This window comes from Lampetra planeri, chromosome 50 (assembly GCF_965212315.1).
Source record: "Lampetra planeri chromosome 50, kcLamPlan1.2.h2, whole genome shotgun sequence".
Taxonomy (NCBI): domain Eukaryota; kingdom Metazoa; phylum Chordata; class Hyperoartia; order Petromyzontiformes; family Petromyzontidae; genus Lampetra; species Lampetra planeri.
In genome coordinates, this window is record NC_136156.1 from 5,932,986 (window position 1) to 6,005,074 (window position 72,089).

The window sequence follows — 72,089 nt, forward strand, 5'->3', positions numbered from 1 at the left end:
ATTTTTTTGTGTGGAAAGACAGATATGTGAAAGTGACATATTGCCTGCTTTTCCATTTTGTCACTCAACTTTGATCAGATGATTCATTACATAGCCTAACCCAATATAGTATGAATCGGTGAGACTCGTGTTTTTTGACATCGCAGTAACAGGCACTGTTACTTACATCTGTCATCAATCACTGCTCCACATCCGCCCACACCACCGCCAACAATTAACTGCTGGACACCATTGACCCCACGGCTGCAATAGCAACATTGGCCGACGGAACGCGCCTGCAACCTACCGAGGTCCATCGCAGAGATAGACGTCTGTCTACAGAGTAAGAGGTTGCACTTATACAAGTGGCCTTTGGGCGCGCTCCCGCACGACTGCGACCCAAATACTGTGCGTTCAAGCGCGCATTGGTCAAGAGCTGCCAGTACAGCGTCACTGTACCGGTCGCGTGTGCCAAGCAAAACGAACGGAGCCTCGGGCGTGATCTCCGTTTGGCGCGTTCACGCCAAGTCGAAGCACATCGCTCGATTCTCGAATCCCACAAGCAACCATCGCAATAGCTCAGCGCCACCTCCCCCAGGCAACAGCAGGGGGAGTGCGCGCTCCCCCAAGAATTGTTTTCCATGGCTATCACACCGGCAGTCATCCCACGGAGATGCCGAATTGAGTGCAAACACCCAACATGTCAGTTGAGTCATTGAATCCCATATGCATCAGAAGCCGATTTAATTGCGAACGGCTGGCTCCCGGATTAGAAATCAGTATCCCCGCGTCACTGGACCAATGCCGACGTTCGGGACGCCCTCCGAGGCACCCGGCAGCAATGTTCAGATCCCACCGATCTCAACCATTAGGTCGTCTTCAGAGGTACACGTTCAACACGTTCTGCCGCTGGTGTCCGTCAAAAAACCATTCCGACAAATTAAAACGGTGGCAGATTCCATTCTGCGCCGATGTAACCAAGACCTGTTCTTTGGTTAACGTAATAAAAATAATAATTACCCGTCGCATATGCGGGCATACGCAATTGTGCGGTGCATTAGGCCAGACGCAAGCAGAACTGGAAAAAAAAAATCACCCAAGAAAAGCTGCCAGTGGTCAACCGAACTTGGATGGCATGGCCTGCTCGAGGAAGTTTCAGCCTTGCAAAAGCAGCATTGCCATACCATTGCCTTGTCACGCTCGGGAGTTTGTGTTGAAATGTACACTGGCGGTGTTAATCTTGGCACCTTGCCACAAGTGCACACTGGGATGCTGTGCTCGGCATATTTGATAAAGTGTCAAGTCTCCAAGTGCTGCAAGTTACTCTTCTACCATATTTTGCATTTTTCTGACCATCATTGGCTTTAATCATATTGGACCTATTCTAATATTGGCATAAGTTGCAATCGTAAATATGATGAATCTCAACAGGCTCTCGCATACTTAGAACACGGATTACATTTCAATGTTTTCGTACGACCGTGTTAGTACCATCACACCAATCAAAGGCAATTTGAAACTTAAATTTGACTAACACAATTTGGCTTTGCATTGGGCTAAAACAAACGGTGACAACAAATTTTTTGGAATCATTTCAAAATCTCAATTAGGTACCGTTTTAACAATCGACCCGTGTTCGTGCATTCGAACAGGGCTCACGTACAAATCATCTCGCACGGTGCGTGGCGGCATTCAGGTTTAGTCATTACGAACGCCTCATCGGCAAAGACGTGTGCCGTTGAACGCATCCCATCGGCGCGGGCGGCGCGCGTGCCGCGGTCCGTCCGCTCAGCGGCTAGAGCCGGCCGTGTGCGTGAAACGGGGATCCAACTTGAGGTCAAAGTCCTTGAAGTCCCGCGAGGCCTGGGTCCCTAATGCGTCCAGAGCCTTCCGGTTCATCAGCGCGAATCTGCGGTGACATCATCGATCATCATGATGATCATCATCATAACCAATCAATCACCGCACCATGGTTGGCTACGTACGGCGCGAAAGAAGTTCAACGTACATACATACATTAACAACCATCGTGTAGTTGTGGTGCAAGACAGACGGTGATGCACAGCGTTGAAGATTGTCCGTGACACAAGCTAAGGGCGACGCTGCGTTCTGACTTGTATGTATGACGAACTTCTTTCTCACCGTACAGAGCCAACCGTGGCTAATTGGAGGTGCGGGGGGAGGCATAACAAACTAAACACAAAAAGCAGTTCTAAAGAAATGAGCTTTCAATCTATATTTAAAAGTACATAGCTCCCAGTGGCATCCTAATGTTGGAAAGAAGAGCGTTCCAGACGGCTGCAAAAGTGCATCTGAAAGCGTGAAATGCAGTGACTGCCTTGGCGCAAATGCTAAATAAATATAATCAACAATCATAAACATCATCATTATTATCATCTTTGTCATCGTTTATAATCAGCTTTAATTATCATTCATCATGGTCATCATTATCATCACCAATTATCATTCACCATCATCAAACATCAATCATCATTGTCCACACTATCATCAATGTACATGTCCAGCAGCATTCTCAATCCAGTGCTGGATGAAGGCCTTCCCACGCTGTGCGTGTGCGAGTTTTTTTCTTCGACTATATTTAAACGCGCTGGGATAGTGTGCTCGCCACGTGGGTTAGCGGCCTGCTTGAGACATGAACCTCAGGTGGATCTCGTTCCAGGTTGCCCAAAAGTCACACCCCCACACCCTGCCACACGAAAGCGACTCGTCGAAGAAATCAAGCGTGTTTAAGCCCTCGTTTCCTAAGTGCCGTGGGTTTTCAGTGTTGTGCAGTTTAGTTGAACTGCGGAGATATTGAAGAACTTTGCCATTACTCTTCACGCAAGGCTCGATACAATAACCACTGAACTATTGACGGACACTTTTACAAACAGCGTCTCGTTAAATGTTTTGATATTCTCCAGATTATGTGTGTGTGGGTGATCAGACGTGGGGAGCGGTAGTGTAGCGCTTTAAGTGCCGCGCTACGAACCCGGCGACCCGAGTTTGATTCCCGCTCACGGCCAACACCAGTGACGATTATCTGAATCGGTTCTGGGCCTCCCCCTAGGTCGACTCAGCCTCAAAAGATGATTTACATTTATTTGTAAGGCGCCTTCCACGAATGCCTCAAGGCATCTCAAGCCTCAAATGAGTACCTAATGCGTTGTTTAAAAATCGCCACAAAGACGGCTGGGTGTGGTCCTGGTTACTCAACCCCTCGTGTGCCGTGCCGGCCTTCATAGGTGCTCGCTAACAACACTTGCCTCAACAGTCTGTTCAAGGCTATAAGAGGGATCGTCGTCTTTGACCAGACCTGTATACATTCATCGACACCGCGCACAGGTTTCGGAGGCATCTTATAACCCAGTGATTACGACAGTTAAACAGGGAACAAAAGCAACGCGAAAGGGGAGGGAAGACACGAACGACGGCCGATTGGGCCGAGCTTTACAAATCCGAGCTTCGTCTGCGAAATCGTTCACAGGTCACGACGGCAGGGCGCGACGGTCGACTCGTTTGTCCTGCAGTGCCGAGAACGCCACGCGGCGGCTCGTTACTTCAGAGCCGAGGGTTCGCGTGGGGGAATCCGCAGAAAGGAGTCGCAGCGGGCGGCGCGACACGGCATGCTTAGTGCATCGCTCCGATTGACACGCGTGCCGACGTGACGGCCTGGGACAGCAAAGTGGAAAACGCTTTTGCCGTGAACCCCCCCCCACCCCCACCACCACCACTGCAGGGCAGCCACATGGAAGAGTTTGGTGGGTGGACACGTTCTGAGATGATGATATTTATCAGAGAATCGCACTTATTGCGTTACTTTTCCCATTGGCTTTTCCGACCGTGAGAATTTGTTATCACACGGGGATGGTGTGGTCGCTACGAGTGGACCGAGTGGCTGCTTGAGTTGACGAGCCGGGCGGTGGTGGCTATGATGTGGCTATGATGTGGCTATGATGTGGCTATGATGTGGCTATGATGTGGCTATGATGTGGCTATGATGTGGCTATGATGTGGCTATGATGTGGCTATGATGTGGCTATGTGGCTATGATGTGGCTATGATGTGGCTATGATGTGGCCCGTAATCCAGAACTCTGGAGGTGAGGGTTGGTGATCGGCACAAATGTTGTCATGCTCCCTTCCCGTGGGCGTTGACGTATCATACCATGGCTTGCCAGAAGGCAGTGCAGAAAACATGTGGACTATCCGTTCCGTCTGTATGGGATAGAGTGTTTCCGCCTTGCGTGCGTGGATTTTCTCCGGGTGCCCTGGATTCTTCACACATGTAATCACTCATTAATTTGCTGATAACACCTTGATAGGGAACCATGAAGCTTGGGCAATTGTTGGCGCTGGCTCATTGCGTGGCTGCCTTCCCCGCTTGTCTGTGGTTCCTCCTCGCGCCTCTGAGCCGTTCTCTCTCTACGAGAGTGAGCGAACACTGAGCAGCACATTACAAGTTGAAATTATCTATGAAAAGGGAAATTTGTGAATATGTGTGTCTGTTCAAAATATTTAGTGTACTTCCCGACATGCAACAAACTTGAAATTTGCCATGTGGGTACTTTCCAGACTGTGCACTATGCAAAAATTATAAAAATAAACTTTTGTATTTTTTTTGTAGGGGGAGGGGGGCGCAATTATGCATATATTTAGCAGGGCAAGTGAGCTGTGATGTCACATCTGTCATGTGACCCGTGTGCAGAACAGTCGTTTACTGACGTACGCACCCTGAAAGTTGTGTGTGTCTGCAGCAAGCGCGTGTATGTGTACCTATGGACGCGCGTGCGTGTGTGTGGGGGGAGTGGTAGTGTAGTGAATCCAAGTCCCGGGCGAAGTCGGGTAGTAGAGCTAGTTATGAATAAGAGAATGCCTAAATGAAATCCACAGACTAAGGATTGAATAACGTTCCACAGATCATCATCGACTCCACTAACAATCCACCTAACATAAAAAAAATGGTAAATTAACACGGTTGCTATGTAGTGAGCAGCAGAGGGCAGTGTAGCAATTAATCCATTGTTGTACTGTACTTCAATGCTCTCACGTCTATGCTCCTATCGTTCGCCATCCCACGCTGAACCAGTGCGGTGGGTGAGGTGTGGTCAACTAGTCCCCACAATCCGCATGGCACGGGGAGGCCTTCATCCAGCAGTGGATTAACAAAATCAGCTGGACGCGTGTACATGTGTAAGTGTACCCACACACGCACTCCCATATGCCTGTTAAAACACCCCCACCCCGCCCAACCCCCAATAAAGTCCAGGCTGCATGGAATGACGAGACGACTACAGCAGCTGTGGTTGTAATGGAATACTTCACAATGCACTGAGCCCCCCTGGATTCACTGGAGGCTTGTTGCAAACATATGGACAAGTTGACTGAGTGAGCATACATACGTTACAATGTTCATACATACCGCGCAGGTGATTTGGAAAAAAATTATATAATAACGTAGGGAAGCTGCCACCTTCGCTAGACATGAAATCCAGACGTCGGCGGTTCAATTTGATCTCCCGGCGTGGCAGTTAAAACAATGGGGCAAGTTTTCATTAAACTCCCTCCGCCTCTGTCCACCCACAGCAGTATAAATGCGTACAGCAGAGTTAAGTCGATCGGCAATGTCACGCACGGTGGGGGTAGCGTGTGGGTACTCCCATCCCTTCCGAGGCGCTACTGGCCAGCGTGGAAGAGTAGGCCAAAACCTCTTCGAGGGGCTCTCTGGAACACCCAACGCGGAGATGACGCGTTGAAGTCAGCGAGTGTGCAGGTTGTCAGGCGGATCATTAAATCGCAGAATTGTGAGTGATGGTGACTGCTTTGGGAGGGGCCTTCATCTAGCAGCGGATTGAGACCTTGGTTGATGATGATCAGGCTTATTCGAATACCATTGAAAAGTCTAACGTGGTCCTGTCCTGAATGGAGTTCTTTGCGGATGAAAGACAGCACCTTACAGGTTTTCAGTTTCCACTGTGTTGAAGCGGGCGAATGCATTTGCCAACGATGGGCTCCCCCCCTAGGCCCACAGGTAAACCCTTGGGAGGGTTTAATATTTGGTGTGGTTCATTGAATTCACGTAAAGTCACGTAGAAGGGAAATAATAAAATAATAAAAATAAAACATAATTAAATACAATTCTCACGACGTTTTGGCCACAACGCAAGCAGCTGTCCTCAGGTGAAGAACAGGGCTGTCGGAAATATAGTGTCTGAAACACTGTCTCTCTGACAGACCTGTTCTTCACCTGAGGACGGCTGCTTGCGTTGTGGCCGAAACGTCGTGAGAATTGTATTTGATTATGTTTTATTTTTATTATTTTCCTTCTACGTGACTTTACCGAAAGAACCAAGAAGATGAATCCCTGCAGTCACGAAAGCTTTAAATCGAAAAATTTAATTCACGTATTCCAGGCAATGGAGAGCGCAGGGTGCCCTAGACTACCCGGACCCATGCAAGAAGCACATGCGGGCCCCCATCCAACGACGCCCCGAACAAAAATTGAGCAGAAATTGGCATTGAATTCCGCGGCGGATTTGTCACGGAAATATTTTAACCTGTCAAGCACGTCAACATGTGAGCAGCTGGATCGCACTCCCCGTGACAAATGCTGAAGATCGTAAAATCTGGAGAGCGTGTGTTTTGGCCACCAACCGTCAGCTATGAGGATGAAACGTGACAAAAAGGTTGACATCAAACCGGGTGCCTAATACGACCGCACAGGTTTTTGCGGTTACGCTTTAAAGTTCTCTGATGCGTTTATATGCTCTCGTTTTGTATCATACAGCTATAGTGTGCCTGATGATTGTAAAACAGCCTATGGGCAATCCTTGAAAACGAGGCGGGGTGGAAAACAATCAAGATGACTGTAAAGCAATATCCAGTCGCAAAAAAAAACTAAACTAACTTGCATCTTATAGTAGTAGGTTTTTACCCTTTAAACTGGTACAAAACTGACACCTTTATACAAGGCATCATGTTTGCAATAACCACAACACAAGTAGTCAAAATGCAAACAAAAAGAAACAACTCTGATGATGATAATGATATGCACTGTCCTTGAAGTTGATTGGTCCACACCCGAGACAGCTTTCTTTAGAGCCTAGTCTCTATTGGTGTTGGACCAGATGATAAAGGTGTCAGTTTTGTACCAGTTTAAAGGGTAAAAACTTACTACTATATTTTGCCACTGGTAAAGGAGGTCTCATAGTGTAAATAACTTGCGTCTTGTTCAGAAGCAGGATTCTTCCTCAGCACGAAAGCCATCGGGACTCAAAACCCAGGCCACAGTATCATCACATCACCCACGACGACAGTTTGTAATAGTGATTTTAAGCTTTTGTGACTGCAGGAATCCATACTCTTTGGTTCTTTCGGTAAAGTCACGTAGGTAGAAAATAAAAGAAATCACGACGTTTTGGGTGCAGCACAAGCATCCGTCATCACCCGATGACTTTATGACTTTACCGAAAGAACCAAAAAGTATAGTTTGTAATAGCTACAGCTTTTTTTTTAAAATGAGAAGAAAATATGTCTCGGCTGCCTCGACCCACCGTAAGCGTTTGACACGACAGATCATCTTTTGCTCGTCTCAAGATTTTAAGACTGCACCCCGTCAAGTGAAAAGGTCACCGGCTGGTTTTCAAGTTAACTCGAGGGAAAGCGATGAAAATATGGCAGCAACGTATCAAATGTCTCCCGCGATCTACAGGGGAATTCCTTGCGGTGCAGTGCTCGGTGTGTTCCTGGCTAACCATTGACTGTATTAGTTCGGAGTTGACCCACTTCACACTTCGTTGTTATTCTGAAGAATGTTATTTGACAAGCGTCATCGGGAAGCTCACCGAGATCCGGAGGAACGCTGCAGAGTGGAACAATGTGGATGTCCAAAATAAACGCCTCATCGTTCCTCAGTGCAGAGCACTGTATTGGATCTCATCCCGACTTCCTGGAGTTTCCCGATGATGCTTGATGCAGTTTCAAGCGAAACATCGCGTATCTGATTGCTGCCGAGTTTGTTGTCCCTTCTCCTGCACCTCCAATAAGTACGGTTGTCTATGTACGGTACGAAAGAAGTTCATCATACAGTAAAACCTTGGATTGCGAGTAACTTGGTCTGCGAGTGTTTTGCAACACAAGCAATTTTTTTAAATAAATATTAATTTGATAAACAAGCGAGGTCTTGCAATACGATTAGTACGTATGGCTCTCATGATATTGTCTTTTCCGAGACCAAGGTGCTCTGCAAACCTTCTGGCCACCACCAAAGGTTTGTGCATGAAGCCATCCAGATATACAAACATAGACATAACTTCAACCGTGATGATGGGTACAAATTGAGAAATCATTGGAAATGTGTTATTAACCATGTAAAAAAGATTTCATTATGCATATTTGTACCATCTTATTTGACAGGTACTAGTCTATTTTACCGAGTTGTTGACATCCCCAGCGTTTAACAGCGCTGCTACTTTTTTGGTTTTGGAAGCCAACACCGACCCTAATTCTTGCGGAGGTGCTGAACAGCTGTACCTTCCCTTCTAGCCCCACCCACATTCCCCCTTCTAGCCCCGCCCACCTTCTCCTTCTAGCCCCGCCCACCTCCCCCCCCCACCCTCCCAGTCCCTGACTGCCACATTTAGATAAGCTCCTCCCCCCTCCCCTTAACCAGTATATAGAATCTTGTCTCTTGGATTTCCCTTCACTTGATACAGTAAATTTGGCTGTGACGGTCCCACCTGAAGACGGAGACTTGTGTTGCCTCCGAAACGTCGTGATTTAATTGAGTTATTTTCATTTATTAGTATTTTATTTTATTATTATTATTTTTGACCTACATGACTTTACCAAAAAAACCTAAGAGTATAGTACGTATACGCTTTGTCTGCCGAGCGTCACGTGATCTATATATACGAGTGCTTTGGATTACAAACACGTTTCCGGAACGAATTATGCTCGCAATCCAAGGTTTTACTGTAACATACATTTGGTTGTGATAACTTTTCTTCAACTCATTGGTGAGTAGTGAATTTAAATAACTGATGCTCTAATACGTGTGTAGGTGTGACAAATTAATTTGTTTGGCTCTTTCAGATGGTGTAGGGTTCTTACAGAAATTTGTCCACATGTATTATGAACAATTATGATGATCTTGACTTAAAGCTTTCGTGACTGCAGGAATTCATACTCTTTGGGTCTTTCGGTAAAGTCACGTTATTAATATTATATTATTATGATATTTTGCTGATCATAAGTCCGTGACAGACATGATCGTCGTCAATTTGCCTTTGCGATTGATGTACAATCTGTGGTATATTAAGCTGTCGAAACTGCACGAGTGGTACGAGCGTAGTTTGCATAGAAATTGCTCGTTACAAACATATTTACATTGAGCGTGAGAACGAATTTCGATCGCCGAATGGATAAGCTGATGCTTCCCAACATTTTCACCGGGGGCAGACAAATTCACCCGTTGTTTTCTCTCCTTCTCGACGGCTTCTCGCTCACGACGTACCTTCCCTTGGTGAGACGCAGCAGAAACCTCCAGTAGGACGGCCTCAGGTTGTGCACCTCCATGACGGCCTTCAAAAAACCCACACAGAGAGAGCGAGAGACAACAACGAATGGCCCATGCGCCTGCGTCGTGGCAAGCGCTCCCACCGGGCACCTACAGAGCCTAGAGTCGTGTCACGTCCTGATGTGGTTGAGATGTGTAAGTAGGTATGTTGAGATGTGTAAGTAGGTACTTTGGTCACTTTGGTCTCCTTGGGCGCCGTGGTGGCGGGATGTTAACTCCATCGCATGTTTAACACGTAGGCTTTCGCGACCAATATCATCCATAATACAGGTTTCTTGGATTAGATCGCGTTGGCATGGAATGCAGGAGGACTCTTCTTGGTTCTTTCGGTAAAGTCACGTAGAAGGGAAATAATAAAATAAGAAGAACAGGTCTGTCGAGAAGACAGAGTCTGAATTTCAGAAGACAGAGTCTGAATTTTAGACTCTGTCTTCTCGACAGACCTGTTCTTCACCTGAGGACGGCTGCTTGCGTTGTGTCCGAAACGTCGTGAGAATTATTTAATAATGTTTTATTTTTATTATTTTATTATTTCCATTCTACGTGACTTTACCGAAAGAACCAAGAAGATGAATCCCTGCCGTCACGAAAGCTTTAAATCGAAATTTAATGCAGGAGGACCTTGGTTCGATCCAGACCCTGACGACACCTGTATATTTGGGGTTTGCATGTTTTCCCCGTGGTCTCGCAGATATTTCTCCAGGTCCTCTGGTTTTTCCCTCTACATTTAGAATCAACATCACACGTTTAGAGTATCTGTCTGCTGTAAAATTTCCACATGATGATAAGCCACTTCGTTGAGATATCAGTTGTGGCCAGGTCGCTTCTGAAAAATAGTTCAGTGGACCTTACCTGGATAAATAAAGATAGTTTATGTAATTTTTGTTAGTTTTTTTGCTGACCCGGTCACGTAAATACATGTCCAGCATTTTTATCAACCCACTGCTGGATGAGGGACTCCCCCGTGCCATGTGCGTCGCGATGGGTAATAATTCAGCCTGGCCACACCGATGACCGCACACACACAAAATACCACCACAATAAATTTGGTTTCGAGACTTAATTTGGCTACATTCCTTCGCTTGAACGAAAATATCTGTTTGACTGCCACACGAAAAACATTCCTATCACACGGGAGGGCAAGCGGGAATGTGCTGCCCATCTGTTGTGTGGATTAGGTCACTTTTATTTTGGTATTTTTCATTTATTTTTCTCTGATGTGTTATGTCTGTCACGGAAAGGGTGCGTTTTTTTTCTTGATGAAACCAGACTTAAGAGCTTATTTGCTCACGAGATACTTCAAAATAAACTTAACTCAACTTGAAGGGACCCCAGAGGTAGCTCTGTAATATCCGCTTCTGTGGGCCTTTCTCAAACGTGCAGGGTTTGCGCTGCTCCGTGACAAATCAGAATCGATACCTGACACCGATAGCGCAATCGGAATACAATTTCAGGGGGGGGGAGGGTAGGGAGGTAATTGACTTGTTGTGTAAATTACCGCTTGGAAACAGATGGCGGTGGAGATGGCGTAGATGATGGTGTCAGCGTGCGGGAAGTACGGGAAGCTGCCCGCCTCGATCCCCTTGAAGTACAGCGTCTAGACGGTAGGCGCAGGTGACGTTATGTGAGAAATTACTCATTGTGTCAATAAACTCTAAAGTGCCCCGTAGTTTTTTTTTTACGTGGATCGCTCTTGCAACGGTGGCTAGCAATATGATTTAACAGGGCTGATGAGACCCACAAGGTAGAAGCCGGCTCAGAGTTTGCTTGTTTAAAAAAGAAAACGCTGCTGGAAAACATTTTTCCCAAAGGCCAAAAGGCCGATGGACTGAAAAAAAAACCCCAGACATTTTCTGTCTTTTTAAATCCTTTATATTAAGTTCACTTGCTTGCTTGCGCGCTTACGACCGTGCAAATCTTTCGGTCGTTTTTTAACCCACTTCCCGTGATACAATCGAGCTGACATTTTGCACACAGACTCGTTGTGCGTGACAATTTATTTTCGTGAAATTTTTTTTCCAAAATGTTACACTTTTTAGGAAAAAATTAATTATATTTAATTACCAATTGCTTAATGGTGGCAGGCAATCATCTGACCCATAGGTGGCAGCCATCTCAAGCCAGAGGACGAGAGGACTCTAGCCGCCACGCATATAAAGGATTTATAGTGAAAAACTTAGTTTTTACGGGTTAATTTTTTCATTGTTATATTTGGGGAAATGCCTGCATTAACATGTGGAGCAAGTCAACATGAGGACAAAGTGAATATGTTCACGTGGCTGAGAAATCGGGGGAAAGCATCAGAATACATCGCAAGCACGATGTGCTTGCCTTCACAGAATTCTGGTAAAGCCCACCACCATGAAATAAAAGAGGCAACAAGAATTAGTCAAATGAACTCCCAATTTGCCCCCTTTGCTCAATCAAGCAACGTCGTGGTGCTCATCTCCACTGGATGGCTCCGAGCCTGAACGTTCCCATGATGGGGGCCAGTTTATCCGCACAATTTATTTCCCACGGCACCACGAGATGCTTAGACATCTCGCATGGTGAAACGGCCCCGTGTTCTACTTGATCTATTGCCCGCGTGAGGGATGCTAGGCTGGAAGCATTTCATCAACAAAGCGTTGTTTTCGTGCCTGAGCTGAGCAGCCTACCTCCACAAGTTTGGAGGACAGGTACATGGAGATGGAGGTGCTCTTGTAGAACATCATCGACAGGCCGGCAACAAAGCCTACACAACAGAACAAGGGTATCCTTCATTGATAACGTGAAACACATGGGATACGGAACCGTGCTCTCACACTGGCCCACTGCCTTGTCTGTGAGGCTTACATGTGTAGAGAAGTTCCTGACGTACGTACTCGTAGACGGAGGTAAGTTAAGGGCTTCCGCCAGGGTTAATTAAAGCTATCAATATTACACAGCAGGGTACACAACTCCCAGGGGCTAGGGGTCCTACTCTGAGTCCGGGTCCCTGCCGGCTAGCTCCGGTCTCTCTCTCTCATGTCGGATCGTGGACTCTGCCGACTCCACCGACCGGAGAGAGAAGCACCTCTACGGCTACCACTGGCTTCTCCCCAGACTCCCTATTCGATCCCTCTCTCTACCCCTGGTTCCCTCTTCACCCTGTTTACTTTACCTGTTCCCACAGTGACCCCGCTTACGTCACTGGGTATCCCTTAAATAACCTAGGAGACGTGACGTCATCGCACTGAACGGCACACCTGACGTGGCCTGGTGGCCGCGTGTAAGGATTGCAGCGATGAGGACAGGCAGGGTCAAGTGGGGTAACTGGGTGAGGAGTCAAGGCAGGGAGGGGGGGGTATGGAAGAACCCGCGAGGTGCTAGCGAGGCGAGGAAAAAACTCCGACAGAAGAGGGTTCTGGAAAAGGGGCGTGGCCCAGCCGAAGTGAGATATAAGGGAGCGCGTAGCGGGGCTCGGGGCTGCCGTGGGGATTCGGGGTCCGGGCCGTCATCGCACTCATCGCTGTGGATCGCCCTCATCGTCTTGGAAGGCTGGTGAAGGGAGTTATACATCTTTGCCGTGGCTACCACATCGACGGCTTCTATATAGTCAGTCAGCTGTATAGCGAGCATCGTGTAGCAGCTACATGGAGTGACCCAGTTGTATATAGTCAACCTGCGTCCACCTGATAATATGTCAAGTCGGGTGGACTATTTATATAATAAATATATATATATAACTTCAGCAAGACTGCGTCTCTGAGTGCTACATTACACGTTGTCAAAAGTCAATGTGCGCCTGTACTCAAACGCACACTGGGTGGTGCTCATCTTCAGAGGTTATCTCGTGTCAGCGATGGAAATTCCACATTACTATGGTAGGGCCTATACTCCCCTTTACAAAACCACCTCCCACTGATGACATTCTATGAAATGGTGACGTCCCACTAGGTGGTAGGTAATTTTATATACCCTGGAGGGATGATGGCATGAGTTGATACCGGCAAAACATTTGAGCCCATCATTTCATTACAGAGAGTTCTGCTGGCCTAAGCAATAGTTTATGATCATATCGATTCAACTTTTATGTTTGTTATTTCTTCTCTGAACTAGCCGATATGAAAAATATAATGTAAATAATACTTTAAATAATGTATTTACACGATGGTAATCAAGATATTTGTACACTTGGTTACATGATGATGATTCACGATGCATCGTGCCTGGGCCATTTGCAAACCCGGGTCAGTGATTCTATTGGCTTTAACCCAAAATTACAGCAACTTCCTTCTGCCCACGAGATCTTATCTTATTATATATATTCATATAGAGCAACTTTGATGAAAACGATGAACATACTTAAACAAACCGGTATAAACAAATAAGTTACAGTTAGTCCCCGACTTACGATGGAGATGGGTTACGACGACCCCATCGTAAATCGAAAATATCGTAAGTCGAAAATGACCTAGCCTACCCAGGAGTCTTAAAGAATGGTGATAATTTAGCAAAACAGAGCAATTTACAGTACCGTACTGTATAAACTATATGCGTAGAGTACATCCCGGCAGCGTCCTAACGTACGGTATCGTACCTCATACGCTGCTGCGTTTACCTGCCGCGCGAAATGTAAAATATTTTACAATTTTGTCATATCGCTATCGCCATCGTAAGATCGAAATATCGTAAGTCGGACCATCGTAAGTCGGGGACTACCTGTATTTAGATGGCAGGGGCGTGCAAAGGATGAGGAATGGGTGACCACAATAGTGGGTGAGCAGGGGTAAGGAAAGCGTAGGGAAGAAAATAAATTGAGGTGGTGGGATGTCAACTACCTCGCCTGGCATACAGGAATTAGTGGGTTCGATCCCAACCCTGGTACCTGTATATTTGGAGTTTGCATGTTCTCCCCGTGGTCATGTGGATTTTTCTCCGGGTCCTCCGCTTTTTCCCTCCACATTCCGAATGAACATGCGCTTAAGACTATTTGGCTGCTCCTAGAAATTCCCGTACCATAAGTCACTTGATTGAGCTGTCATTTGTGATGGCCAGGTCACTTCTGAAACAGAGCTACGTAGCTCAGTGGGGCCTTACCTGGTAAAATAAAAAATATAGTTACGTTTAGTTAGTTCAAGAGAAGAGGTGAGATTTAAATGAAGGATGGAAGGAGGTAAGGAGGGAGCTGTTTATGAGGTTTCCCTTGCCTTGTTTGACCCACAGAGACCAGAAAAAGGTGAACACACTCTTCATTAACAATGGCCTACGAACTTTTGTTTTATAATTCTTTATCAACATTTAGCTCTACAGGTCGCCAAACTACATTTTATATACTTTGTACGTATGTATGTAGAACTTCTGTCGCACCTTACGTAGCCAACCGTGGTAATCGGAGTTGCGAATTTTACGGCAGAGTTACTGAGGAATGTTTAGAGGTTTTTTTTTTGCGTTCGGCGCGTTACGATGAGGAAGACGCCCATGATGGGCGGTGTCAGCCGAGCGTGGGAACAAATACGAACCGAACTGAATCGCGACGCAGGTAACGTAACCGACGGCCATTCACAACAAACTGCTTCCTGACCCGCCCCGACTGGACATCTGTGAAAAAGAGCTTCATAGCTCATCGGATTTCTCGAGGATAAATACAAATTCCGATTCTAAATAAAGTGACACACGCGGGCGCCTCTCACCGGCGAGAAGTGCGTGCAGCTCGTCGTCCAAATTCCTCATCCATCTCAGGAGGCAGCTGGTCCCCTGCATTACAAAAAACAAGCACACGGGCACACACCGCCACACACCGGCAAGCTCTCAGTCGCTGGCGCCACGGTGCGCGCGTTGCGTGCCGTGCTAGAGGCCCGTCGAGGCCACCTGCGGTGGTCGTACTTCACCCGCTGGAGGTCACGGTACACGCCGCATCTGATGCACTGCAGAGGACTGCAGCGCATTGCAGCGGTGTGGGTGCTGCAAGCATGTGCTGTATCACTGTGCATCGCATCTCTTCTATCTATATATAATTCACGAGTTCAAACATAACCACAACTCTTTGAAGCTCTTAGTAGTTGGACCTCCCTTACAATAATTTCTCCAAGTAGAATCCAGTACGCTTTCATTTCAGCACTGTTGCAGACGCCATTCCGAGTGAGAGGGTAAACTTCACTTAATTTATATCCTGTGCACATATGTGGGCAGTGCTTGTCTCTCACATCATTTCCCATTGCATCTATTCTCCATTTCTTATGTCGTTATTCTGAAAATAGCACCGTCTTCTTATGTATCTTTAACTTGTTTCACACCGCACGTAGCCAACCGTGCTTATTGGAGTTGCGGGAGGCACGGTCCTCTGAATACACATCCTGTCCCTTGTATGTCCCTCTTCTGAATACGTCTTCCATCTTTCTCATTATTTATCCGATAAAAGTCTGCGGCCTGTGGCTCTTGGAGCACCAGTCAATTTGGCCCCAACAAACCCAAAGAGTTTGGACGCTCCCCAGTGGTCGCGTGAATTGTATTCTCCGGCTCCTCTGGTTTCTCCCTCTACATTCAGGAACATGCGTCATTTAGATTATTTTGCTGCTGTGGATTTCCAGATGATGAGCCACGTCGTTGAGCTATCATTTGTGGCAAGGTTACGTCTGAAAAAGATGCTAATGGCTCAGTGGGCCTTACCTCTTAAGATAAAAACTAGTTTAGTTTTATTCGTAGAATTTTTTCAGCGATTTGTTTACATTGCCTATAATTTCCACTCCTATCGTGTGTTTGTATTATTTGTTGATGTAACGTTCTGACCCGACCCCTGACTGGACAGCTGTGAACAAGATCTTCATAGCTCATCGGATTCCACCAGTATCAATATTCTGATTGTGATTCTATTTAAAGCGGTGACGTCACTGCATCGCCACGTGCACAGTTGTCAGGGTTGCAGGGCCGCACTCGGGCCTGCGTGGAGCACCTTGTAGAGGCTGACAAAGGACCCGAGGAAGGCCCCGAGGCGGAGGTTTTCACGGTGCACGAGCGTGGGGAGGACGCGCGAGGGCCGTGTGAACAGGTGGCGAATGGCGGCCGGCACGCGCAGGCAGCACTGGATCAAGTAGCCGACGCTGAACATCCGCACGAACGCCTGACGCGCACACCAACGGTGAAATCACACACACGCACACAATCACACACACGAGCAGCGCAATCACATAAAACGCAGCGCCATCACTCTCACCTACACAAAACCAGCAGAATCCTACTTGCACGAATAGCACAATCACACACACGGACAGCTCAATCGCACAAACGCAGAGTGCATAGTAGGTAGGCCTGCATGAATGTCTCAATTCGGTGCAGGTTGCTCCGGTAAAAAGAGGTCCACGTTTTTCTAGCGTGGAGCAGAGAGGTCAATGACCGTGGCCGAGAATACAGGTGTGGGTGGATGCTATCCCAGGGTCACGTCGGGTAACGCAAGAGATTATATATGTGCCTGACAGAATAGCCTCGACCATCAAAGGATCCAGAGCTCACCTTGAAGCTGTAATAGATGCAGTTTTCATTGTGATGCTTGCAGCATCGGTGCCTTGGGCCACTCTTGACGCTGCACGCAGTTGGCCGGAAACAACGACAAAAGACATTTATCACTGTTGGGGCCTCGCTTATTTCACTATAAGAGAGACTTGCTTATTATTCACACAAGCTTGGGAGGAAATGCAAGTTTTGCCCTTGAGTGTTATTTACGGACAGCAAGTTACGGACATACGTATGTTTGTTGAACGTTTTTCGTACCATACGTAGCCAACCGTGCTGATCGGAGGTGCGGGACAACCGAGAAGTTAAGACGCGTTTGTCGAAAGTGGCCGAAAGTGAGACACACGGGTGGTGGGGTACGGCAGTGGGTGTGAGGATATCGCAGAAGCGGTGACGAGCGAGGAAGTGGTGAGGATGGCAGCGCTGTCACCAGGAGCGGAGCGGAGAGAGTAAAGGGGATGACTGCGTGTGAGCGGGGAGTGGGAAGTGAGCGAGAAGAATGCGGTGACGGTGCGTGAGTGGGCAGCGTGCAGTAAGTGCGCAAGTTCAATCATGCAGTCTTCTCGGAATAGTGTCGCTAACATCATTACTGCTCTCGACTCTGTCGCTTCACTCATCGTGGCCTGCAGCAGTAGGGAAATAATTGACATCCGTCTTTGGATGCTTTGCTTGTTGCAGCTGTAAAAAACACGTTCCTTCGGAGTGGGCAGGTAGGAACTTGGTTGGACAGCGCATTCGTGCACGACAGACAAATATGCCCGACAGACAGACAAATAATCCCTGGTGGGCAGTATGGAACCTGTTGTTCCTACCTGTAAAAGGTCCCCTGATTGGACGGATCAGGTCACAAGGGTGGTCGTTGTTGTGGCAACAACAACAAATTGAAAATCAACATGGTGGAAATGTTTTCACGTTTGAAGCAATTGACGTGTTCAATTATGAGAATCCATATTACACACTCTCCCCTTTGCAATTTCCCATATACTTTCTGATTTAATATTATTTTGCTTCTGAGTTCCTCCTAGGTAACACTTTCCCACTATGGCTGAGAGTGTGTATGCATTACCTCTGTCCATAATGGAATGGACACTATAACGCTAGTATCAATGATCCAATATAGACAATGCTTTGGTATAAACGTGCGTCGCTACTGGGGACTTGGCGTACTGAAGACCATCACAATTTACAAGCTTTGCCGAAACTTTAGAGACATAAAACCAGAGACAAGAAAAAAGACAACATGAATACGCGCAAGCGCGTTTTATCCTGACAGCTACCCGCCAGCTTCGCTGGTGCCAACACTTCCAGGATCAAATCCACGTTGCAACTGTCAGAGAGAATCCTTGCGCATGGTATGGTTTGTCTTAACACGTCTTGGTTGCAGTACAGGTCGAGGAGTGGGACTTTTCCTTGCTTAGGGTCCCCCTTGCCCGGTTCAGGTGAGCTCCTTGGCCTGGGGCTGTCCAGGCCAATGGGAGGAGAGTCTTGGGAGGTCTGACCTTAGGCCTCCTTGAGACTTTATTAACATTTAGAGAAATTGGGCTGTTCACATTTGTGGACGGCAAAGAGAGAGTTGCACGGTTTTAACTACGGGGAGGCTACGAGGAAGGGCCATCGTCACAATGCCTGCTCATAAACATTTCTTCTTTTTTTAGGACACCTTAATTCAAAATCAGAATATTTATTCATGCTGGAGGAATCCGATGAGCTATAAAGCATTTTTTAATCACAGATGACCAGTAGGAGCACTGGGGTCAGACCGTTGCATTGACGAACTTATTTGTAGCTTTTCGCTCAAAGTTTTTCACCTGAACCACGGCAGGCCTCTAGGTCTGAGCGAGCAGGACGGTGTCCCCGGTCACCACGGCAACGTTTATCACGTGGCGTAAGCCCCCACCCCCCCACCACCGGCGCGCACATCATTCACAGACGGACCGCGCGCTCATTACAGGAGGCGGACGAGGTAGCGGATGAGTGCCAGGCGGGATGGCCTGTCGCCAGGAATCGCCGCTGCCGCTGCCACCACCGCCGCCGGTCGCTCCGAGTCGTCGGCACGTGCCGCGGCCGCCCGGTCCCCTGTCAACGCCTCGGGGGCGTGGTCCAGCCGCTCCTCCTTGCCCACCAGGAACCTGCGGTGCGCGGAAGCGCAAGCGACGACGCGACATCAAGTTCAATTATTTATTTTATTAGGTATAGCCCTGTGAGCCATTCGGCTCTTGAATCGGGTGCAACCGCAACAAACAGAAAACAAAAACATGAACAAGAAAACATCTTAAAGTGACTATGTGCAAACAGAAAATCCAAGAAAAGACAGCAAAATATTGCAGAAAAAGCACCGTACACCAACACTGTGTGCAAAAATCCCAGTGGGATGCAAGTCAAACAACAACAACCACAAGACAACTTAGATTAAGGCCATCAGTCTAACTCTGTATTACAACGAACAAACACGGCCAAACCAAAAAACATGACGTGGGGCAACCGTTGTCGCACACCGCTTAACGCCGGCGACGCATTTGATTCGACTGATGAGAGGGCGGTATGATTCAGGATTTTGCGGATTATTTAAAATCTGATGTTTTATTTGAATTCAATATACACTTGAAAACACCCACATACAAACTTTGGAAGCTGTTATAGGTTGCGGGAAGCAGAGGGCATTGCAGAGAAAACCATTGTCGGACTGTGGTTCTATGCTCCCGTGGTCCTACGCTCCCCGCCTTCACCAACCTGCACTGACCAGCGTGGTGAAGTACGGTCAAATAACCCCACAACCAGCACAGCGTGCGGAGGTCCTCATCCAGCAGTGGATTGCAATTACGCATCACGGGAGAGGCAGACAAAAACACGCTCGCGGGCATTGAATCTCGGCGGGAACTTGTTGATTCAAAGTGAGGGACCTGCAAGACGCCTGGGGTACCGTGTAGGTCAGCGTGGGGAGGTTTTATTTGCATTCGCAAACGTAAGGTGCACAGAGGAATAACTCGAATTCGGAAAGAATTTGGCCATGGGAAATTAACAAAAAAATCAAACGCACGGGAACACTGCAGGTGGTGACCAAACGGCAATGCCAGGAAGAGAATTCTTTAAAGGAAACATATTTGTGGTATTTAAGTGGAAAAAAAAGTTTACATTGGCCATTTTGGCTCTGCTGTTTCCATAACAAGCAATGGCATTGTTTCCGAAGTTATATTTAATCATTAAATATGTCTAATCTCCATGTCTGTCCAGCAACAGCAGCCGTCATTTACCATGAAGTGGCAGTGGTGTCATCACAGCCAACTCCTGTGCGAAGCTAGGTGTTGCCTTCCATGCGGTGGCAATGGACAGGGTGATCCATTTATAGATGCCCTACTGATTTTTTGTGTGACCCTATGGTAATTGAATATTGTGAAAGTGATGGGCCCCAATATCTCACAGAGGAGAGTGTCGATAGATGGTTTGCTGTACGCGTGGAGGATATGCTACAAAATATTTTCTTCTCCGTCTCCATATTTATTCTGGGTGGTGGTTTTTGTATTGTTGTAACTTTCTGATCTGCCCCTACTCTGGACAGTCTCAATAAAGATTCTGATTCTGGGAGGCAGCAGCGAGGTTCGGTGGATCACCGCACGCACGGGGTTGGATTAAGGCACGGGGGGGAGGGCTTTAGGGGCTGCAGCCCACGAGCCTCCGCCAGCTGAAGTAAAAAGTTAAATAATTTGTGAATGCTGAATTTTATTTGTTGTTAGCTTTGTAAAAATACATTTTATTTTTCTTTCACTTTGTTTTTCTTATTCTTGGTTCTTTCGGTAAAGTCACGTAGAAGGGAAACAAGAAATATTTTTATTATTTTATTATTTCCCTTCTACGTGACTTTACCGAAAGAACCAAGAATATGAATCCCTGCAGTCACGGAAGCTTTAAATAAAAATTCGTTTTCCTTTTGAAAATATTACTGGGAGACCTCGCATTACCTGTAGCCCTTGGGCCTACACAATCTGAATCTGGCCCTGCGCACAAATGTTGTGAAATTCCCTCCCCTCGGGCGTCGAGGAGATGCCCTTACCCTGGCTTGCCAAGAGAAGGCGGTACAGCAAACGTGGACTCATAATTTCTCCCGTCTGTATGGGATAGAGTGTTGCAACCTCGCAGGCGTAGGTTTTCTCATTAATTGACCGAAACAAATCCTACCATGGAGAGGACAGCACAGCTTTTGGGCAATTGTTTGGCAAATGTCTGAACACCTTTGGCTGCTGCCTTTCTGCTTGCCTGCGGTTCCTCGTGCCTCCGGGTGGCTCTCTCTCTCTCTCCGAGCGCGAGCGTTACGAGCTGAAATTATTACTCGTTCTAGTGGGGTATCTGTACACGGATCACGCTGTGTAACGTGCACCGTACAGAGCCATCGTGTCCGCAGGTGAGAACACCGCCAACAAGGCACTGCGCTTTTCAGTGGGGGGGGGGGGGGGGGAACCTGAGCGTGATCCAATGTATGTCAGTCAAAGCCATGGCAAGGCCCTCCCAATGCAGTGTGTGGGTAATTTGGCCAAACTTGACCAGGCTTGGCGAAAACAGTGCACATAGACGTCGGAGCATAGTTCAGCACAACAATGGATACTGCTGGACCATGCCCATTATGATCTCTCTGGCCAGCTTCCGAAAGGTCCCCTACTATGGCCTCCCCCGTGCGTCAAAGATTCTGCACCTCCGTGGACTATAGTCGCAAAGGGATCTATTCACTCATTTTTTTTTCAACGAAATGCCCAGAAATAACATTGTTCGCGCGCCGATGGCTTTACAAACAAGTTTGGCGATGTTATTAACACTTGAGCTCGGACACTTAATACCCACAGGGGAACTTCAACACGTGCGTGCATTCACGCAGGTCTGTGCACAGCAAGCAAAGGTTCAGAGTGCAAACGGCTTTTGAAATGTGATGCCTATATATATATTTTTTTAATACCTGACGCGCGAGCACATGGAGGCACTTTGCTCCTGCAAAAGTGAAAACTAACTTCAGGAAACAACCTCATTGTGCCGGATAAGCTGCTCGAATCGCGCGCGGCTGCATCGACTCAAGAGCCGCGCTTTGCTTTTGAATGGTTCGGTAATCTAACACGGGCATTACGAATCCTTCGAGAGCCCGGGTATGTCCAATATATAACTTGTAAGGGATGTCCCTTTGCAACAATGAGAAGTGTGCATGAAACCTACTTCAATGCCGAGAATGAGAAGCCCTTGAGACCATCTTTACACCTGCGGGGACAAGTACAAAAACGTTACAAATATTATCTTAGGCCACGTAAATACAAAGCGATGTTTATGAGTCACATGACTTGGCCATGTTACCATCATCATCATCATCGTCGTCATCAAGTCCACTGCCTATGAGTTGTTCATTCCACTGCAGAATGGTTGACTGGGACTTGACAAGTAGATGAGAAACCTGAGTGAGAGGCTGAACATTTTTATTGCGTCTCGGCGCGCACCGCACCAACACAAACTTGGCATTGTGTTCGGGTTTCTATTTTTTATTCGAACGACAGCTTATAAAAGTTGACGAGCAAAAGGCCACGGAAAATGTTTAACCCACTGCATTATTGCACCCCAGTGGATTTCCGATAGCCAACCCTGTCCCAATTCCCCGCTGTTTAGTAAATTGCCGGCAACGTAAGTTGCTCCGCGTTATTTATGGGGGACCGTATTTGAGAGCTGGTCGCGAAAGCGTCGTTAAGTATTTCCAGGTTTAACCTTTTATTGCCACCCATTTCAAAATGCCAGGCTAATGATGGTTGCGAAGCCAAGGCGATGTGGGTTTAAAGTTACTGTAATTTTAAACGGCACAAAAATCCAACAGCTCTCCTTATATTTCTGGCTTTCCATACACCCCCCCTCCCCCGTACCATCTCCCACCACCCCCTCTTAATTGCTATCGGCAACGTCTGTGATTGCAAGATGTAACATTCGTGCTTGGAGATCCCGCGGCAAGCGGGCGTGACATCCTGTGCCAGTGTGACCGCAAAGAAGATGACATCGCACAAGTAGCCGTTTCTTCTTCGAGTTTGATCCCGACGTGCGTTCAATATGTGCCACGGGGTTCGTAGAGCAGCGCACCAACCGCTACACTACCACTCCCACTAATTACATACACACACCCAGATGCACTTGGCTTGCCATGCTCGATTTAGGTACTTGCCAACAAACACACGAAGACTCCCCGCCGATATAGCCTGAACAGACTGTTGGAAGAAGTGCTTCAAACGAGCACCTATGAAGGCCTGTCACGGCACTCTAGTGGGCGGGTGGCCAGCACCACGCGGGGCCGCCTTTGTCTCCCCAGAGCCGATGTTCACATCCTGCACCAGGTACTCATTTAAGGCCGAGTCGACATCGGGAAAGCCCACGGCCAATTCAAATGTCACTGGTGTTGGCCGTGAGCGGGAATCGGGTCGCAGGGTTCGTAGCACCGCACGCCAACTGCTACACTACCGCTCCCCTACACAAAAAGAATACACACACAGACACACACACACTGACAAGGGTTTAGCTATGACAAAGCAATTTCAATGAGGCACTGATGCTCATCTGCTGTTCGCAGCACTGCAAAAGCCAGTGGTGGAGATTCCACTCTCCCATGGTGGGGGGGGCACGTCTATCCGTAGGACGGACAACTGCTGTTCAAGTGGTACCCAATTTATCACGCCAGAGGGATAGTGTAAGTATGTTGAACTTATTTCGCAGAGTATGTCGCCAACTGTGCTAATCGGAGGTGCAGGACCTCTGATTTAGCACGGTTGGCACGGTTCAGGCTATGATGAGCAAAGTGAACCCCAAACTAGGAATTGAACTCGTGACCTTCCGACTGCGAGCCGCTTGCTCTACGGCCGAGCCACCGGGCAGGCTAGTTCTGAGCCACACGCGATAACAATGTTGATAGACATGTATATAGCACCTAAATACAACGGCAACTTGAGACACTATACATGGGCTACAAGAGGGAAAGTGCTGATACACATAAACACACACAGGGTGGCGGGAGACTAAAATCTCAAGCTGCTCGCTCAAGTCTAATTGAGATGTTAACTACCTCGCCTGGTATACAGGTCGTGGGTTCCATACCCACGGAGTTTGCGGTGTCTCTCTTTCTGTGGTTGTGCGGATTTTTCTCCGGGTCCTCTGGTTTTTCCCTCCATATTAAGAAACATGCATTTAGAGTATTTGGTTGCAATACATTTTCACATGATAACCACTTCAATGAGCTATCAATTGTGGCCAGGTCACTTCTGAAAAAGAGCTGTACAGCTCAATGGGCCTTACCTGGTAAAATTAAAAAATAGTTTTTAGTTTAACAGTTAGTAGGATAAAAAAAATAATTTGATACTTAACCAGGAACAAAAATAAGCCAGATTATTCATGACAAAAGTTTGTTCTCGTCGTTTACAGAGTGCTAATGAAGCCGTCAAACATCACGGCGCTACGGCGCTGACTGTCGCCCAGCGTCAGGCCAAAACCACCGGGAGACATCGCTTTGAAATCGGAATCCGAAACCGCGTCGCAACCGGCGCAGGGGGAAGAAACCCCTTGTGGGCGCCGAGCATGTTTTACACGACAGGGCGCGTGCCGGTAACACCCCCCCGACATCTCTGATCTTTCGCGCTACTGCGGGGCACTATGATTATCATTATTATCAAAGCGTGCCGTCGGCTGCGAGGCTCGTTGGACACCGCGCGACGAGTTTGATGGCGCTCGCCACCGTGGTGGTGTCTCTGTCACCGAATCGGCGCCCGCCTGTGACCCTCGGGATTTCTGTTCCTCACGTTTCTTTTGTAATTTTTACGCGCAGAATTTAACCCCCCGGGGTCGTGCGCTATTGGCGCTGCGCCGATGGAATACCACGCATTTTGGATGTTTCGCGCGGCAGTGCAAACCGTTCATCTGTCGGAGAACGGCCGGTGGAAGCGGACATCACGGAGTCTGCTTCCGTGATGGCCGCTGGTCCGCACCATAGAGGGCAGCACTTTCCCACCTGCCCTGCCCACCCATAAGGGAAAATAAATGTATTGGCGGTATAAAAAAAAATAGCTAAATGTTTACAATTATTATTTATTTTCCCGCAATTCGCAACCCCGGTCAGAAAATCTTGCGGGGTGGTGGTGCGTCAAAATCAGTTCTCGTCACGTCGAACCAGTCGGAAGACGAACGTCAGTTCAAATTGAAATTACGGACTGTTTTATGAGGACCGGTGTGTTACACTGCACCGGTGTAACCGCCAATACGTCCCAATGTTCGTTGCCCGACAGTCAAAGCGACATTGACATTTTTCGGAGCTCGAATTTAGCCAAATTATTTGCAGAATCAACTTTCATGTGAATGGGGTATTTTTGTGCTGGTGACCGTGCAGAGATAATCAACTCTCTACACTTAAGCAACCGCTTTTAATCGCTGGCGGCTGCCTGGATTTGAACCCAGGATCTCTATTTATTTAAAACTAAACAAAACATTATTTTACCAGGGTAAATCCCACTGAGCTATGTAACACTTTTTCAGAAGCGACCTGTCTCCCACAAATGATCACGTTGAAATGTATAGCAGCCAAATACTTAAAAACGCATGTGTCTAAATGTAGAGGGAAAACAGGAGGACCCGGAAAAAAATTCATGCGACCACAGGGAGAACATGCAAACTGCAGCAGGCGTCACGGTCGGGATCGAACCCAAGACCTCCTGTATACCAGGTGAGGTAGTTAAAATCTTGCAACCTTGGTGAACTGGCGGTGCCAAGTCAGCACGCTCTGACCTCTCAGCCACCTGGCCACGTCACACTTTTGATTTCAATCTGGGCATAAGCCCATATCGCTCTGCATCCTGGACACATGTTTGTGCCAACAAGTGTCTGCGGCTCAGCATCAAATTTGTACAATGCACAAAGCTACCAAAGTCAAATATGCCCTCATGTTGCCGGGTAAGTTATCCAAATCGGATGCGCAATGCATTCTGGGGAGACTTTAAGCCATATTGAAATGTGTTGATCCCATCTCTTCGGTAAAGTCACGTAGGTAGACTAAATAATTAGTATGGATTCATGCAGTCACGAAAGCTTGAAATCAAAATTTATTAATTTATGTCAAAATCTCAGGTGCGCGGTTAATCCACAACTTGGATAAACCGCACGGGGCTAATCGACTCTACTGTTTCTATCTTCTTATGAAACAGTGCATATCACCTCGCAATCATGATGCATGAAATCAGAAACATGGACATTAATGACGAAATGGAAAGTGTGTAAGGAATGGAAAGTGTACAGAGGCATTCAGAGGTTCCAAATTGGAATTAGAATGAGGCAGAAAGAGGAACACCTGCATCAGAGAACATGCACAAAGTTTGAGTACATCATTATGTTTTTCATACACCAGTGGATAAAGCATGGCGGAGATAATAAAGGCATGAAGACGTGCATGCTTGGGATATGGCAACAAACGCAAATCAGATGCAGCATATTGGTATTCATCCAGCAGTGGATAGATCGTGGTTGTTGATGACGATGATGAAGACAAGTGACTTAGGCCTACCCTGGACTCACTCCCGATTTTTTATCTGGGGATGTGTGAGGACACGGGCAGGGAAACCAGGCGAGGCAGGCTTGGTCCGAGGGGCACTAGGTCTCAACTATGTTTATGTTTACACAATTAACAAGCTAATAGGTACTCTTTGGTTCTTTCGGTAAAGTCACGTAGGTATAAAATAAAATAAAACAAAATAACTACTTGACTTTACCGAAAGAACCAAAGAGTATGGATTCCTGCAGTCACGAAAGCTTCAAATCAAGCTAATAGGTACATTATAAATGTATTTACATCACACATAATCATTCCATCGTCTGTGATAAATAATGTATCAATGTCACACACACATAGATCAAGACGCGAAAATTCGCTTCTGCATGAGCAGGCACGGAACGAGAGCACAGCTTCGCCGAGCTCGCTCGGTAAAGTGGCTTTCTGGGACAAACAACAAAGCTACTCCTCCTCCAAAGGAGAAACTCCAAAACGTTTCTTTTTTTTCCCAACCACTCTCCCCACCCCCCTGCTCCTGTTTGAGTCGGAGCCGGCGCGGAGCGAACGCTTGGCTCCATTAGCGGCGACACCTGCCACTCTGCAGAGATCAAACCGAGCGGGGGGGGGCCCTCTTGAGTCTCAAGAGGGCAGGTGGAAAAGGACTCGAATGTGTTTAGGGCGCATTCCACCGTTACAGCAGTGGAGCATCTCTTTGAGGTGTAGAGGTGCGGCTGAACGCTTAGCTGAAAATGCCCCGCAGAAACGATCGGGGTTGATTGTGGTGTTGAGAAGGAGAAAAAAAAAACGGCAACGGCGCAGCCCTGCAATTGCTCGTTCGCGCCACATGCTGGCAGAAGGGGCCCTCCCACTACAACGAACTCAAGAGAGCCGCTCCGGGAGGGAATTTGGCTCACGCTGGCACGGAATCTTGGAAGAGGTGGGAGTTACCGGCGCTTTAGCCCACCACATGCCACATGCTGATTTAAACTAAAACTATTTTTTTTTTACCAGGTAAGCCCCCCTGAGCTATAACGTTCTTTTTCAGAAGTGGCCAAAAATTATTGCTCAATTAAGCGATTCATCACGTGGTATTGTACTGAAGCCAAAGACTCTAAACGCGCGCTTTTAAATGTGGAGTGAAAAATTGGAGGACCCGGAGAAAAATCCACGTGATCACAGGGAGATCATGCAAACACCAAACATGCAACAGGCATCACAGGGTCGGGATCGAACCCACGACCTCCTGTATACCAGGTGAGGTAGTTAACATCTCGCCACCGTGGTGAACCCGTTAACACTGCTGCTGCGTGGACAGAGGTGTGGGGGGGGAGGATTTGAGACTTGCATCATTGTTCCAACTGGCGTGCCAGGGAATGAAATTGAACCGGCAACCACTGGACTGAGTCCAGTGTGCTGACCATTACACACGGGACAATACGCCATTGTTTGAACTGCGTGCTTAAACCTATTCCTCCGAAGCCAGTGCAAGTCAAGAGATGCAACACTTCACACTCTGCACGATGTGCTATAACGTGGAGACGCCACGTGCTGTCGTGACGTCACAAACCCTGTAGGTCACCACCAAGGCCGTAGCCATGGAGTCAACATTGGGGGGGACCAAATCTTCCAGGGGGTCTGGGGGTCCCCCCCCAGAAAAATATCTAAATTTGAAAACTCATTTCCTGCCTAAAATATAAAAAAAACTACTAACACATGGGATGGACTTTTTATTTATTTTTTGCAATAATGTCTACTAGTGTATTGTATTACATTATGGCCTTGGTCACCACTATTCTACACCTCTTGTCTATGTGATATCATGTGGACGTTATGACGTCACACGCCGTCATGACGTCATAACGCCTGAAGGCGACCACTATTCTACACCTCGTCTGATATGTGGACGTTATGACGTCACACGCTGTGATGACGTCATAACGCCTGTAGTCCACCGCTATTCTACACCTCTTGTCTGTGATATCATGTGGACGTTATGACGTCACACGCTGTGATCACGTCATAACGCCTGTAGTCCACCGCTATTCTGTACTTCTTGTCTATGTGATATCATGTGGACGTTATGACGTCACACGCTGTGATGACGTCATAACGCCTGAAGGCGACCGCTATTCTTTACCTCTTGTCTGTGATATCATGTGGACATTATGACATCACACGCTGTCATGACGTCATAACGTCCAATGTCCACGTTCCTCTGGAAGGGGTGAGTCTCACAAATGAACAACTGCTGTTCAATTCCCCCACAAATTGGTGCAAATTTTATCGGCCCTGGGGGGGGGGGGGGGGGGTTATGGGGATGAGTCAAACCCCAAGTAGGATTTGCACTCACAACCTTCTCATTGTCAGTCACTCACTCTGGAACGCGTGAATCTGGGCAGAACGAACTCGCGTCACACATGCAGCGTCTCCCCAAGCATCGCAGCTACTTCTGACCACCAGAGACCTAAAACGGGGCACCGCGTGCATGTCGCAAGAAATGGCAAGCCAAACGTTTTGACTTAAGTAATCGAGAAAACTCAATTAATTGTACTAGAATCAGAATCTTTATTTAGACTGGAGGAGGAATTCGATGAGGTCTGAAGCTCTCTTTCACGGATGTCCAGTAAGGGGCGGATCAGCAAGTTACCCATCGGGCCAAACCCCCGTTTTTTTTTAAAAATCCACGTTTTTTAAAAACATATTCATCATATGTATCCCATCACGCATTATTCCAGTCAGCTCTTGGCGACATAAAGTTGGCGGAACTTATAACGCTGTCAATGATGATCATAATATAAAAACTGTTCTGGATCATATCTCAACCCAAAAACAGTGCACGCAACAGGCCGCATGTGCTTACACGAAGCTCTGGCGCACACGAGGCTTGAGCGACGCGCGGGCACAACACTGCCGGTGAATTCTCGTCCAAAGTTAAATATCTGTACGGACCATCGAGACTCAAAATCTCCGGAGGTCACAGACTAACCGGAGCCAAAAAAAAAACCAGCTGAGCACATTTATGAAAGCAATTCCATCCACTGCAGACGGCAACAATGGAAAAATAAAACAGATGATGAACCAGATAGATGATTTATTATGCTGCAAACATTCCACCGCTCCCCAACATTGATAGCTGGTTTAATGAAGCGATGTGTGCTGAAGCTCTCTTAGGAATGCCACACAGGGATGCATTTGTAGTAAAGAAATGTGTTTCTCGAATGAAAAAATAAATTCTGGCTGCATATACAGGAAGAAAAGCCACACTTTTGGGGATTTCAAGATTGATTTTTTGCTCATTTTTATTCCAATGGTGCTGTTGTCGATAGGTATCGTGTCATGAGACCAAATATCCATTTGAAACGGTAAGAGTTCTGTGGGCTGCTAGTGGACGGCCAGCAAAATGTGACGTCGCAGAATCATATAATTATCAGGGCTGGAATGTTTTTGCAAAGTTAAGCGAAAGCCAATTGTGATTATTTTGTGTGTGTGTGGAGGCCATTGGTTGCTGGGCCGAGACTATCACTTCACTACACGCTTGAGAATCCACTTTGAGAATCTTTACTCTTTGGTTTTTGTCGGTAAAGTCACCTTTAAAACAGTTTGCATCAGCACCAGGCCATGCTTTCCCACCTGATGACGGACGCTTGCGTTGCGCCCGAAACATCGTGATTTAATTTAATTGTTTTCATTAATTTTATTCTATTGTTTACCTACGTGACTTTACTGAAAAAACCAAAGAGTATGAATCCTTGCAGTCACGAAAGCTACAAATCTAGAATTTGATAATTTTGGCAAAACCTGAATGCGGACCCAGGATCTCCAGGATCTCAGTGATGCCAGCCTAACGGTGAGCAACTCCTCACCAGGCGGGCGACACGGCCTAGCAGTGGCACATTCGCCACTTGTTCTTACATCACAGGATTGTCAAAGATGGCAGCGGCTTGCGGAGGCGTCTGTACAGCAGTGGATTGACATTGAAAACGAATTTCTTTAGAAATGCTTTTTTACGTCGAGTTTGTCGTCCATCCCCCGCACCTCCGATTAGCTAGATATGGTGCGAAAGAAGTTCAACGTACACTGTTGCAGAGGTTCACGGTTCGAATCCAGCGGACACCCTGGTTAATACTGCAGGTGTGTGAAACGTAAAAATAGGTGCCCCGTCTGCTTGCTTCACAGTGGACTTTAATGATCCCCGTGACATAATTTGTGAGAGCAGCCCACTGCGTGACAGCGTCATGGCCTAAACGTCCAATTTTGAACGAAAAAAAATCACGAGCAAATTGCTCAATTGTAATGTACACAGCAATCATCGCCACCCCCCCCCTACTGTAAACATGGCCAGCCACGCTTTCGGTTACACGGGTTAGATGAGTGGGCTTTATATCGTACGCCGCCTTAATGCAAAACACAGGCGAAAAAATGGGGAATTATTTTCACAGATGTCTTCTGACAGCGGAATGTGGTGGGAAAAGATATCTATCCCCCCCCCCCCCAAAAAAATAACGATGGAAGGCCAAAAAACTTTCCCAGTTACATCAGTGGAATTTCATGCCCATTTTACAGGAAGTTAACACTTAATTCTCATGTTCCAATGAGACGAAAGAGCGATGTGCGTGTGGAGATGAGAACGACACTGGGAGAGACAAGCTGTGCGGCCCAGCTAGGGGTAAGCTCTGTCTCTCTCTTCCCACCAGCCCATGATAGACTGCCGACGAGCCGCTCTGAGTCATGAGCGTGTCCAACTTAAGGGCAGTCCTCCAACCTTTTTCCTTGTTTTTTTTCTGTCAAAGTGTGGCGCAGCCCTGCGAATGGCTAGCTCACACCACTGTTGGTGGAAGGGGCCTCTCCCCCCCCCCCCCCCGCTAGATCGAACTCTAGAAGGTATTGGCCTACTCTTCCACATCGACAGAGACGTCTTGGAAGAGGTGGGTGTACGTACACTTTTCCTCACCGCGCGCACGTGCAACCAAACGATTGCCTGCGGTGCACCCATTTCGTAGCTGCTGGCTGAGGAGGTGTGGGGAGAGATTTGACAAACTTGCACCGTCGCTTCAACTGGCGCCCCTAGAGATGGAATGGAACACGTGAGTGGAGTGTGCTGACCATTACAGTATGGCAATTAAAAATCACGTGTGTCAGCGGTGGCAGGGAGGGGATTCGCACTGTGTTGAGAACCCGGTGACCCGAGTTCGTTTCCCCGCTATGGCTAACATTCATCAACCCCCTCTCGACCAGCATGCAGAAGTACGGCCAAACAACGCCCATGACCAACAATGGCACGGTGATGCATTCATCCAGCATTGGATTAACAGAGGGCTATACAATTGTAAAGCAAGATGCAATCAATCACGCGTGTGTGTCAGAAGACAACGCCATTGCCGTTGACGTCACCACACCTCGCCATCGCTTCCTTCCCTCTGCTAGCTCGCGCAACTCCTGCAGTCAACCCCCGACCGCCAAAGGGTTGGTGGATCAGGCAGGCATGTGAAGCCTTCGTGGACGAGTCTAACCGAAGTGCACTTGAAGCCCACTGGCACCCATCCGTGGTGCCCCGGCAGGGGCGGCACAGGCATCAAGGCGATGAGCGTCTACAAAATCAAGATGGCTGCCATTTCTGAGCATCATCTTAGAGATGGAGGTGCATTTAGACGCAATGTAAATTCACGTGGTGATTTTCAACAACGAACACAGAAACCCGCAGTCTTGCGTAAATCAAAACCAAACTATTTTTTACTTTACCAGGTAAGGTCCAATGAGCTAAAGAGCTCTTTTTCAGAAGTAGCTTGTCTAAATGTATATTTCTAAATGTGGAGGGGAAAACCCGGAGAAAAATCCACACAACCAGGGGGAGAGCATGTAAACTCCAAATATGCAGGCGACAGGGTCGGGATCGAACCCACGACCTCCTGTAAACCAGGCGAGGTAGTTACCATCTCGCCAATGTGGCGCGTAGAAACCCCACAAGCTCACAGAGACCTATGCCTGTCTCTGACGCAAAATAAATACACCCATAATATCCTTACAGCATCTTTAGACGCGGTCCCATTTAAAAGCTAGGTAAATCAATGCTGTATTGCGCATTGAAAATACATTTGTAGGTAGATGAACCTCCCAAAAAAACACAATCATCCTGTACGTACGTACCTATGCAGTGTCCTGTACTGTCCAAAATGCTTACAAAATTACGTTTGGGTGCCCTGTCTGGGCAACTCTGGGGATGTAATTGCTTTATAGCACAACCTGGGAGAGAACGAGAGCTCTTGATCAATGACAACTCCGAGTTTCCGCTTGCACGCTCTCTTGCCAGTGTGATGTTAAGAGTTTATAGGAGGTGCGAGCTCAAACCGGAGTCTTTACCGAGAGCTTAGCGGGAGTAATTCAGCGTTAGCAGCCTTCACCTGGAGGATTTTGGAACCGATCCGAATTGAGACAAAATCAAGGCAGGATGCAAGAATGGACAGATTTTGGCGTCATATACGGTCGACTTTAAAACAGCACACGACTTTACCAAGCAGGAGGATATATATTGGGGAGAGCAGGGGAGGGGGGGGGAGCGAAGGATGGAAGCACGTGGGCTTCTGGGAAGGGGACGGTCCTTGTGTGGATACATAGCAGCAGCGGCTTGAGGGGTAAGAGCGGAACCGGGAGAGCGTTGCGCAGGAGACACCTGGAAGGCTGTGGGGGCCACTCAGGGATGGAGTGGTCTGTAGCGCTGAAAGCGGCGGAGGGGTGCACGGGGGTCTGCGTCTACAAGAGCTATTTGTTTGCGTTTCATGTCTTCCCTTGAACAGGCACTGGCCTATTAAAGCTAGCACGGGTCGTCCTTAAAGAAAACTCGAAGAATAATTAAGGCTCTCCTCGATAATGGCTTCCATTTCAAATACACGTCTAGAATGAATGCTACGTAAAAAAAAATCCAAGTAGCCTTTGTTGTTTCATTTTATCGGTGGGTACGTGGTGGGGCGGGAGGGAAGGGGGGGCGGTTTCCACAACAGAGGAAACTTAATCCAAACACTTTTGGCACAAACGGCGTGGTCAAGCCAGGCTTGAAATCTAAGTCGGGCCCCAGAGGTGATTATCCTCGGAGGCCACAAACCCGACAGGGTTCTTTGACGACTTCAAAAGCGAGTGGTGAATCGTTTTTTTTTTCTCACAATCACGAGCGCGCTGCGCCCTCCAAAACAAACGGGAAGAGTCGGCGCATTGTGCGTGCGCGCGTCCGTAGCGGTTAGCGCACCGCACTACCCCACGGCGCGAGTTGCAATGTGGAGCAAACATCGCCAATAGGGGAGACAAAGGCGGCCAGGTGTGGTGCTGGTCACCCACCCCCTCGTGTGCCGTACCGGCCTTCATAGTTGCACGCAAAAAGCACTTGCCCCTATGGTCGATTAAAAGGCTATACAGGTGGTCTTTGTCTTGTGTGTGTGTGCACGTGTCTCTCTGAAGGATTGACGGACGCTTATGCAGAAGACGGGTGTGGATTTATGACCTTTACCGGTTTTATTTCTGGCGGGCATTTCGCTAACAGCACATGACACTTTCTGTGCGTGGAAGTAGCTCAGGAATTACGAGAACTATCAATCTCGGTAGAAAAATAAATAAATAAGCATCATCCACTTGAGAATTCTTATTTTTCGTCTCAAACTGTAGGCATTACTTATATTACAACAACAAAACCTCAGCTGCAAAGTTACAAAATATCACCTCTCAAAGGATGGCTACGCTGAGATAAAGGAAAAACTGAAATTTATGTCCATCTGCCGTCATTGTGAAACGGACCATATCACACGAGAACCAGGAATAATCAATTTTCACCAAAACCTCGATTCCATGCCAGGATCTAAGCAATGTTGACTCAGTGTCGTGACACAGCCAGCAGCTGCCACAGAAGCCAGAAACCCAGGAAAGGCCTCACTGTCTCGCGACTCTCTTTCATTTGGACCAAATTCACGAACGAGCGTTGTCAGATTGTAGGAAACGCAGGGAGAGCCTGGAGAAAACCCACGTGCAAGAGGGGGTATAACACTCAACGGTCACGGTTCACGTAGCCACTGCTATCTCGTGGCCACCTCACAGCCCGAGCATGGTGCTCCCTGCAAGTCGCCCATCTGAGTACGAGCCGAACACTGCGTAGCGTCGAGATGCCATCCAACGCATTTAAGGGTTATTTGGCCACAGGTACTCATGTCATAAGCCTTATGCATTATAAGCAGCGTCCTGAAGAGAATGGTCAACAGAGCACGAGTGTGTGTGTGTGTGAACCCACCTGAACAGGTACATGTAGAGGGACGCCGTGATACAAAACAGCAGGACCTGTGAGCAAACAATGAACAGCCATTACATTGGGAAGTGTCACTGTGAGCGTGACCTGCATGCAAGTGTGTGCAGTCATGACACAAGGCGAGCTTGAAATCCATACGTGATGCGCAGTAGCACGGCAGATGAATAATACCGCAGGTGTTGCTAGGCGGGTTGTTGCATCACAGGATTGTGAAAGATGGCATCGGTTTGGGGAGGCCTCGGTACAACAGTGGATTGACATCGAAAACTAATTTCTTTGGAAACTGATTTTTGTTTTAAGTTTGTTCTTCCCCCGCACCGCCGATTAGCGCGGTTGGCTACGTACGGTGCAGACGAAGTACGATGATGAGGATGGTGATTAATATTGCCTAATGAGTATCGATGATACGGTATTCAGCCATCATTACGAACCGTGATCCCTCGTTTGTAACGAGCGTAGCTGCAGGAATGCATTCTCCCATGTGGATTGCTGCCTCCACACAACGATCGCGTTACATCGGCGAAACCCCGCGTATAACAACCGTAAGTGGAGCCAAACATCCAAATTCACGGTACAGTACACTGTACAGTACTGTGAATACTGTACACATGTACCCGTGGATAATGTTTGAATGACAAAAAACTATGTCGTGTTTGTAAGACCCGGGTATTTGTACCGTACTATCGAGGTAACATTGTTGTACTGGTAGGAACCTCCTGGTTACACAGGGGAGGGGATTATTGTGTCCGTCCGTCCGTCGTGCAGGGAAGGGCTGGGTGGGGAGGGAGAGGCTGGGTGGGGAGGGTGGGGAGGGGCTGGGTGGGCAGGGTGGGGCTGGGTGGGGAGGGTGGGGCTGGGTGGGGGGTGGGAGGGGTGGGGCTGGGTGAGGAGGGGCTGGTCACCCCGTGGTGCCCTTATAAAACTCAACGTTTAACCTACTCACGCCGGCTTGTGCCCGCCCTCACAGTCGGGCATATTTGCGGAATACACCACGCCGCCGTTGACCCTGGCCATTGACCGAGCAACCCAACGTTCCTACCAGCTCCCTCCGCAGGAATGTGTTTAAAATGTACGACTCTAGTTAATGCTAACCACATGAGTCATCATGAAAAACTATACCAATTAATGATCAAAATCACTCAAGACTTCAAGACAATGTTGCATGTTGTTACAAACGCATGCTACAAATATAGATGCCGACAGTACTATGTTTTACATTTTTATTATACCAGAAAAAGCCCACTACGCTATTAGCTCTTTTATAGAAATGACCTTTGCCCAAATAATAGATGAACGAAGTGGCCTATCATGTGCAAAATTTATAGCAGCCAAATACTCTAAATGGATATTGATCCTAAATGTGGAGGGGAAAATCAGAGGACCCGGAGAAAAATCCATGTGACCACGGGGAGAATATGCAAACTACAAATATACAGGCGTCAGGATTGGGATCGAACCCACGACCTCCTGCATACCAGGTGAGGGAGATAACATCTTGCCACCGCAGCAAAGGTGAATGACCAAATGGACTCAACGCCCTTGTCTGCAGAGCTGGGCTCAGCCGAGCCGTGTGGTGGGGAACGTCACGCACCGCCGCTCCGTTACCTCTCCGTGCCTGACGGGCGTCACGTATCCGCGGGTCACGCACATCCGGAAGATGGTCTCGGTCGCCTGTGAGAAGGGACATCATGGTCAGTTGTGCATTAATAAAACGTGACCGATTCTATTCGCTTTGTGAAAGGGAAAATAAAAATCCTTTCTTTTACTGTTGCTCGTAAAATTATTTAGTCATGCTTTGTATTTTTTTACGTTTTCGACTGGTTCCCTATTGCTGTGACTTGTGTGAAGCACGTACCGATACTCGCTGTTTGCATCGCGACTTACGTAACCACGATGTGTAACTCAGATCTGTACTATGTAGCATCAAAAATAGAGCCGAACACTTTATTGGTCCCTTCCTGCAAAAAAAAATCTATTCCATCTATCTTCCAGCTCTCCAACGTGTTGGCGGTTTGTACGGCGTGTTGTTCGGAATGACGTCCAACGTTTCTCGCTCCACCTTCCGGGAGATTATTCAGGAACTATATTTTTTGTTGCCGAACAACGCTGTGAATACAAACCAAGAACACAGCGGAGAGGGCTGTACAGAGCGACCGCTAAAACACCCACGCGGGAGCAGAGGGGGTCGTTGACCGTTAGGGCAGGTCACTAGACGGAAATCATAATCCGCTGTGGGGATGGTCACTACTTACTTACTCCTCTTCATCCCCAATGGGACGTAAGGCAAGGTGACGGGATGTCCAAATTGTCACGTTATCCCGCGTCAAGCTCACTCCAGTTCAGTTAAATTTATTTTGAATTACCCTGTGAGCCAATAGGCTCTTAAATATCGGGTTTCTATAAGCAAAAACAAAACCACCGCTTCCCCGACATCAGCAACAAGTCATAGTAAAATAACTTAACAATGAACAAGAACAGATAAGCGAAATAAAAAAGATAGCAAATCATAATCGAAATATAAATATTTCTACTTCAAAAGAAAAAATAAGTTAAATACTGATGATTATTATCAAAATACAACGCTTTATCTCTAAAAAAGCAGTAATTTAAATCTGCCATATTAATTTTAATGCAGATACACTTAGAAACGAGACACTGGCAGCATTTACACCGGCGCATGTGATCAAAGCACAGGTGCGCGAGTGGCATGAATTTTTAAAGACACCTTTAAAGATACAAAATTAAAAGACAGATGTGTGTGTGTGTGTGAAGTCTTAAAAAAAAATCCTATTAAAAGTGCCGTTATTGTGGCGGCAGCGAACGAGATTTTCTTTATTTCAATAAATAACTAGATTCATACGATCAATTGTTGCACGAGTATAATCAAGGCACAATTTCGCAACAAAAACTACATCAAGAACTCGACAGCCACGCTACAAGTTTATCTTTATTAGCCAGCCAAGAACTCAAGAGACCAGGATGAGTCTCATTTGCAGGAGTGACCTCAAATCACATTAATAAACGGTTCCATGTTTGGATAACGTAGTCACTGGTGACCTGGCTAACAACACAAGTTTGATTAAATAAAAAAGGTCCCGTAGATACAACTGCTCAACAACTGCTCAACCCGAACTATCAATGTTTTGATATTTGCATTACCTTTGTACGAGATTTGAAGTTTTCGTGACTGCAGGGATCCATACTCTTTGGTTCTTTCGGTAAAGTCACGTGGGTATAAAATGAAATAAATTGCCCACTTCAGCAATTGTTTCTTGCTGTGGTTGTCCCAGCTTATGACGGACGCTTGTGTTGCGCCCGAAACGTCGTGATTTGATTTATTTTATACCTACGTGACTTTACCGAAATAACCAAAGAGTATACCTTTGTACAGTAAAACCTTGGATTGCGAGTAACTTGGTCTGCGAGTGTTTTGCAAGACGAGCAAAAATTTTAAATAATATAAATTTGATAAACGAGCGAGGTCTTGCAATACAAGTAATACGTGTCTACGCTTTGCCTGCCGAGCGTCACGTGATCACAACTGATACACGAGTGCTCTGGATTACAAGCACGTTTCCGGAACGAATTATGCTCGCAATCCAAGGTTTTACTGTGCTGTTTCGCCTTTTGGTGTTCTCTAGTCCAACACTGGTGAGACAAGGATGATTAAGAAGGCTGTCTCTGGGTGTTGGCCAATAAGTTTCAAATGTAATGCAAATAATATCGGAGCATGTTTGTTTTCATGTTTTGCCACAAGTACTGTGTGGCCAACGCAGACTTGATGCCTTGCCATCGGTGACCATTTGGTTTTTGAACATCTTCACACCTCCTGTGTTATTTCCAGAAAGGGGGTAAAGCCTATACTTATTACTTTTTGGTTCTTTTGGTAAAGTCACGTAGAAAGAAAATAAATTAAGTCATAGAATACGACGTTTCGATTGCAACACAAGCAATCGTCATCAGGTACGAATGAATGAGAAAACAAACCGAGTAAACTTAGAAATATAATGCAATACAACACAGAGAGTCGGCTAACATAACAGTCAACACCATACCTACACTTATTATTTCATCATTTTGATATTGGCAAAAACAGGTCCCACAGATACCATAAGCTTGTTTCCACTCTGAAGAAAACCCTGGATTAATTATGGGTGGCTCAACGAGGATTCAAAGCCAGAAATGTGAGCTGGGCTGGCTCAGAACTTCGACAAGAACAACATCACTGAGCCAGCGAGGATATAAAAGCCCAAACGGAGCGGCAGATACTCAAGCTTGCTCTTGCTCTTGCATACCTTGTGCACCTACCTTATTACAGACCAATTCAGACCTTATTAGTCACCCCGTGCCTTTATAAATCTCGAAGTTCATCCTACAAAGTCCCATCAAAAGTGAGACACACAAACAAATAGACAAAAAATGTGTTTGGCCGTATTTAAACGGCTGCACGCTGTATGAACTTGAAAAGTCAATTTCCCTGTAGAAGAATATGGGTAAACTATATGGGTTGACAGGTATGCATTTGTACGCAATTACGGCACTGAGCTTTTTATTACACGCTTTCTATTAACTCACTCTGTCTGTTGTTGTTGTCGAATCCTGAAATCTTGTAACTCAATTTTAACCCGCTTCCCAATGTGGTATCGACTGCAAACTTCGTATACTTATGTCATACTGATGACAATACTATATTCTATCATTTTAAAAAAAATGTTTAAACCATCTTTTTTATATGTTATGTTTCGCCTTGGGTCTAATTGTCCACGCTCAACTGACGTTGGCTGTAAATCAACATGGTCCCTTACGTTATGGCAAGCCTCGGGGCCACTTCCTGGAGTCGTGGAGTTCTGCCATTACTCGTACGGTACATTTCATTAAAGCGTGTTTAAAAAAAAAACTATTTTTAAATATTACTGATATAACTTTCCATTAGGGTGCAGGTATTGCTTGCATAGGAAAAATGATACATTCCGAGCCTTTTAATCTCAAGTCAGTGATGAGAAGTCAGTGATTTATTCCCTTAAAGGAAGTTCTTTTTTTTGGCATCGTGGCAAAGTGTACGTTGCAAGCTTAGGTCACCCCGCACGCCCCACTTTCATCTCGACTACGGGGATATAGGTCACCGGCTTGCTACTTGTAATGCACCACTCAGACATTAGTTTGCTCTCAGCAGCAGCTAATGGGACGATAATGGGAAGGCTTAACCAAGAAGCTACGGGTGGAACGATGCATCGATTCATCGATTTATATTGATGTGGTAAGCTCGCTATGCACGCAATAGGCCTCGGCAAGGTAAGGTAAATTACCTTTTTTACCGGGTAAAAGGATAAAGGTGAAGGGTAAAAGTTTCGACATGCCAAGGGGTAAGGTAAAGGGTAGGATAAAGGTAGCTCAGAAGAATTACCCGGTAGGGTAAAGGTAGCGCGAATAATTACCCGGTAAATACGGTACCTTGTTTACCGCTAAAAGCTCCGTGGCGCAGTCCGTGGCCTCCATTTTAAATTGCAATAATTGATGTCGGACCAGATGGAGACGGTCCACGTCCTTGAGATAGAGGTAATAGAGGACGATGATGCCAGCAACGGCATTTTTGGGGTTGCTGCGAACAGCAATCGAAAGAGGCAGCGGCATGCGTTACCGTGGGAGCACACGCACGATTGGATGGAGGGTAATCCCTATGTACAGCAAGGGAAGAGGTTTTCCACCCACACGAACGCGTCAGGGTGGAAAGCCCACCTCAAGAGGCACAACGTGCTCGCCCCAGGCAGCGAGCTCGGGACGTCGGCGTCGGCTGCCTGAAGGTTCCGTCTAACTCGGCCGGAGCGGCGCAGGATCTTATTGCCTGTCGTTCGTCCGAGGACGATGGCAATGACGAACTTGATCAGGCTGTTGATGAGATCGCCATCGACCAAGATGACTGGGACGAGGTGGTTATGGAGGACGATGTCGTCGACAGCCTCAACGCCCGATTTGAGAGTATTCTATATGTATAAAGCGCTCTACCTAGCATTTATCGTTATAAACCTTATTCATGTGTTGTACCCCAGTAATTTCCCTGTAATCGGGTAATTTGTATGGGATAAGGGTAAAAGGTAGGGTAAAGGTAGGCTCGTTGCTTTTTACCTTTTACCTTACCTGCAAAAGGGTAAAAGGAAGGGTAGAGCAATTGTATTGTGGTAAGGTAAAAGGTAAGATAAAGGTAGTCTTGTTTTTTTACCGTTTAACTTTTACCTTACCTTGCCGAGGGCTAGCACGCAATGAAACGCGCGTGTGAGAATCAATGTTTACCACTTGGCATATTAAATATTCATGTATTCATTAAAACATTCCACCTGGACAATGAGCTTCAGATGGAACGTCTCGTTTTCATGGGTGTTAATTCACGCACACTCATGGCAAACACGTAATGACACGTATACAGACATTTATAATATGCTACTCATAGCGTAGGCATTTATACGCTGCCGTATGCATCGGGTTCGCTTTATGACAACAGGGGCCATTACCATTCACCATAATGTAAAACATACATCTAGATTCTTGAATTAAGATTTTAACCCAGTTCATGACAATTCATAACGGTGGATGGTGGGGAGGAGTGGGGGGGTAAGGAATAATCCCACCCCTACTGCTATAAATGTTGAAATGATGGCCTGCTTTGTTGAGCTATCATTTCTGGCCAGGTTTCTTCTGAAAAATAAGTGAATGCCTCATTGGGCTTTGCCTGGAAGGATGGAGATGATTTAGTTTGATTTGTATGTGTTTGGGTAATTTGTTTACCTTTGGACTACTATCGTGTGTTTGGAGTGTTTGCTGTTATACATTTCTTTCCCGCCCCTACTGCATGTCTGCGAGAAAGAGCTTTATAGCTCATCAGATTCCTCCAGTCTAAATAAATATTCTGATTCCGATTCTGAATACCCTGCGGGGTAGAGTTCATAGTCACGATCCCGCTTCCCATCTGGGAAAAGTTTATGAGCAGCGGTGCGCAGTTTAATAAAAAAAAAACTAGCCACAACCCAAGTTGGCACAGCATGTGGGCTGGAAATTAGCTCAGAGCTATTCCTATTTTCAGGGATAATGAGGGGGGGGTGGAAGTTGAGTGGAGGCAGGCGTGCTGCTCAATAAAACCACCAAATCCTGACCTCAATTGCTTGTCAAGCTCAGTGTGCGCGTGCTACCCAGCTACAGAATACATAAAAATAAATGTGGATTTGTATGCTGCTGTAGTTACGCCAGGCTGTGATTTTCACCACTTAATGTCGTTACAAAGCATGGATGTTAAGTGATATTAAGGCCTGGCAAAGGATATAAGGGCATGGGTCCAAAGTAAAGCCGGGACGTTTGTTTAAGACAATTAATGGATTAAAACTGCAATCAACTCCTTTTTACACGCTTTTATTTAACTCACTGTCTGTTGTTGTTGTCGTCATCGTTGTTGTCGTATCCTCAAATCTTGTAACTACATTTTAACCCACTTCCCAATGTGGTATCGACTGCAAACTTGGTATACTTATGTCATACTGATGACAATACTATATACTATCATAAAAAAATAAAAAACATATTTTAAAACATTATTTTTTATATGTTATGTTTCGGCTTGGGCCTAATTGTCCACGGTAAACTGACGTTGGCTGTAATTGACCACGTTCCCTTACGTTATGGCAAGCTTCGGGGCCACTTCCTGGAGTCGTGGAGTTCTGCCATTACTAGTACGGTACATCTCATTAAAGCGTGTTTTTTAAAAAAGTTTTTTAAAATATAAATTTTTCCGTGCCAGATTTCTTAGGCACCTTTGAAAATGGCAGCCACCCCAGATCCTGCCTCTTGAAGGCAGGAAACCCCCATTCAAGCCACACGCCAGCATGGTGACGCTGCTCATGGTGACAATGATGTCACTTAGCCCCGCCCATCACCTCCCAACTATTTTCGAGTCACCCAAACCGATAACACTGTGTAACAATTTTTTTGGTTCCTGGGTAATAAGTGTTATTTCTTAATTGCTTATGCCTCAAAAGTACAGAAAATTGCTATTATTCCCCACAAACTTTGCTTTTGTGACTAGGACAATGATATTTAGAATTTTACCTATTTTCCATAACATGAGTAAACTTGGAGTAACTTCTAGAACATTCTAGAACTTTCCAGTAGTATAAATAGTAGTATAAATACAGGGGCCTTAAGCCCACCAGTTCAGTTTAGTTCCAGCTGCCCAAGTGGATACATATCTGCATTTTTCTGAGATGGCATCAAGAGGCTGCAAGCATCCGGCAGACACATTTGCTATGTATGCGGCCAATTTTTCAAGACAAGAGTGAAAAAGTATTCTGTGGAAGCATCTGCTAAGATGTGTCAGGCCTACAAGGCATATGTCGCCATGCCTGTCAGGGATCAAGACAAATCCTGGGCACCTAATTTCACCTGCGAGCAATGCAAAAAAACTCTGGAAGATGGACAATTTCTCGGATATTATGTTATAAAATTTGTTTAAAAAAATAAAATTGTAAAAGTTTTAATAAAAAAATGTTTAAAAAATTTCAATGTTATTGAAAAAATATATCATGTATGAAAAATGTTGCGAGAATCTCTTACACATTAGTCATGGGTAAAATAATTTTATTTTTGTAGGATGGTGATGCTAGAGGGGAAAAGAGAGCCATGAATTTTCACTTAAAACTTTCGCGACTGCAGGAATTCATATTCTTTGGTTCTTTCGGTAAAGTCACGTAGAAATAAAAATAAATATTCTTTGGGTCTTTTGGATAAAAGTCACGTAGAACAAAAAAAAATGAAGTCAATATTTAATAGAAATAAAGTGAATAAAAAAAATAAAAATAAATAAAACACACTAATGTAGACTAGCCTGGTTCTTAATCAGAGTACTAACAGTCTATAATGTAGACTGTAGCCTGGTTATTAAGTTTGATGAGTGTACTTGGCAGACTATACTGTAGACTGTAACCTGGTTCTTAACCTGAGTGAGCCTACTGGCAGTCTATAATGTAGACGTATTCTTGGTTCTTTCAGTAATAAAATAAAAAGTAAAAACCATGACGTTTCGATCGCAACACAAGCGGTCATCATCACCAAACATAATAACCAGGCTACAGTCTACATTATAGACTGCCAGTACACTCACTCCGATTATGAACCAGGCTACAGTCTACATTAGTGTGCTTTTTGTTTTTTTATAAAAAAATTATTATTATTTTTCTATCTACGTGACTTTACCGAAAGAACCAAAGAATAAGAGAGCCATGAAGTTCACTATCCCAAGAATTTGGCGGGAACTCACTGACCACTAAAGCAACTGCTACCTCTGCATGGTGGATCCTTCCAAACGTCGGACTGGCAAGAATGCACCTGCGATCACGTATCCGGACCTTCCTTCATCCATCTCCCCGGTGCCACACTGCCATGAGCTCCCCATACCCACTCCTCCGGAGAGAGAGCAGCCATCTTTAGAAGAGAGCAGCAAGTCAGAGAGCGAGGAAGACGTTGTAGATACAGATGACAATTTCAGAGGTGGAGCTGAGGAGAGAAACCCACACTACCCCAACCAAAAAGACCTTAAAGACTTGATCAGAGATCTTGGTCTCACAAAGTCGAATGCCGAGCTTTTGATGTCTAGGCTCAAGCAGTGGAACTTGTTGGATAAAAGTGTGCAAGTTGCAGAGGAAGCGTCACCAACCTTTCTTCAGCTTCTTCACCCGTCAAGATGGGCACTGCTTCTGCTACAATGTGACCAGTCTGTTCGAGGCAATCGGAATCACCTGTAACCAGAATGAGTGGCGCCTCTTCATTGACTGCTCATCCAGGAGCCTCAAAGCCGTGCTGCTCCATAATGGTAACAAGTACCCGTCTCTTCCCCTGGCTCACTCGGTGCACCTCAAAGATGATTACAACAGCATCAAGAGCTTGCTGGACGCCTTGAAGTATGAGTACGGCTGGGAGGTTATCGGAGACTTCAAAATGGTGCCATTCCTGATGGGTCTCCAAGGCGGTTTTACCAAGTTTCCCTGCTATCTTTGCCTTTGGGACAGCAGGGACACCAAGGTGCACTACCACAGGCGGGACTGGCCACAGTAGGCCGAGTTCTCTGTGGGGAGGAACAACTTCAAGTGGGAGCCACTGGTGGACCCCCAGAAGGTGCTGATGCCACCACTGCACATCAAATTGGGCCTTATGAAACAATTTGTCAGAGCTGTAGATAAGGAGCCGGCAGCCTTCAAGTACCTTCAAGACTTCTTCCCTGAACTCTCTGAGGCAAAGGTCAAAGCCGGTGTCTTCGTCGGACCACAGATAAAGAAGATCCTGGAGTGCAATGAATTCCCCAAGAAGCTCACGAGTAAGGAGAAAGCGGCTTGGAACAGCTTTCTCGCAGTGGTTCGTGGTTTCCTGGGCATTCACAAGGTCAATCTATGTGGAGCTGGTTGAGACTCTGGTGAATAACTACGGCACAATGGACTGTAGGAAGTCCATATCCTTGATGCTCATCTTGATAAATTCAAAGATAACATGGGAGCGTACTCGGAGGAGCAAGGCGAGCACTTTCTCCAGGATATACTGGACTTTGAACGCCGTTACCAAGGACAGTATAACGAGAACATGATGGGAGACTACATTTGGGGGCAGATTCGTGAAAGTGATTTACAGTATAACAGTAAATCTCCAAAAACGAATCACTTCAAAATCTTTTGTAGTCATTTTTGTGTTACTTTAGTATAAATACATGTTAATTTTGATTCATATGTTGTTATTTTCTGACTTTACGTGAACGAAAATACACAAATTCGCCCGTTTTCACATTGAAAATAGGTAAATTTCAAAATATCACTGTCCTGGTCACAAAAGCAAAGTTTGTGGAGAGAAATAGCCATTTTCTATACTTTCAGGCATAAGCAATTACGAAACAACACTTACTACCCAGGAACAAAAAATGTGTTACATAGCGTAACCAGTAGATTGATCGATTATCTAGATATAAGCGCATATTCCATTTCCACGCATGCCCAGTTACCTTTTGTGTTGTTCAGTGCTGCCGTTACAGTCATTTTAGGTTCCGTTTGTCAAGGTTTGGCTTCAGCCAGGTCGAGAAACCAACCACCATTGAGTTGTCTGCGTTTATTCTATGAGTTGAATCGGCTTGGGCAGAATGTAGTGAGTGGTGTAAACCACATATACACGCACTCACACCGTACAGCATCAAAAAGCCAGAGAACACTCCGTATCTACAGTGAGAATGGCAATATTCCACCCTGTCAGCTTATAAAATAAATACTCTAGGCGTTCACAGCGTGTGCCTTGGCGGTCATATCAGATTTTTGTCAACGCAAACTCACAACACGTTGCGATCATATTTTCATCAGCGACCAGGCCGATACCGTCAAACTGCCTACACCCGAGCATCCGTGTTTTATCTCAGGTATCTTAGAAGTACCGTGAGACCAGACCAGACATCTTACTCATCAGTACCACCTGCGGTGGTGTAACTTTATCAGTTCCGACTTCCTTCATGTGTAAAATAGCAGTGAATTACGTGATAAACATCTGAAACAAGTGGGTTTACGGAATAGCTCGCTCGTATTGGCCATGAAAATTAATCGGTACGACTAAAGTCGTACTACCTTAGGTGGTACCAATTGCTGCTTTGATCCATGGACCATCGATGGAATTAAATGAAGAAATCACAGTGGCACAGGCTTAGAGCTAACCTATGCCTATGATCAAACCACCCTCAGTGAACCTCAAAAGTCAAGAACAATGAGGCCATACTGGCTCGTACGTGGATACGAGATTTCCTGTTAACAGCAGGTGTCCAAGGGTTTAGGGGAGCGAAGTGGCCTGGGGATGGCAGTACAGCATGGATTCTTGAAACTATCTGTGTGGAAACATTCCGTTTTTACCTCTTAATATGCATGGGTGATCTCAAGATTCCTAATCCCAAATGAAGCCAAACACTCATTTTGGGAACTGACCAAATGTCTCAATGCAGGACCGTCTTGCAAAAAAGATTTAAGACTCAATGAGGGTTTTTCTAGGTTAAGGGGATCATTAATATTGTAATTAATGCTTAGACCGAACACTCCTCTTAATACCATAGCACTGCTGTTGGACATCTGTGAAAAAGAGCTTTATAGCTCATCAGATTCCTCCAGTATAAATATGATATTCTGAAAAGCCCTGGAGACACTTTGTGATCTGATGAATCACTCAACTGAGAGCCCTGGGAACGAAAAAGAACTGGAACGTTTTATATTTGTTCCGTGTTATTGATACTTGGATGTTCTTCAATAAAAAATAATAATAATTTGGCCAAACATATCAAAGGCATAAATGTTTTTGTTTCATAGACGCACTTGCCAAATGCAGCATTTGCAAATCTCACCATAAGTGCCAACGAGTTCCACATTATTCAATGACTACGAGAGATGACTTAACAGGGAGCGGAGAACTGCCGCGAACCCACAAAGAGCTCGTTGTTGTGGAGAATGTAAAAAAAATTTGTTCTTTGTGACTTTACGGAAAAACCCAAAGAATATGAATTCCTGCAGTCACGAAAGCTTTAAGTCAAGATTTTACATTTTACCGCCTCTACGGGGAGGGTTTCCACACAACTATTAGATCTTTGAACAAACTTCGAGACAAGAAGGCTCATCTGATCGAGTCGCTCACATTTCTGAAGAGATGCCGCGACACCAAGGTAATATCGATCACCTTCACACTGACATCTGCTGCTGTCACTTCTCCCAATGCTAAACGGATCTTGTTCAGGGCCAGCCTAGCCCTGATCTCAGAGAGAATAAGATTGCTCCGATTTGAACTAGACAATTTAGACAAGACTCTCCTGAAATCACACTTAACATTGACGGAAAAAATGTCTACATCTGATTGGGAACATGTAGATCACATGACAGCCTCTTCAGCCGCATCAATGTCAGCTAAATGCAAAGATAACCAGATTCCCAAGTTCAACCTACTTTCTAAGAAGAATCCAGATCCACACATTAAAAAGTTAGACGGTGACAAGATTGTTATCAATCAGAGTAACAGTCCAATTTCCGGCAGCCTAAAAGCCGTTCTAGATTAAGGCTTGAATTTCGCAGTCACCCCTAAACACATCCCAGTTGATGATTTCATTGCCCAGGTCGACGTAGCCCTTAAGGGTTTGGGACACATTACTGCAGACGTGGCAAGATTGGAAATCGCTGCAATCCTCAAAAACGCTAAGACATCTACTAGCAACATCAGTAAGGATGAGTGCTTTGAGCTTTCTCAACTAAAAAAGGAGAGATGACATCGTCATCCTCTCAGCCGACAAGGGCAATGCCACAGTCATCATGGACAAAACCACAAACAATAACAAAGTTCAGGCCCTACTTAATACAATAGCCACCTCCACGCTCTCGCCGTGGAAGTCGCCCTCCGATTTTACATTGACATGCAAATTTCTCACTTTAACATCACTAGCCCCCCGCCCACTTCGTTTATGACCCTTGGGCTACACCCATTTCAAACCTTTAAAACAGCCTGCTTCAGCAGCTTTCTCCCTCGTTTTTTTTTCCTCCTGATGACGATTGCTTGTGTTGCGATCGAAACGTCGTAGTTTTTTTTTCTTTTCTTTTTTCTACGTGACTTTACCGAAAGACCCAAAAAATAAGACAACAATATGCCTCCATCATGTAACCGTCTCTCCGCGTAAAAGTACATTTCTTGAACAACCCATCAGCCGCACGGCCTTCTGGGAGTGCATCATTTCAGCATCACTGATTTCAAGACAAGCAAACAAACAGAAGAGAGGATTTCTTGAAACAATGCAAGCCTGACTGCTGATGAGACACTGTATGCCGAAACCGGTACAGAGGTACGTGGACAAACGGCTACGTGAAGGAGACATTCCGTCTGATTATTTATTTTGTCATCTCTGAAAGGTGTTCTCCCAATTAATGCAGACATCACGAGGTGCGCTCAAGTTGGCATATGCTCACGCATAGCGTGCCCTCATGCTCTTGCATATGTCTGGATCAGGGGTCGGGAACCTTTTTGACTGGGAGAGCCATAAAAGCCAAATATTTCTAAATATATTGCATTGAGAGCCATATAGTATTTGTAACGTATAATAAATAAAATATGTATTACTTTTAATGCGACTTCTGGTGCTGCATGGTTTTGCTGATGACCTTGTAGTCTGGTTCGTACGTGGTGAGGTTGAGCTTCATGCAGGCGTTGAGGCCCCGTGACCCATGAAATTTATCTTCAAAACTAATTTCTGTTTACTTTAAAATGACACAGTATTATTAAGCAATATCACAAGTATTTTAAAATCAGTTCCAAACTGATTTTTGTATTTTTTTTTCAACTCAAAATTGTCTGGGAGCCATATGCCGTCACCAGAAGAGCCATATATGGCTCCCGAGCCATAGGTTCCCAACCGCTGGTCTAGATGAATGGCAATGTAGAAGTCTATGTCCAGGTTCGTTAGCCAGGAAATAGCTTCGTTTGATGTGTGGTGAATTGCTTCAATGCCTCTATTGATCTTTAGGAGACCTGGATACACCGTGTTACATCAGGGGTGGTCTCGCCCCGACGTACACCCACTTACCTTAACAAAACCCCGTTATTTCCATGAAGCCCACATTTAGCCCATCCACGGCTTGCAATGTTCCCTTTATATATTGCGGTTTTATATCTGATGAGAACGTGAAAAGCGATGGAACAAAAAAAAGTTGAAAAAGAAACCACTGAAACCACCCTCAATCGCAAGCCAGCTTTCGGAAGGCACAAAGAGAACCACTGCAGGGGATGCTGTGGCGTGCAAGACTAAACAGGGGCGGCACTGGCGCGTGGCGTTTCTGTGCAGCGTAGATCCGCAGCTAACCGCAGATCACCATTGCTCTGCACTAGGGTCTGTGAGTTGTGTGTTAAAAGTTCTCGGACTTTTTATGGGTCAATATCGGATAACTTTTTGTATTTTTGGAGCCGCAACTAACCACAAGTCACCATTGCTCTGCTCGCTGAACCATTTTTTCTTTATTTCGGGAGTGCAATTTGTGTTGTTTATTTTCTTTTTATAGCTCTCTGAAAACCCCCAAGTCATTTTGTTTTTTTGAGGAAACACTGTTCCGTAGTTTGATTGGTGTGCATTGCATTATTAATCACTCACCAAATTTGCCATGTAGATGGTCAACAGGCCTCTCCTGCAAACATCACAAAAAGTATGAACACACTCGAAAACAAAATCAACAATATCAACACTTTAAAATAGACCACAATGATGCTGTGCATAATATGTATTGTGCGTGTGTGGGACTGATTGGGGAGCAGAAGTGTCGTGGTTAGTGCAATGCGCTACGAACCCGCCGCTCATGACCAATAACAGCGGCGAATATATGAACAGGTCCTGGGCATCCCTTAGGTCGACTCAGCCTTAAATGAGTACCTGGTGCAATGTGTAAACATCGGCACTGGGGAGACAAAGGTGGCTGGGCGAGGTCCTGGCCACACCTCCTCGTGTACCGTGCCGGCCTTTGTAGGGGCTTGCTAACAGCACTTGCGTACACATTCTCTTCAATGCTATAGGGGGATCTTTGTCGATTGTGGGACTGATACGTTGTGCTCTGTTGGCAGAGCGACTAATGAATTAAGTTTCAGAACAAGGGCCATTGACATATAGTAACATTGTCCCCCTCCCTCCGGGACCCTCCTGAAACAGAGACGCAGTGAGTATTTTTAGGGATAAATACATTTCATTATATTGTTGTATTTAATGTATATGTCCAGAGGAAAAATAAATTCCTTATGACACCTTTCCATTTTCTTAAAATATATTTCCTTTACGCCAACAGTTGGAATGATAAAGATGGTACAAGACAAGACAGTACAGTACAGAAAAAAACAAAGAGCAAAAGATAAAAAAAAAATAAGCATAAAGGAGACGATACACACGAGACCAGGGGTCGCCAACCAACATAACAAGAAGAGTATTTTTTTCGAATTTGAAAAAAAAACCTCAATATTTCAAGAGCCGCAATGCACGTGAATATGAGACGGTGAGCCTTAATAAATAACATCACGAAACAGCCCTTAAAAAGCCGCAGGCTGCCGATCCCCTGCACTAGATCGACAGCATAAACTAGACCTCCAAAAGAGACGTACCATACAAACAAGATGAACGGTACAAAATAATCATTACAAACGAGACAAAAAAATGTCATCTCGAATTCAACTGTGACCCCAAACCCACAATTCATTGAATCGCAGAAGAGCAGAGAGTGAATAGTCATGACATGACTAGCAGTTTGTGCAATGCCACCTATAGTGATGCCCTAGGTACCTGGGTTAAATCTGTCTACACAACCTAATATTGTCAGCCTTAACGGATGATCAATAACAGAATATAAGCCAGTAGGGCGGAACGGGGGAGCTCAGAGCAAGCACTTTTGTAGCAAACCGTGATACATGTTCAGCCAACATGTGGCCTGAATTAAGCAGCATGCACGGCTAAAGTGTTTCCCTGCCCTGTGTTAAGGTAAAAAATAAACAAAACGACTCGAAAGAGCCCTCGGTTTAGCTTCACACAGACTCACAGCGTGCCCGTTGCTATGGGGCCCATTGCCAGAGCACATCGCTGAAGACTCCACTTCTGACATGCATTCCCAATATTGATGCTCGAACATAGGTTGTATGCTCACAAGGGAGATACAGTTTCCACTTTTCATGGATTTGCCTTTCCTATTATATGTTTTTAATGCTATATTTACCACCGGGATCCTCCTGTAAAAGGAGATATTGTTTCAAATGGTTTCTCACACATTTGTCAGTTCTTTTTTACTTTTCTCTAATGGTATCCCATCTGTGCTGATGGCACAGAGCCAAACGGTGGCAAGATGTTAACTATCTCGCCTGGTATACAGGAGGACGTGGGTTTGATCATGACAGTGACACCTGTATATTTGGAGTTTTCATGTTATCCCCGTGGTCACGTCGATTTTTCTCCGAGCCATCCAGTATCTGGCTGCTATACATTTCAACATGCTAAACCACTTCGTTGAGCTATCATTTGTGGCCAGGTCGCATCTGAAAAAGAGCTACATAGCTCAGTGGCCCTTACCTGGCAAAATAGAAAATATTTTTTAGTTTAGTTGTTGTTAGAAAAATTACTAATGAACTGGAAGGTTTGTTGAACAGCTGCAGATGTGACATTCTACACATCTCCTGTCGTCCTTCAAAGATCTAACTACACTCTGAGTGGTTTAAAGCTTTCACAAATCATATTATCATGAAATGTTGCGGTGAATTAGAGATAATAGAATTTAAAGAGCATTAGAATTATCATACAGAAGCGTCCGTATTGCCCCCGCCTATGCTGCTGAGACTTTAGAAAGGCAAAATTGGTCCAGAGTTTGCCTGCTTGAACTCATGCTGCTGGGAAAATATTGGTGCAGAATGCTGGTAACGTTGATGGACTTCAATGTCAGTATTTCGATATCAGGGGACCCTGTTTGATGTCGGAAAAAAAAGAAAAATGTCTTTCATGCTTACAGGAGCATCGAAGGTTACATTGACGGTGTGTATGATGTTACGGGTCCGCACAATCCCTCAATAATTTTTTTAAAAAATAGAGCATCGAATTAGTGTTCATTACCTGGCTACAGCCCTGAGCCTGAAATTAAAATTTATATGACTGGGGGAGAGGGGGGGGCAAAGTCTATCCATAGTACAACCACTGCTGACTTCTCTGCAAAGCAGTATTCCGTTTTAGCTTTAGCTTATAGTTTTATTTGATCAAACCCAGAGGGATGACAGCCTGGGTTGTGCTGTCGTCTGATGATGCTAGTTGTAATTACCGGCGAAAGCGTTGTACTCTAATTGTAAATGTTGTGGGTTTACTCTCCAACACACTGGTGTGTTGAACTAGTAACGAATGGGCATGTATTGTTTATGTGACAAACCTTAATAATTGGCTGTGTCGGGTAGTGGTGGGTTTAATGAGAAATTTATATTTACGTGATCTAACCCAAAAACTTCTTATGGATAATATTGGATCGCAAAAGCCTATGTGTTAAACTGAGGATTTGAACTGTCGGGTAAAAGCTCAACATTTGAACCTGGGATTTCAAGTGTCTGCTCAGTGATTCAACTTCAAATGTCCTAAATGACACAAAGACTAATCTTTCAATATTGTGTGTTCACCGTAAACAGTCCAGACAATAACTACACTGCCTGCACCAAAGATCACCTGCTTTTTCTTTCCAGGAGGATGGCGATGTAGGAGGCTGGCAGTGCCGCCCAGAAGCCACCCAGCCACGAGTTGAAGCCACCCATAAACTTTCTGTTACAACAGGGTTGGCACAGACCATGCAAATCATTAATTCACGTGTTCAAGTCAAATACAGTCAATTCTTAAGTCCCAATGGAGCGTATCGCTCGGTTTGCAAACCGCGTGTTATCGCAGCAGTGGGAACGATAAACCACAGTGACACAGAGGAGTCGTGTTACAACTTGAAACTTGGCTCAAGCGACTGTGGTTCAGGCAGTGACACGTGTAGAACGAGTGGTGACCTGTGACTTAATTTCAGGCAATCAAAAACAAATTGTTTTACACAGTGATGGCTACGCATCCAACTCTGCTTCGTCGCTTTTCCTCACCGTATATACAAGTCAGCATGCCCAGCTTCGAAAGGAATTGGCCAAAAATCCCAATGCAGAGGAGAACATCTGGTCGACTCATTTAAGCTTTTCAGGACCAATCATATATTTGCATCCCTTTGTCAACCCACTGCTGGATGAAAACCTCCCCGTGTCAATTATGGGGGATGTTTGACCATAATTGTCCACGGCAGTCACTGGGGGTCGATGAAAGGGGTGCCCAGAACCAAAATCAAATCACATATGCACATATCCACTTGCCACGGATGCCGGAGCCGTGGTTCAACCCGATGGTTCAGTTCTTATGTAAGGGTCATGTCCACAAGTTTTGTCTTCACTTGTAATGTTTCTATGAGAAAAGCTTAAAACTAATAACAGCTATCACAGGCATTAATACTTCATTTCCTATGGGGGGGGGGGGGGGGTTATTCACTACATGGTGTACATGAGCCAAGTGCTGTTACACAAACTCATTTAGTAACCGCCCCCTTCTGGGGTGCAGCGGTGGCAAGATGTTAACTACCTCGCCTGGTAGACAGGAGGTTGTCAGTTCTATCCCGACCATGACGCCTGTGTATTTGCTGCTATAAATTTCCACATAAGCCACTTTGTTCGGTTATCATTTGTGGCCAGGTGATTTCTGAAAAATACCTATATAGCTCAAGTGGGCCTTACACGGTAAGATAAAAAAACAATGTTAAGTTTAGTTTTTCTTCAAAAGCAGACTCGACCCTGCTTGCGTGACATTTAAACGTTTCTGCGTCTCCGATTCTTGATTCTTGGGTCTCCCTCTCAGTTTCTTTAGTTCTTTCTCGCCACCAAGGTTTTTCAGTCGGAAGTCTCGCTCTCACGAACCCTTTGGGGTCGACGCGCGCGTCTCCAACGCGCGTCCCGCGAGCGCTCACCGCAGAATGCAGAAGAAGGCAATGTAGAGGCCGCCATTGGCGCTGAGGAAGGCCACCGACCGCGAGAGCTCCGGCAGCAGTCGGTACAGGTAGTAGTCGAGCTTGCGCCTCCGCAGCAGCGCGGCGATCTGCGGGAGCGTGCAACGCGAAGGGGGCACTCAAGACGCGGCAACTCACCGGGACGCTGCGACCGCTTACCACCCTTACCACCCGTGTTTAGTTTGTTGTCCTTCCACACCCCCCGGTCCGCACTTCCGATTAGCACGGTTGGCTATGTATGGTGCGAAAGAAGTTTAACATACGTATGTACACACGAGCTGCAAGCGAGTACGGTGCTGTCTTCGAGGGTGTGCAGTACAGCAAGCAGGATTCCTAACGATGTTGCGCAGCGGAATTTCGGTGCTCTACTCTCGTATACGTTGGCATTTCCCCAGGAACTATCGGGTTCAACGTAGATGTAAAAATAGTGGAAATGTATGTTTAAACATCTTGAGCAGGTAGCCTCCTGAAAACGATTCTTGAAAGAGGTGATTCTGGGACAAGATTAAACATTAGAATTGTAAACCAACTGTTCACTCAATTTCATTTGCTAAAAATCATGATATTCATTGTCACATTCATCAATGACAGTCTATCCATGTGCTTCTAGAAGGTCATCCTACTCCGTGACCATCACTAACTGTCCAACGATGCCACAATGCTCCTGCACACTCGCTGATCTGATCACTCTCTCTCTATGGCTGTCGTCTGGTTTGGCACACATTCCCTTCTTTGGCTGCCAAACTTCAAAGACTACAACACAACCTGGCACGCGTCGTCATTGGCCACAATCATCCGCGTCTCCACTCACTAGCCTGTCTCCGTGCCCTCAACTGGCTACCCATCGCCAGCAGGGTCATATACAAGATTGCCTGCCTCTGCCACAATGCCTTCACATCTGCCTGCCCGCCGTACCTTTCTTCATTAGACAACTTGCAGCTCAGCACACGGCAGATGCCTGCGCAGCGCGACTCATGACCTCCTCTTGATACCAAGATCCAGGATGGTCGTGTCTATGCGCCGCTTCTCGGTGGCAGCCCCAACAGTCTGGAACGCTATCCCTCTGCACATTCGCAGCATCACCTCAATCGCATCCTTCAAGAGAGACTTAAAAACTCACCTCTATAACCACGCTTTCGAGCGACTCTGAGCTTGGCTCCGCATTTCCCCACATCCGCGCGTTATTGCTTGCAGACACAATCCCCAAAAAGAGTAGAGGCTGCACATTTACACGGACGTAATGGAGCCGAATGCCATTGTTAGGCAAAAGCGTGTCACTTGTGTGCTGGTATTGGGGACAGATTAAAAGAATGGCTGACAACGTCTTTTTCATTGAATGATATTTTTTTGACTCGATCAGTATTTAAATCCGAAAATCCACTACTACAGTCAGTCAGAAAACGAGGTGTAGAAATTATCTTCAATAATTTCCTAGAAAGTGGGGTAGATGTGTCTCGACTGGCCTGAATACTTGCCTTGATCAAATAAATCTAAGAAATGCAAAATTACTTGGCAGGCACCTGACCTCATTTTTTATGGAGCATCTTAAAATCTGGAGAATACGGACAAAATGCATAATTGGAGAAACCCACTTTACAGCATATTCTCCCACCTTAAATAAATGCAATCATAATAATTACAACAATTACACTGCACTTACCTCTAGACACAGCACTTTAATGGCTATCATGAACATCGCTGGGCTCTCGCCAAGTGAATTAACACCGGTCACGTTCAGACAAAGAGGAGCTTTGAGTGTAGTGAGTAAACCCATTTCCCCCAAGTGAATTGGGTGAGAGGGAAAGTTCATATGTGCTAGCATTTTATAACAAACACACCCCAATAAGGTTACATAGCGCTTAACTCATTATGGCTCTTGCAGTTGGTGAGCAGGCCTCGGATAAATCACAAACCTCAACATCGAGGCAAAGAGAGCAATTCTATTCTTGCTAATGGCAATATGTTCAGGAGCTAAATACCAATATCATGGTCTTCTCGCCTCGAGAGAGCTTCAGGAAAGAGTATGTGTAGTTTTGCTATTCGGTCCACAGTTTAAGTTGCATGTACTGATGTGGGTCATGGCTCCACCAGTGTCTTCGAGGAGGAATGACAAAGCTAGGAGGTGCAATGTTTGGGTCGTCTCAAATGAGTTTATTCTGGACGTCTGCGTTGTTCCACCGATCGCCAGCGTTCTTCCGGCTAAGTCTCCTACACATGCCGCCAGTTACCATATCCGTGGAACTTGCCCTAGACTTTTACAAAATCCAGAATGCCATTTCTGATGCCAAATTGTTGTAAATCCTCTAACAAATATACATTTTAGTTAAGAGAAGTTCCTGTCCATGGCTCTTGTTTGGCTCAAACCGTATTTATCTTCAACCCCAACTTGGAGCCTTGTTTGATAAGCTATACAATTGCTTCCTGAGGATTAATTTCCATCACAAGTCATCAGTGAAACAATAATAAAAGTTGGATGAGGAGCAACGTTAGAAAATGAGGAGGCGAGGGAGTGGAGGATGGAGCGCTTTTTGGAAAGTTTTAATTTAATAATTATGAAAGGCAACTAACGGGTGAACTTAAAGATGAAAAGTTTCAATAAGTGCATGCCACCTACTATCACGTATGCATCAGAAGCAGATAGACAAATAAAAATGGAACATAAGCTGAAAGATGCGCAGAGAAACATACAAAGATGCATGCTGGTAACTGCACCGCTAAGACAGAGAGAGGAACACATGGATGAAGGTACTACCACCACACATTAGATGTCATATTGACTGTTGGTAAAACAAAAAAGTGCTTGGGCAGAACGCATCGATTAAATGGAGTGACAGCTGATGGACGAGACTGATAAAGGAATTGCAGACAGAGGAGGGTATGCGCCCAAGAGGACGGTCACTGTGGAGATGGAGCAATCAAATGCGCAAAAGCAGAGGCATACAGTACTGTGGGGTCGCATGAATTGGGTAGTGGGGGAGTATTTATTCAGCAGTGGATAAACCACGGCTGATGATGCTACCAACCGAAATACAAACTATAATCCTAACTAATGTAAGATGCGACCCAAATAAAAGCTCTTGGAGAGTGGAGATGCATCCAAGTGACGTGCTATGGGCAGTGTGATAAAGGAATTCGTAACCATGACAACATTCTTTAAAATTAAGATCCGGTGCCTCTTTATTCGGGCGGTGGTAGCTATGCAAAGTGGTCTGTAAGCCAGCACTGTGGAGGCAACTAGGGTTGGTAGATCGCAGAAACGTTCTTAAAACTCCCTTCCCGTGGGCATCGAGGTTGTCATCCACTGGGCTCTCCAGGATATGGCAGTCGAGAAACACATTCCTGCGGAGGGAGCTGGTAGGAACGTTGGGTTGCTCGGTCAATGGCCAGGGTCAACGGCGGCGTGGTGTATTCCGCAAATATGCCCGACTGTGAGGGCGGGCACAAGCCGGCGTGAGTAGGTTAAACGTTGAGTTTTATAAGGGCACCACGGGGTGACCAGCCCCTCCCCACCCAGCCCGACCCCTCCCACCCAGCAGACCCCTCCCACCCAGCCCCACCCCTCCCCACCCAGCCCCTCCCCACCCCACCCAGCCCCTCCCCACCCAGCCCCTCCCCACCTTCCCCACCCAGCCCCTCCCCACCTTCCCCACCCAGCCCCTTCCCACCCTCCCAACCCAGCCCCTCCCCACCCAGCCCCTCCCCACCCTCTCCACCCAGCCCCAGCCCTCCCATTTTTGGATGCACGACGGACGGACGGACACAATAATCCCCTGTGGGCTGGTGTAACCAGGAAGTTCCTACCAGTAAAATGTTGACTCCACCTGTTCCATCTGTATGGGATAGAGTGTTTCCCCTCCCCCCATCGCACACGCATGGCTTTACTCCGGGTGTATCAGTTTCCTGCAATGTGTAAACACTCGTTCGTTGGCAGATAACACCTTCGTACACAGAGGACTGCAGAGCTTGGGAAATTGTTGGAGTCAGCTCCTCACAGCGGTGGCTGCTGCTGCTGCTGCCTTTCTGTTTGGCTGTGGCTCCTCTTTGCCCCTCCCGAGTCGTTCACTCCCCGAGAGTGAGCGAACGCTGTCGAACATGATTATTGTTTATGCAACGTGACTGTTTATGGAACTCTGGATATGTCACTCGGGAACGCGTTCAATTATGCAGTGACGCAAGCCGACCGCGATAACAACGCAGCGTTACGACCTTGGATGGCTTTAAAGTTTCGTGTGTTTTTTTTGGAGAGCCTTTACCTTCAAAGAAGCCTTAAATTCGCATCGGGTCAGGCCTGTCCACGTAACCTTCAGACGCTTATCTAAAAGATAAGAGCTGCAGAGTTGGCCATACTTAGCCAACCAGCGAACTGCCCTCTAACAGAGTCCATAACGAGCAAAATGCATTAGATATTACACTTGGCAAATAACGTGTTTGTGCAGACTTCCCATTGACACGCGCGTTCCCAAATCAGGAAGCGATAAGCGTACAAACGCATGCACAACAAAATAGTTCGTTGCGTTACGCCAAGGCTCCGTCCCGACCCGCGCGGTCCCTCCCGCCGGCCCAACGATGTCGCACCTCGACCGCGGGCGTCCAGGAAAGAACGGGGGGTGGGGGGGCCCGCGAAGCCGGTCTAGGCCTCAGACGCTCGAAGGGCGATTTCCGAGCGGGCGAGTGGGGGGCACTCACCAAGTAGAGCGGCGTGTAAATTCGCACGGCCTCGTCGAAGGCGCCCCAGCTGACCTGGCGAAAAGCGGTGACACAAGAAGGGTCCCACGTGTGGCCAATCTCGTAGCAGTTGTGCGGTATGGACTTGCTGAGCGCCGCCATGTTGGCAAGGGATGCCCGGTCACAGCCGGGTCTGCGGGCATCCCTAACTCAACGAAGCGGGAGGGGGGGGGAGTTTAAATATTACGTACAACAAATATATTTATTAAAGTGCTCAGAACACGCTCAAAATCAATAACATGCGAACGTACCTCCACTAATATTTCGATAAGTTATCTAAATTAATGTAGTGTCAGAATAACGTTATTTAGAGCGATATCGGTAGGCGCTATGGTATGCACTGCTTTGCTAGCAACACCCGCGATCGCCATGTGCTGGAGTTGGTAGCGTCCGTCGTGAGGACTTGCCAAAAGTGGTGGCGCGAGCCGCAGAGGCGGCTTCTGATTGGTCCGCGCCAGTGGGTTTGAGTCTTCTGCAGTGCACTGAAGCCCTCCCCCCCCACCTGCCATAGGGCAACACGAGCAGTTACCCTATGCCCTGGAGCATGGGACTTTGTGGGATGAACGTTGAGATTTATAAGGGCACGGGGGGTCTGAATTGGTTGACAGGTATGATTGATAATCAACGATTTTTGGGTTTAGATCGCGTTATTTATAAATGTGTCGTAACCCTCCACCACCCGACACACGGCCAATCAGTAAAAAAGTGTCACGTTGACAAAAGACAAATAGTTCACTGCTTTAGCCCACCGGTGCGTTGAAGCGTGAAACCACAACATTTACAATTTGAGTACGACGTTTCGCTGGTAATTGCATCCAGCATCATCGGGCAATTCGCCAGAATGGTGAGGCTCTGCTGTGTCTCCCGTTCTTATATAGAGCAGCAGCAGGGTGACGTCATCATTAACTCATCAGGTGCAAAGATTTGAGGGGGGGGTTATTGTAATTATATACTTGATTAGTAATAAGGTTATTGTTGGGTTACGACACATTTATAAATAACGCGATCTAAACCCAAAAATCGTTGATTATGAACAATATTGGTCGCGAAAGCCTACGTGTTAAACTGACAGGTATGAGTTATGCAATTACAACGACAGCCGCCATTCGCCACGAAGTGCCGATGACGTCAGTACAGCGGTTGTGCCAGGCTAGGTGTACACACATAAAACAAACGTTGAGGCCACGTGGAGTGTCAAAGGCACGGGACAGATCCAGGCACATGTATGTAGAACTTATTTCGGACCGTACATAGGCAACCGTGCCAATCGGAAGTAACATGGGTTGACTGAGATGATTATGCTGCCCACTGTCAGCTTACGTAAGTTGGCAGTTTTGTGGGTGTCGCTCCTCTGCCCTCTGCTCTTGCAATTCCGCCAACTACCCAGTAGCCTCAATATGCACCTAGCCTGGCACTGCCCACCGTACGTAGCCAACCGTAATTATTGGAGGTGTGGGGGAAGGACAACAGAAAACACACAAATATCAGTTTTAAAGAAATTAGCTTTTCGACCTAGATTTAAAAGTGCGTCACTACAGTTTTGGGTTAAAAGTTATCGGACTCAGTCGTGGTCAGATGCAGCATTAGAATTGTCTTTCTTGTGGATTATTCTTTGATAGAGAGTGGGAGTGTAATACACGATCGCCTTACTGTTGTTGTTAAGTCTACATGTACAGAACACAATTTCCAGATACCTGTGTGTTTTCATGGTTCTACGTAAGTCAATGTGTTGCAGTAGCGGTGCATGGTGGTCACCCATACAGTGCAGTTCAGTTTATTTCGAAGTGCCCTGTGAGCTAAGAAGCTCTTGAATCGGGTTTCATCAATGAAAGCATCGGTTCCCTGGGAAGCAACACAACATGACAGGTCGCCACTTGTTTTCTACATAATTGAGAGAACAAATCACTTCTAGATTTGAAGCTTTCGTGACTGCAAGGATCCATACTCTTAGTTTTTTCGGTAAAGTCACGTACATTTTTTTGCTGTGGTTTTCACACCTGATGACGATTGCTTGTGTTGCAATCGAAACGTCGTGAGAATGTTATTGCTTAATTTTTATTATTGTATTATTTCCATTTTAACGTGACTTTACCGAAAGAACCAAGAATATAAATCACATAATGTTGAGAATTTTACAAAAGTATCTTTCAAATATTTAACTAAAGTGAGGATTATGATTAAATAACGTATTGCAAATAAGGCATAACAAGGCAATACAAGCGCCATGCAGGCTCAATGTCTGCTTAGCTTCCAAGATCTGACACATCCCGTGTGATTTGCCCACAGGCGTGTACAGTACACCGGTGTTTTTTTTATACATTTCTCAAACTAAAATTATTCCATCCATGGCATCCTTTTCGTCAGCGGAAGACCGTGGATTTTTTTTAGCGTTTAACTTTTTTGTTACTCTTTGGTTCTTTCGGTAAAGTAACGTAGAAAGAAAAGAAATTAAATAATAGAATACGACGTTTCGATTGCAACACAAGCAATCGTCATCAGGTAGAACTCAATTTGAAAGAGAGACAAAACACAGACACGGAGACACACAGACAGACACACAAGCAGAGAGAGACAACACAGAGACACACAGAGAGAGAGACACACAACATAGACACACAGAGACCCAATGCCTCTGTGTCGAGGCCTTAAATAGAGAGAGAGGGGGGGCAGAGAACGAGGTGGGTCTGCGGGAGCAGAGAAATTAGCATGTCAATGAGAGAGCTGTGTGGAAATCCACCCCGCGGTGGCCAGGGGAGAGAAAGACCCAGCAAGACTGGTACATTTAGAGAGAATTGTGTGGAAATCCACCCCGAAGCGGCCGGGGGAGAGAAAGAGCGAATAGACCTAATGTGGGTTTTCCCCTTTTTTCTGGCAACAAAACTGACACCTTTTGCAAGGAATCATGCTTACATTAACCACAATACTTGCAGTCAAATGCAAAAAAAACAATACTCTGATAATTTATGCATTGTCCTTGAAACTGATTGGTCCACACCAGAGACAGCTTTCTTTAGAGCCTAGTCTCATATGGTGTTCGACCACATGACGCCAAAAGGCGCACAGTTCAAAGACAACGCACTATCAGAGTAATGAGAGCTCGGGGTGAGCAGCTACATCATGGGACCTCCTTTGTATTGTTTTGTGTTTGCATTTGACTGCAAGTATTGTGGTTAATGTAAGCATGATTCCTTTCAAAAGGTGTCAGTTTTGTTGCCAGAAAAAAGGGGAAAAACCCTATTAGTATATTTTGGTACTGGCAAAGTAGGTCCCATGAAGCGAATAGACCTGTGAGAGCCTTGTAATCATATGGATACATATTTGGTTGCCAAAGCCTGCCGTGTTAAACTGACGGCTGTAGAGTTTTTGAGTGACAAAACCCGTATGAATGTATGTAGAACTCCTTTCGGTCTGGCAGGCAAGGCTGCGTTTGCCTGGGTCATGTAGCCCCCATGCCCAACCACCGCATGCCCAAGCAGCTTCTGTTTGGCCGCATAGAAGGGGCTAAACGGGTACGACACGGGCTGGGGAAGAGATGGAGCTGATGCGGTATGGGAGGATGTGGAGCTTAGTGGACTTGTCGAAGACCTCTGTGGAGGAGGCTCGTGAACCAAGCTACTGGGCAGTTGGCGGCAGTCGCCTTCCAACAACAACTGAGGGCAAGAGGAGTGATGCTCAGAACAATGAGCGGAGCGCCGGGTGACTAATACGAAGTAAGTTGGCGCAGTAGGAGGTACGGCTGGTGCATCTGCCGGTCATCTCAGTCATGGCACCTGCCGGGTCTGTCAGTGATCCGTCGACACTTCACGTGGTCTCAAAGTGCACCTGGCCTGGCACAGGCGCCATGGTGACGTCACCGTCACTTCGTGGCGAACGGCGGGTATTGGCATGTAGAACTTCTTTCGCACCGCACGTAGCCAACCACGCGCTAAACGGAGGTTGCGGCCCGTGGCGGTGTCCTGTTGTGTACGCACGTCGCACTCGTTACACACAAAGTGCTCGCAACAAGTGAACCACAATACCTCGCTGATCTCGTCAAGGAGCATAAACCATCAAACACGCGAACTCCGGTCATCCTCGCAGCAGCAGCTTTTTGGCTGGCCATCGAACAAAGACGGTCACCGCATCGCCGCACACTTTCGGATGTGCCGTCTGGAATGCTCTTCCCTCCGATATTAGGAACTCACTGGGAGCTATGCGCTTTTAAATCTAGATTGAAAACTCATTTCTTCAAATCTGCTTTTTGCATTTAGCTTGTTGCCCTTCTCCCCGCACCTCCGATTAGCACGGTTGGCTCCGTACAATACGAAAGAAGTGCTGAAACCATCTCACGCCATCGTCCTGTGCGCCTGCCCAGAGTATGTCACTTTCTCTTGCCAGAGCTGCCCACTCATTGAAGTTGATGTTAAAGTATTTTTGCTCATGCTCGCAGATGTTGCTGAATTGTAGTTTTGGGGCAAACTACAATTCTCTTGGCTACAGTCCTATAAAATAAATTATAGTACTGTATATTCACACATGTTGTAAATTAAGCACACATAGAACCTTACATTTAGAGTTTTTTTTTTTACAAACTCGGGGCAATTGGAAATGGAGTTCAAAGTTCAGCCCTGGGACCAGCTCAGGAAATGAATGCTGATTGTGTTGATGCTGTTGCTGCCATTTATGGAGTTTTTGGCGCCACAATTTATGAGCCCGGCTGTAAAGCAACCACTAAATGTCATAACCCCTTATAAAACGTTACAAACCCCCTCGCCACGGCTGGCAAATGCTGCATATAGCAGAGGAACAGAAGTGACACGAAGAATGACGAAAATGCAATTGTAATGACATTTAAAGTGAGTGGAAACATTCACGCCCAAGATGTACTGATGTAGATACTCCATGTGGTGTTAAGACAGGCTGAATTAATATTTAAAAAATGTCGCAGAACATTATGGCTAAATTTGAAAAGCTGAACAGAAGTTGTGTACACTATAAACAGAGTAACGAGGTGATGTAGGGCTAGACGACACATCGTAGCCTGGCTCAAGTTAGGTTAACACGAGTAATATAAGTTTCAAGTTACTGCCGGTGTATTAACCTTAAAGATACACAGTGGATGTTATATTATACCGTGACGTCATGCGCAAGAGTTGGCCATTGTGTATCGGCGGCTTCATGGTCCAAATTTACCAAATTTAAAAAAATCTCCTGCAAATTACTGAATTGTAATAGACATGGCAATCATCGCTCCCTTACTGTGAAAGCGTCGCATGATACTCCTGAAAAAGAGTCACGTGACTCGGTAAGGTGTTTGTTGGTATACATGGGAACCTGTAATAAGTTCCAGTTTATATAGTTCAATCAAGCGAGAATTAAAAAGTATGCAGCATTGGTGAAGGAATTAATGTGTGTAAAACTTTTTTCGCACCATACGTATCCAACCGTGCCAATCGGAGGTGCGGGGGAGGACAACAAATGAAACATAAAATGGGATCCATACCCTTTGGTTCTTTCAGTAAAGTCGCGTAGGTAGCGAAAGAACCAAAGAGTATGGATTCCTGCAGTCACGAAAGCTTCAAATTAAGATAAAATGGGATATTTTTGTTATTGCGCGAAAGGGTAAAACCTATTCTTATTTCTTCATACTTTTGTAATGCGAGCGTAATAGGGGTTGTTGCTGGGCTCTGGTCCAATCACACGGCCCGGGGTATTGGGGGGCGGAGCCTGGTCTGCGGGGTGTGTGGGAGGGGCCACCGTTCACCTCGGCTCCAATGGGAGGCGAGGTGAATGGGGGCGGAGCCAGCAGGGTAGTATGGGAAGGCCGGATCTAACGATCCGGAAGGGGAGGAGTCAGGGTCACGTGGGGGGAATGTATATAAGTGGGAGCCCGGAAGAGATCGGGGCAGTCGGGGAAGTTAAGAGGCTGAGCCACGTTGGGTGGTGAAGAAAGATCCGCACCATCGGCCACGTGGCCGAAGGACCTCAGCACGCCGTCGGCCAGTGGTGTGCGGAGTGTGGGAATAGAGGAGCTAACGGAGGAGCGTGCGTGGCACGCGTGAGAGAGCGTGCGCAGGGCGCGCGCGAGACGACACTGGTCCGAGAGGAGGCCAGTGGGGGGTGCGGAGAAGAACCTGAATAAAAGACAAACGGAGACCAGCATCGCCTGATGGAGTCTTTTATTACACTTTTATACTGGCAAAATGTCCCATTTCGTAGCTGATCACCCCGTGCTATAAATGCCCTGATGGTGGCATTGTCTTTGTGCTGTTCGCATTTTGGCGTTCTCTGGTCTGACACTGGTGAGACAAGGCCCTAAAGAAGGCCGTCTCTGGTGTAGGCCAATCCGTTTCAAAGACAATGCCTGTATTATCAGAGGATATTTTGTTTACATGTTCACCACAAGTACGTGTGGTTAATGCAGACATGATTCCTTGCAAAATGTTTATATTTGGTGTTAGAACACATTAACACCTCCTGTTTTATTGGCAGAAAGGGTTAAACCTATTCTTGTTTTTTTTTCAAATTAAACATAAAAAGCAGTTATAAAGAAACGGCTTTTCAATCTATATTTAAAAGTGCATAGCTCCAGTGGCTTCCTAATATCGGAAGGAAGAGCGTTCCAGACGGCCGCAGAAGCACGCCTGAAAGCGTGCGATGCAGTGACCGTGTCTGTTTGGTGAATAGCCCAAAAAAACCGAGAAGATCACAGGAACAGTAACCATGGTAGTCGCGATAGAAGAGCGGTGAGGAGGCGACTGACTACTGGTCAGTGACTCAAGGAGATCGACGCGTTCTGGATCATCGATCGCCATGACGGCTTTGCGCTGCATTCAATGTGGCGTTTCATTCTCGGCGCTGGAATTAATTGCAGAGCCAAATGATAATGCTGGTAGCACAATTATGAGGTATAAAGAACTGTGAAATCCACCCCAACAGCAGGATTCCAAACTTCGGATCAATTTGTGCTTTGTGTCGTAATGTAGTCGTAATTGTCCACTGTTCAATAGGCACGATATCAAGTGTTAGATGATGATGGTTTATAAATTAGTGATACAACAGAAATGTGGTTTTCAAAAAGGATGTAAACATTTCCTGGACAGACAAGATGACGGATAGCAGGTACACACAACAAAAAAAACGATTAAGTAGACAACGGAGGAGTTAGATTTGTTGGACAAGTAATGAGAAAACAAGAGACAAAATAGAAATGTGTTTTGACTATTGGGGAAATTAGAGGTACAAAACGCTGGGTAAGATGTAAAATTAAGTCATATCGATAAATATAATTTGAACATTCGGATGCAAACGGGTGTATCTAATGCAATGATCTTGAGTGATATCATGGACAGCGCTGAGTTTTGAGAAGGAAGGCCATGATGGCTGACATCTTTGAGAAAGCACGTGGAACGGTGGATACTTTCTACGATAATTTTTTTTTTGCAGGGCTGTTAAACATCCACTTCACAAGTAGGCTGTGCATTCCAGTAAGACAAAAAAAAATCCCCCATTCTAAATTATGGAATGGAGGAAATTCTCGCGGATTAGGGGAACATCGCTTGGGGTGGATAAAAAATCTTGGCCGCCTTGAGAACGACGGACAGTGGACTTCCCCTGCGGGAGAATGGGGAACGGGGCGTGTGTATCGTGAAGTCACCAAATGTATCCCGCGCTTCGAGTTTCCAACCTTGCAGGGGAGCACGCGTAAAAAGGTTTGGCAGGGAAAGTGCTGCAATGTGATACGGGAATAAAATAAAGAATAATATCTACGTAATGCTGATGGATGCACTGTTGCATTCAATTTAAACAAAAAAAGCACGTGGTTATGCTTTATCGCCCCCCCCCCCCCCCCCAGATAGATTGTGATACACTCTGACTCGGCTGGCTCACTCGACGAGCAGAGAGAAAGCGAGCGCCACTCGAAAGCCTTGCTCATCTCGTCAAGGAGCGGGAACCATCATCACGTGAATTGCATTCAACCTCGCAGCAGCAGCAGCAGCGACTTTTTAATCGGCCATCTAATAATGATGGTGGTCACCGCCGCATCGCCACGCGCTTTCGGATGCGCTTCTGCGGCCGTCTGGAACGCTCTTTCTTCTGATATTAGGAAGCCTACAGTGGGGGAGCTATGCACTTTTAAATCATCTAGCTTGACAAACTAATTTCTTTAGAACTGCTTTGTGTGTGTAGTCTGTTGTACCCCCCGCCCCGTTGATTAGCACGGTTGGCTACATATGGCGTGAAAGAAGTTCAACATGCATGGTACTGTATGCATTTGGTATCATCAAGCACCAACACATTTACTGCAGCATGACGTTTCCCCAAAAGCCTTCGCCATCTCTCACAATGAATGTGTGGTGTCATCAGGCATGACCGATCCACTGCTGGATGAAGGTCTCCCCCCGCACCTCACCCCATACATACAAAGCTAGCAGTCGAGCACGGATTAGGTTAAATTCAATTCACAGGCTCGGTAGCTGTGGAGCTGTATAAGCAGTTGCTGGTATTTTTTTTCTTCCGTCAATTGGTTAGGGGGGAAAGTTGTCGCCGTGTTAGCGCTGTGCGCCGTGTTGGCGCTTTGGTGTTCGCGTTTTGTGCGCCGTGTTCGCGGTTCGATGCGGTTTTTTTGGGCTTTTGGAAGGCTGCGCAATTTACAAAGATCCGACAAAGCAAACGCGAAGCAACAGAGATGTACAAACAGTCAATCGTCGATTGTCCGACGGATTCGGGTTGGAAGGGGGCGCCGGATTTTCAAAAAACGCCGGATAATCACTGCATCATCATTATTTAAAATAGCTTGTTTTTGCACAGTCTCGCATAACAGGCGGTGCGTATATTTACTTTTTGTGTTTTAAAATGTGTTTACTATGTGAAATTGGCATAACAATACAAACAAATAAACATAATGAAATATCCGACTGAAAAAAAAGTTACTATACCGTACTTACCTCTCCAATCTCGAAGACTCTGCATGGGGTGATGTAGTACGTAATACTACTATGCTCTTGTTTCAACAACATGATTGTGTTTGCCGATCGCCGGAAAATCGATTATCAACTGCACAAATATATACTGCATTTTTTTTAAAAGAAGGATGTTACAAATGTCCTGAACAGACAAGATTAGTAACATAATGTACATTATGGGTAGCAGCTACAAAACATTTAATGAAAACAATTAGACAAAGATGAGAAAATGAGGAAACAAGAGACTGACTGTGTTTTGACTGGGAAAATTGTGGCTACAAAAAGCCAGCGAAGACGGTGAATTGAGTTACATAAGCAACTTGAGCAATCGGATGCAAATTAGAGTATCCGTTGCAAAGTTTTTGAGTAAATTTACGGGGACTCCTCTACTTACGAACATATGTATGTTCGTAAGTCGATTTCTTCGTAAGTCCCACTTCACTCCTGTCGATTTCAAACATGTTGTACGGCATGTACACTAAACATGGGGAATGGATTTTAAAGTTGTATAATCTCCTGTAGATGTCGATGCCACTGGTTCTTCATGTTCTGCAGATGTAGATGCCACTGGTTCTTCATGTTCTGCAGATGTAGATGCCACTGGTTCGTTATGTTCTGCAGATGTAGATGCCACTGGTTCTTTATGTTCTGCAGATGTAGATGCCACTGGTTATTTATGTTCTGCAGATGTAGATGCCACTGGTTCTTTACGTTCTGCAGATGTATGTGCCACTGGTTCTTTATGTTCTGCAGATGCCACTGGTTCTTCATGTTCTGCAGATGTAGATGCCACTGGTTCTTCATGTTCTGCAGATGTAGATGCCACTGGTTCGTTATGTTCTGCAGATGTAGATGCCACTGGTTCTTTATGTTCTGCAGATGTAGATGCCACTGGTTCTTTATGTTCTGCAGATGTAGATGCCACTGGTTCTTTACGTTCTGCAGATGTATGTGCCACTGGTTCTTTATGTTCTGCAGATGCCACTGGTTCTTCATGTTCTGCAGATGTAGATGCTACTGGTTCGTCATGTTCTGCAGATGTAGATGCCACTGGTTCTTCATGTTCTGCAGATGCCACTGGTTCTTCATGTTCTGCAGATGCCACTGGTTCTTCATGTTCTGCAGATGCCACTGGTTCTTCATGTTCTGCAGATGTAGATGCGAATTCCATTTGGTGCTCGTGTTTCCTATCTACTCTCTTGGAAAACTTACCAATATATGTCTGCACAATGCTTCTCTTCATAAATTAACTTGTAACAGGCAATAGCATCGTGAACAGCTGCCAACACCTTCGTAAACCTTTCAGTGTTTGGGTCCTGAGACTCAAAACAAGCCGGTGCTTGGCACTGAACAGCCACCGCGGTCTATTGAACGGCGGTTGAACTTACGGCTCTCGGTCCGAAAAGGGAACTGGACATACGGACAGGTCTGTTCGTATCTCTGAAAGTGCGTAAGTCGAATGTTCGTAAGTAGAGGAGTGCCTGTATATGAAAGGAAGGTCATTGATTTGCCGACGTCTTTGACAAAGGACGTGGTTCATAGCGAGGGAGACAACCGACAAACATACAAGAGAGACGAGTCGGGGTTCAGGTATCTGTATTCTCAAGACACCGGAGCAGAAGAGACCACCCCCTTCCCCCCCCCCCCCCGAATTCAGGAGGATTAAGGATTAAACTTTGGCAGATGGGCAAACTTGGAAGGTGATATCATAACAAGCGAACAAAACAGCAATTCATAAGTGTTTCGTTAAAAATGTTCCTATGGCAATTGCAAAGTACGAATTAACAGTTCACACTTTGTCTAAATGAATAGTGCAATGGATGTTTTCATTGGCCCCCGCTGGAGGTGTGGGCCCTGGACAAATATCCCATGCGCTTGGCACCCCGCACCTCTTAATCGGGCTCTGGTTACGGGGTGAACGTGCAAGCTCGTGCGGGTTCATGAACGCTCTGCCAGTGTCTCGATCAAAAATATACTTGCGTCGGCCCTGCACCCCTGAGTTAAAAATAAATCAGCCAGAGTTCAACTTTCACACGCGTGCGTGTGTGTGTGTGTTACCGAAGTTCGGTGGGGAGCGATGGTGTAGCGGTTTGCGCGCTGCGCTACGAACCCGGCGACCCGAGTTCGATTCCGGCTCACGGCTAACACCAGTGACGATTATCCCCTAGGTCGACTGAGCCTCAAATGAGTACCTGGTACGGTGTGTAAACATCGCCGCTGGGGAGATAAAGGCGGCCGGGCATGGTGCTGGCCACCCACTCCCTCGTGTGCCGTACCAGCCTTCATGGGTGCTCGCTAACAGCACTTGCCCCAACAGCCTGTGAAGGCTATATGGGGGGTCTTTGGCTTTAAAGTTCGGTTAATCAATAGTTTATTGTGCAAAATGTGTAACGTTAAATACATGTAATGTTTAAGTAGCCATGGTACGTGCATCACCTCCACAGAAAGAAGAGAGTCATCGGTTGTTTAAGACGATGGGCACATTTGCCACGTTGGAAATAGACACCCCGTTTCGAGAGGAGGCCAAAGTGGGCTCAGTTCAGAGCGTTGAACTGGCGCCTCTGAGATCAAATCCTGGCAAGCTGTCTCTGATAAAGCCGCCTTTCTCAAGTGTTGATGCTCTCAACCCCGGTCACCATTAACTAAGCGTACGAAAAAAAAGACCCGTCAGATTACACTTGGTTCTGCACTTAATTTGGCTAAATTTCAGCGCTGAGAATTAAACGCGTCGGGTTTGGCTGTCACGTGACAGTGGCAGAGCAAGTAAGACAGTGCCTCCCGTATGGACCAGGTCACTTGATGGTATGTCAGAGGTAGCTCTGTGGTGTCCACTTCCATGGGCCGTTCTCTAACACGAAGGGACGCACTGTTCTTTGAGAGATCCGAAGGATTATTTATCTAGTGGCGTGATGTCGATAGCGCACTCAGGATGAGATTGTGGTAAAAAGATTAGAAAAAGGTCACCATTCTCTTTATGGCTGCTGTTTGATTGCCCTCAACGTAGCCATCAACAAATTCCATGCGACCTTAGAAAGGACACTAATGTGACCGAATTTCACATTTCATCGTCTGCATTTGTTTACTCTACGTTCGTTCCAAAAATGTTTTATGTTGACTTAAAATGGCTTTGGACGTATCACAATTATTCGGCGATACTGCGTTGGCAGCTATGCACAAAGGGGCCGTCCATAAATGACGTCACGCACCTGGGGGGGGCAGAATTTTGTGACGATGTGTGACGAGGGGGGGGGGGGGTTGAGAAATGTGACGTCACATCAAAATGCGCAACTTCAAATAAATACAGACAACACGTTCTACTTAGTTAAATAGACTTTTTAATAAATGTTTGCTCCTACAACATCAGAGTGCAGCGCCACATTAAATACGCACTTCAATGACTATAGTTTTAAGCGATTTTAAGCATGTTTTGGGGGGGGGCAGAGCTTTGTGACGTCATATTTGAGGGGGGGTCAGACTTTTTGTGACGCCGTGTGACAAGGGGGGGGGGGGGTCAAAAATCGTCCAAAAGCGCGTGACGTCATTTATGGATGGCCCCTACGCCGCTTCGTTGAGCTGTCATTTGTGGCCAGTTCGCTTCTGAAAAAGAGCTAGAGAGCTCAGTGTGTTTTACCTGGACAAATAAAATCGTTTAGCTTTTAGTTTAACTCGAGCCGAACCCGGGGACAGACCACACTCATCGCGGGCATGCGGCCACTGTAGAGGCTCGCGTCCAACACGTACTCTACGTTGAACTTCTTTCGCACCGTACGTAGCCCTACCGTGCTAATCGGAGGTGCGGGGGGCGGGGGAGGCGGACAACAAACCTAACACAAAAAGCAGTTCTACGGAAATTCGTTTTCAATCGAGATTGAAAAGTGCACGGCTCCAGCTGGGAGTTTTTGGGGGCGGGTTCAAAGTTGTCGCGAACCTTCACGGGAAATTTCGGATATTCCTTTCGTATTTTCGGATCAATCGGAAGCGTCGTC

The 72,089-nt window shown here is 46.2% G+C and overlaps 1 protein-coding gene across 1 annotated transcript; it reads right to left on the reverse strand.

The window, feature by feature from the left end:
* Positions 1-1,354: 1,354 nt before the first annotated feature.
* Positions 1,355-59,327, reverse strand: TMEM135 (transmembrane protein 135). Its single transcript, XM_078616360.1, has 15 exons — positions 59,120-59,327; positions 54,395-54,522; positions 53,080-53,172; positions 50,005-50,038; positions 36,444-36,509; positions 34,824-34,870; positions 22,219-22,260; positions 18,975-19,154; positions 17,026-17,095; positions 16,469-16,636; positions 15,210-15,273; positions 12,213-12,289; positions 11,054-11,152; positions 9,493-9,560; positions 1,355-1,888 (listed from the first exon to the last, which is right to left on the reverse strand). The coding sequence occupies exons 1-15, from the start codon at positions 59,258-59,260 to the stop codon at positions 1,768-1,770; spliced, it is 1,398 nt and encodes a 465-aa protein (XP_078472486.1). The 5' UTR covers positions 59,261-59,327; the 3' UTR covers positions 1,355-1,767.
* Between the last annotated feature and the right edge of the window lie 12,762 nt (positions 59,328-72,089).

Coding starts and splice junctions, on each gene's coding strand:
- TMEM135 (XM_078616360.1), bottom strand. CDS start 59,260: ATGGCGGCGCTCAGCAAGTCCATACCGCACAACTGCTACGAGATTGGC. Junction 12,290..15,209: donor GCTGCACGCACTTCTCGCCG/GTGAGAGGCGCC, acceptor TCTGTTGTGTAG/GCTTTGTTGCCGGCCTGTCG. Junction 1,889..9,492: donor CTGCGTCTCACCAAGGGAAG/GTACGTCGTGAG, acceptor ATGTCACCGCAG/ATTCGCGCTGATGAACCGGA.